The sequence below is a fragment of the Oncorhynchus nerka genome, linkage group LG9a (genome assembly GCF_034236695.1).
Source record: "Oncorhynchus nerka isolate Pitt River linkage group LG9a, Oner_Uvic_2.0, whole genome shotgun sequence".
Lineage (NCBI taxonomy): Eukaryota > Metazoa > Chordata > Actinopteri > Salmoniformes > Salmonidae > Oncorhynchus > Oncorhynchus nerka.
Genome location: NC_088404.1, coordinates 10,680,349 through 10,752,437, shown reverse-complemented (window position 1 = coordinate 10,752,437; position 72,089 = coordinate 10,680,349). Strand labels below are relative to the sequence as shown.

At 44.4% G+C, this 72,089-nt stretch overlaps 1 protein-coding gene and 1 long non-coding RNA gene across 2 annotated transcripts; both read right to left on the bottom strand.

The window, feature by feature from the left end:
- Positions 1–5,466: 5,466 nt before the first annotated feature.
- LOC115117754 (uncharacterized) lies at positions 5,467–7,033 on the bottom strand. Its single transcript, XR_003861733.2, has 3 exons — positions 6,884–7,033; positions 6,299–6,725; positions 5,467–5,717 (listed from the first exon to the last, which is right to left on the bottom strand). It is a non-coding gene; the product is annotated as an uncharacterized LOC115117754 (long non-coding RNA).
- A 13,159-nt stretch (positions 7,034–20,192) lies between these two features.
- On the bottom strand, positions 20,193–33,782 carry LOC115117752 (uncharacterized). Its single transcript, XM_065022783.1, has 6 exons — positions 33,443–33,782; positions 33,189–33,398; positions 32,976–33,144; positions 32,697–32,896; positions 20,648–21,615; positions 20,193–20,555 (listed from the first exon to the last, which is right to left on the bottom strand). The coding sequence occupies exons 1-6, from the start codon at positions 33,780–33,782 to the stop codon at positions 20,193–20,195; spliced, it is 2,250 nt and encodes a 749-aa protein (XP_064878855.1).
- Positions 33,783–72,089: the final 38,307 nt, after the last annotated feature.

Sequence of the window (72,089 nt, the reverse complement as noted above, 5' to 3'; positions counted from 1 at the left end):
GATGGGGCAAAAGGAGTGACTAATAAGTCTGGCTGCACATCTGACTGGCTGACTTACTGCAAATGTAGAAATGATGTGACTAAACTCAACAAAGAGAAGAAGAAACTTTATTATGAACTTTATTAAACTTTGCAGTACTTTTAATACAATTATGGGCAGAAAGTTAAACTCCATCTTTCGTCGAATCAGATGGCTTATTCATCACAAAACCATTTGATGTTGCCAATTATTTTAATGATTATTTCATTGGCAAGGTGGACAAATTTAAGCAGGATATTGCAGACTATATGTTCCTGTTTCCAACCTTTAACCTTTAACATATCTATCCTTCAATCATTATTTTAATAAATTCCACTCCCAATTAATTAATTTTTCCCTTAATCAATGCCAATTCCCTCTCAATGTTCATTCTTCTTTGTGCTCTGTGTGTGAAAGGGAACCTTCTTCATGAGTATGCGTGGGCATCGGCAAGTTGTGTCTCTACAATGTCACAGAGAGCTGAGGTTTAAGCTACTACTCTTGTCAGTAGCTTTCATTGATTGCAAAGGAAGCATTCCCTCAATGGCTGATGGCTGATGATAATGCAGGACGACCGACGGCTGTAATGTAGCAGGGACGTAGGAACCCAATTCAGATGGGTTTTTTCAGTCCATTTTCTGTCACTGTTCCATTACATTTTGGGGTGGTTGTTTTCGTAACAGCAGGTCATGTGGAAGAAATCAGCGTCCAGACTGTTGCATGATGGATCAGAATTCATTGGGAACCACATACAAATGTGGTACAAATCAGAACTCAACAGATCAGATTCAATGTGTTTTATGTTGTTTTTTACTCACTGGAAAAACCATCAGATACTGTATGTACTGTATTAAATAGAACAAATCATTGTCAAAAGATCAGAGTTGGTCTTCCTTTGTAAACTCAGCCTTAGGGTCGCTTTTGTGGACAAGGATACACCTTAATCCTGGACTAAAAAGCATTTCAATGGAGCATCGATAATAAACATGTTTTTTGGTCCAGGACTAGGCTTAATCTGTGTCAGAGAAAACACTCCTTAATCTCCACACTCAGAAATAAAAACGTTATAAATTGGTTACTTATTGATTGTGTGAAGAAGAAAAAAACAAACATACCATTTTTACCAATGTAATTTTATACAGCACATTTTGATCAATTTCTGGGCCTGCGTACTATCTCAACAGCTTCTTCAACCCCACCCTAAACCTTAAACCCTAAACCTAACCTGAATCCTTTTTAATTCATAACTTCAATGGGGTGACATCAACTTTCTGGAAGCAAAGCATCTACTTCTTCTGCTCCTCTTCCTTCTGCTCCTTCTGCTTCTGATTCTCCTGCTCCTCCTCCTGCTCCTGATGCCTGTACTGCTTCTGCACCTGCTCCTCCTCCTCCTGCTTCTAATGCCTGTACTCCTCCTGCTCCTCCTCCTCCTCCTCCTGCTTCTAATGCCTGTACTCCTCCTGCTCCTGCTTCTGCTTCTGCTTCTGCTTCTGCTCCTCCTCCTGCTCCTGATGCCTGTACTCCTGCTCCCGCTCCTGCTCCTGCTCCTGCTCCTACTCCTGCTCCTGCTCCTGATGCCTGTACTCCTCCTGCTCCTGCTCCTGCTCCTGCTCCTGCTCCTGCTCCTGCTTCTGCTTCTGCTTCTCCTGCTCCTCCTCCTGCTCCTGATGCCTGTACTCCTCCTGCTCCTGCTCCTGCTCCTGCTCCTGCTGCTTCTGCTTCTGCTTCTGCTCCTCCTCCTGCTCCTGATGCCTGTACTCCTCCTGCTCCTGCTCCTGCTCCTGCTCCTGCACCTGCTCCTGCTCCTGTGACGTCATCACTGACTTCTCCTAAATCCCAGGTGTAGTTGTTGCATATGGATACTATAACTGCCCCACAGGCGACCAAGAGCAGAGCCATACCAATGCCCTAAAACAAGAAGAAACAGGTGTAGTTGTTGCATATGGATACTGAATAGAACTTTCGCATTCCGGTCGCATTCCGCTTCGCTCCACAGGTAGTATCATATTTTCATTTCATTTCATTACAGTCCCAACGGTGTGATTTGTTTGATCGTAGCTAGCTACATAGCTAGCTACATAGCCGTCTTTGTTTCAAAGATAATTGTGTAGTCTAGAGCGATTTTCTAGGTTAGCTAGCCAGCTATTGTCGTTCTCCTAACGCAACGTAACGTAACCAACACTGCTAGCTAGCCAGCTTGCCCCCGAAAAGCAGCATTGTAGAAACTTCACACTCAACGGAACGACTTGATTAGGGTAGTGTCAACAACGCAGCTAGCCTACCTCAGCAGTACTGTATCATTTTAATCATTTTAGTCAATTAGATTCTTGCTACGTAAGCTTAACTTTCTGAACATTCGAGACGTGTAGTCCACTTGTCATTCCAATCTCCTCTGCATTTAGCGTAGCCTCTTCTCTAGCCTGTCAACTATGTGTCTGTCTATCCCTGTTCTCTCCTCTCTGCACAGACCATACAAACGCTCCACACCGCATGGCCGCGGCCACCCTAATCTGGTGGTCCCAGCGCGCACGACCCACGTGGAGTTCCAGGTCTCCGGTAGCCTCTGGAACTGCCGATCTGCGGCCAACAAGGCAGAGTTCATCTCAGCCTATGCCTCCCTCCAGTCCTCGACTTCTTGGCTCTGACGGAAACATGGATCACCACAGACAACACCGCTACTCCTACTGCTCTCTCTTCGTCCGCCCACGTGCTCTCGCACACCCGAGAGCTTCTGGTCAGCGGGGTGGTGGCACCGGGATCCTCATCTCTCCCAAGTGGTCATTCTCTCTTTCTCCCTTACCCATCTGTCTATCGCCTCCTTTGAATTCCATGCTGTCACAGTTACCAGCCCTTTCAAGCTTAACATCCTTATCATTTATCGCCCTCCAGGTTCCCTCGTAGAGTTCATCAATGAGCTTGATGCCTTGATAAGCTCCTTTCCTGAGGACGGCTCACCTCTCACAGTTCTGGGCGACTTTAACCTCCCCACGTCTACCTTTGACTCATTCCTCTCTGCCTCCTTCTTTCCACTCCTCTCCTCTTTTGACCTCACCCTCTCACCTTCCCCCCCTACTCACAAGGCAGGCAATACGCTCGACCTCATCTTTACTAGATGCTGTTTCTCCACTAACCTCTTTGCAACTCCCCTCCAAGTCTCCGACCACTACCTTGTATCCTTTTCCCTCTCGCTCTCATCCAACACTTCCCACACTGCCCCTACTCGGATGGTATCGCGCCGTCCCAACCTTCGCTCTCTCTCCCCCGCTACTCTCTCCTCTTCCATCCTATCATCTCTTCCCTCTGCTCAAACCTTCTCCAACCTATCTCCTGATTCTGCCTCCTCAACCCTCCTCTCCTCCCTTTCTGCATCCTTTGACTCTCTATGTCCCCTATCCTCCAGGCCGGCTCGGTCCTCCCCTCCCGCTCCGTGGCTCGACGACTCATTGCGAGCTCACAGAACAGGGCTCCGGGCAGCCGAGCGGAAATGGAGGAAAACTCGCCTCCCTGCGGACCTGGCATCCTTTCACTCCCTCCTCTCTACATTTTCCTCCTCTGTCTCTGCTGCTAAAGCCACTTTCTACCACTCTAAATTCCAAGCATCTGCCTCTAACCCTAGGAAGCTCTTTGCCACCTTCTCCTCCCTCTTGAATCCTCCTCCCCCTCCCCCTCCTCCCTCTCTGCAGATGACTTCGTCAACCATTTTGAAAAGAAGGTCGACGACATCCGATCCTCGTTTGCTAAGTCAAACGACACCGCTGGTTCTGCTCACACTGCCCTACCCTGTGCTCTGACCTCTTTCTCCCCTCTCTCTCCAGATGACATCTCGCGTCTTGTGACGGCCGGCCGCCCAACAACCTGCCCGCTTGACCCTATCCCCTCCTCTCTTCTCCAGACCATCTCCGGTGACCTTCTCCCTTACCTCACCTCGCTCATCAACTCATCCCTGACCGCTGGCTACGTCCCTCCCGTCTTCAAGAGAGCGAGAGTTGCACCCCTTCTGAAAAAACCTACACTCGATCCCTCCGATGTCAACAACTACAGACCAGTATCCCTTCTTTCTTTTCTCTCCAAAACTCTTGAACGTGCCGTCCTTGGCCAGCTCTCCCGCTATCTCTCTCAGAATGACCTTCTTGATCCAAATCAGTCAGGTTTCAAGACTAGTCATTCAACTGAGACTGCTCTTCTCTGTATCACGGAGGCGCTCCGCACTGCTAAAGCTAACTCTCTCTCCTCTGCTCTCATCCTTCTAGACCTATCGGCTGCCTTCGATACTGTGAACCATCAGATCCTCCTCTCCACCCTCTCCGAGTTGGGCATCTCCGGCGCGGCCCACGCTTGGATTGCGTCCTACCTGACAGGTCGCTCCTACCAGGTGGCGTGGCGAGAATCCGTCTCCTCACCACGTGCTCTCACCACTGGTGTCCCCCAGGGCTCTGTTCTAGGCCCTCTCCTATTCTCGCTATACACCAAGTCACTTGGCTCTGTCATAACCTCACATGGTCTCTCCTATCATTGCTATGCAGACGACACACAATTAATTTTCTCCTTTCCCCCTTCTGACGACCAGGTGGCGAATCGCATCTCTGCATGTCTGGCAGACATATCAGTGTGGATGACGGATCATCACCTCAAGCTGAACCTCGGCAAGACGGAGCTGCTCTTCCTCCCGGGGAAGGACTGCCCGTTCCATGATCTCGCCATCACGGTTGACAACTCCATTGTGTCCTCGTCCCAGAGCGCTAAGAACCTTGGCGTGATCCTGGACAACACCCTGTCGTTCTCAAATAACATCAAGGCGGTGGCCCGTTCCTGTAGGTTCATGCTCTACAACATCCGCAGAGTACGACCCTGCCTCACACAGGAAGCGGCGCAGGTCCTAATCCAGGCACTTGTCATCTCCCGTCTGGATTACTGCAACTCGCTGTTGGCTGGGCTCCCTGCCTGTGCCATTAAACCCCTACAACTCATCCAGAACGCCGCAGCCCGTCTGGTGTTCAACCTTCCCAAGTTCTCTCATGTCACCCCGCTCCTCCGCTCTCTCCACTGGCTTCCAGTTGAAGCTCGCATCCGCTACAAGACCATGGTGCTTGCCTACGGAGCTGTGAGGGGAACGGCACCTCAGTACCTCCAGGCTCTGATCAGGCCCTACACCCAAACAAGGGCACTGCGTTCATCCACCTCTGGCCTGCTCGCCTCCCTACCACTGAGGAAGTACAGTTCCCGCTCAGCCCAGTCAAAACTGTTCGCTGCTCTGGCCCCCAATGGTGGAACAAACTCCCTCACGACGCCAGGACAGCGGTCAATCACCACCTTCCGTCAATCACCACCTTCCGGAGACACCTCTTTAAGGAATCCTCTAGGATAAAGTAATCCTTCTCACCAACCCCACCCCTTTAAGGAATACCTAGGATAGGATAAAGTAATCCTTCTCACCCCCCCTTAAAAGACCTAGATGCACTATTGTAAAGTGGCTGTTCCACTGGATGTCATAAGGTGAAAGCACCAATTTGTAAGTCGCTCTGGATAAGAGCGTCTGCTAAATGACTTAAATGTAAATGTAAATGTACTATAACTGCCCCACAGGCGACCAAGAGCAGAGCCATACCAATGCCCTAAAACAAGAAGAAACAGGTGTAGTTGTTGCATATGGATACTATAACTGCCCCACAGGCGACCAAGAGCAGAGCCATACCAATGCCCTAAAACAAGAGGAATCATGAAAACAGAAAACAGAATCAGTTTATGCAATACAACAACAACAGCTTTTTCATAACTGTTCTTTGTAAGAGGCTTGTTTCAATGCTCTGCACAATCTCATGAAACAACAATTCCACCTCCCAGATGTTAAAGGGGCACTCTGGGATTGGAACATCCATTTTTGGACTTAAATTAATCATATAAAGACATTTATTATTGAAGAATACAACTTAGAAACGCCTCATGAGTTTAATTCAACTGTCCTACCCCATCAGAACCAAAACCATACACTTTTTTTTTACTACATTGTTTGGAAACAATGGCATTTTAAATCAAACATCTTCAAAACATGGATAAAACTATAACCATGTATCTTATGGACAAGCAGTCTTTGTATCTCTATCTCTGTCTATGAATTTTAAAGTGGTTACACTTCTATCCCTCAGCTGTTTACCAAACCAAGTCTTTGTGTTTTTTATTTATTTTTTAAATCCCAGATTAAAATAAACTCCTAAGGCATTTCTAAATTATTTTCTTCAAAAATCATATATCATTAATGTAAAAGACAGGTCTGGTTTCTCACCTGAGAACAGATTTCCCAAAAAAGGAAATTCTGATGTTGATCTTTCCCTGCTTCCTCACACATTTTCACAGAAAAATCTTCATTACGAATGAGCCCTGTTTCATTTAATTTTGTCATGGCACAAGCAACGTATCTGCCATCAAAGAACAGTACGATCCACCACACCAACGAAGGGATGAGGCTTGACAAGTAAGCCTTCCATTTTACTATGTTACCCCTAGATCCTTGAACTTGTAGCATCAGCAAGAATGATAAAAGGGCAGGAATGATAAAGAATGCAATCGTAAAGAACATTTTATATATATAATTGCAGGGACACCGAACCTCCAGCTCCAGAATCTTCTCCAAGACCACAAGGCAGAAGCTACAAGCCACATTAGGCACAATTCCCTTTGATTGTTTGACCCATTCTTGAATCGCCTCCATACTAAATGCAACCAAAAACATAGAAATGTTTGGTTAAAAAATCTGATAGAAGGTGCACATTTGTGAGAATGTGTTCACAGAATAATTTTGTGTTTAAAGGTTTGCTCTGTGCGCAGAGTCTTATCAGACTACATCAAAAGAAAAATGCCCCGGACTCACCTGTCTGCTTTCACAATGAAGCAAAATTACTGAACAACTACAGTTTCCCTTTAGCTATATGCCAAAGGAAGACAACCCATGAAACGTTTCTTATGTGATTCAGCGCAGAACTAAAGGAAATAGCTTGTGGTTAGTGTCTGTGAGACCCAAGAATCAAATCAAATAAACGTATTTGTCACATGCGCAATGTGAGCCATGACCTGCCTTTCAAAGCACTTCGTGGCTACAGACAAGAGTAGAAGCTGCATAATTGGAGAGATGCAGAGACGATCTGTTGCGCGTTGTATCAAACAATATAAGACTGGTCTAAAGTGCTGACTACCAACAGCCTAAATTTGCATTTAGTGCTACAATAGTTGTTTCTTGTATGCTTTTTATGATGTATTTGAATGAAATAGGGAATTGATTAAAAGTTGAAGTAGAATGAACATTTGAACTGTACTGAATTTGGCTACAATTTTCCTGAAAATGTTTATAGGTTGATTTATGAACTGCAGGGGTCAGCAACAGATATACTTCACATGTAATTAAAGCCTTATACATCCTAGTGAAATGTGTTGGTCGAGGGAAGGTTTATACTGTTAACATGTTTATGGGTTACTTTATGATCCTCAGAGGACAACAGATATACTGCACATGTAATTAAAGCCTTATAAATCCTAGTGAAATGTGTTGGTCGAAGGAGGATTTATACCGTTCATTTGCTGAAATTGTTTATAATGAAACGTTGATAGATGTAGTTGGAATTTTTTACAACAGGAATGGAAAGAATCTGTGAAATTGAAATGCCTTGGGAAAAAGGGTTTCCCTTGCTCTCAGGAATGAGGAAGCTAAGGGGTCGCTGTGATCTCTCCATGGGAGAGATGTTACCTTCTGACCATGTTAGTGGAACAGTGGGAAGATGAGGAAGCTAATGAGGAAGCTAAGGGGTCGCTGTGATCTCTCCATGGGAGAGATGTTACCTTCTGACCATGTTGGTGGAACAGTGGGAAGATAAGGAAGCTAAGGGGACGCTGTGATCTCTCCATGGGAGAGGTGTTACCTTCTGACGATGTTGGTGGAACAGTGGGAAGATAAGGAAGCTAAGGGGACGCTGTGATCTCTCCATGGGAGAGGTGTTACCTTCTGACCATGTTGGTGGAACAGTGGGAAGATAAGGAAGCTAAGGGGACGCTGTGATCTCTCCATGGGAGAGGTGTTACCTTCTGACCATGTTGGTGGAACAGTGGGAAGATGAGGAAGCTAAGGGGTCGCTGTGATCTCTCCATGGGAGAGGTGTTACCTTCGGACCATGTTGGTGGAACAGCTGGAAGATGGACAGAAGAAGAGAAAGGCTGCGTGGGAACCATCATCATCTGTAACATTTTTACCGTAAGTCTTCACAGAGGTGTGGAGGCGAGATGTGGCTTAAACAGCTTCCTGTTGATGCCAGCTACACAGCTTCCTGTTGATGCCAGCTACACAGCAGGCTCTCCACAAAAGCATCTGCAAAAGAGAAACGTCTACAGTTTGACACAGTCATATCATACTGTATTTATAGTATCTATTGTTCCACATCCAGCACCTTGAAAAAGATGCACAGCTGTATACAAGACCTCTACATCTTTATGCACAGCTATATAAGGAAGTCTGAAGTTCTGAATTTTGAATCTTACAATATCATGAGTAGTACTGTATATCCCAACATGTTCTTTTTGTTGAACAGTAGTCTCTATTATCTGTCTCCAACTCTCCCTATCCCTGTTGGAGACCCTAACTCTCCCTATCCCTGTTGGAGACCCTAACTCTCCCTATCCCTGCTGAAGACACTAAGTCTCCCTATCCATGTTGGAGACCTGAACTCTCCCTAGCTCTGTTGGAGGCTCTATCCTCTTTCTGCTGATTCTGTATTCCCTCAACAGCTCTACCTGGGCCATGTCAGTTATTCAGTGAAGCGTAGAGGTTTTTCTTGGTTAATCAACAGGACGGGTCAATTGCCATGAGGGTGACAGGGACCCTGAGCTGCGGTGTGTTTGTGTGTGACAAGGGGAAAGTCGGGCCGCATCACAGGGGAAGCCAATTTGGCAGGTCCCATAGTTACAAGAGTAATACGTTGTGGTGACAAGCTGCTGCTTGGGTCCCTACAACCTCTACAGCCCCTCCCTCAGACCTCTACAACCCCTCCCTCCAACCTCTACAACCCCTCCCTACAACCTCTACAGCCCCTCCCTCAGACCTCTACAACCCCTCCCTCCAACCTCTACAACCCCTCCCTCCAACCTCTACAGCCCCTCCCTCAGACCTCTACAACCCCTCCCTCCAACCTCTACAGCCCCTCCCTCCAACCTCTACAACCCCTCCTCCCTCTCAGCCCCTCCCTCAGACCCCCCCCTCAGACCTCTACAACCCCTCCCTCCAACCTCTACAGCCCCTCCCTCAGACCTCTACAACCCCTCCCCAACCAACCCTCCCTCAGACCCCTCCCTCAGACCTCTACAACCCCTCCCTCCAACCTCTACAGCCCCTCCCTCAGACCTCTACAACCCCTCCCTCCAACCTCTACAACCCCTCCCTCCAACCTCTACAACCCCTCCCTCCAACCTCTACAGCCCCTCCCTCCAACCTCTACAACCCCTCCCTCCAACCTCTAGAATCTCTCCCTCCAGCCTCTACAGCCCCTCCCCCAGCCTCTGCAGCCCAACCCTCCAGCCTCTGCAGCCCCTCCAGACCTCTAGAATCTCTCCCTCCAGCCTCTGCAGCCCCTCCAGCTCAGACCTCCCTCTAGACTCTCTCCCTCCAGCCTCTGCAGCCCGACCCTCCAGCCTCTGCAGCCCCCCTCCAGTCACTGCAGCCCCTCCCTCCAGCCTCTGCAGCCCGACCCTCCAGCTTCTGCAGCCCCTCCCTCCAGCCTCTGCAGCCCCTCCCTACAGTCTCTGCAGCCCGACCCTCCAGCTTCTGCAGCCCCTCCCTCCAGTCTCTGCAGCCTGACCCTCCAGTTTCTGCAGCCCCTCCCTCCAGCTTCTGCAGCCCCTCCCTCCACCCTCTGCAGCCTGACCCTCCAGTCTCTGCAGCCCCTCCCTCCAGGCTCTGCAGCCCAACCCTCCAGTCTCTGCAGCCTGACCCTCCAGCCTCTGCAGCCCCTCCCTCCAGCCTCTGCAGCCCCTCCCTCCAGCCTCTACAGCCCCTCCCTCCAGTCTCTGCAGCACAACCATCCAGCCTCTGCAGCCCCTCCCTCCAGTCTCTACAGCCCAACCCTCTAGCCTCTACAGCCCCTCCCTCCAGGCTCTGCAGCCCAACCCTCCAGCCTCTGCAGCCCCTCCCTCCAGTCTCTACAGCCCCTCCCTCCAGTCTCTGCAGCACAACCATCCAGCCTCTGCAGCCCAACCCTCTAGCCTCTACAGCCCCTCCCTCCAGCCTCTGCAGCCCCTCCCTCCAGCCTCTGCAGCCCAACCCTCTAGCCTCTACAGCCCAACCCTCCAGCCTCTGCAGCCCCTCCCTCCAGTCTCTGCAGCACAACCCTCCAGCCTCTGCAGCCCAACCCTCCAGCCTCTGCAGCCCCTCCCTCCAGTCTCTGCAGCACAACCCTCCAGCCTCTGCAGCCCAACCCTCTAGCCTCTACAGCCCCTCCCTCCAGTCTCTACAGCCCCTCCCTCCAGCCTCTGCAGCCCCTCCCTCCAGTCTCTACAGCCCCTCCCTCCAGTCTCTACAGCCCCTCCCTCCAGCCTCTGGCCCAATGCCGTAACCTCTAGGCTACCTTCAGTCCCGAAGGACAGGACTTTTTGTGACTCTTCTATTGGTTCCTTTTCCCCAGGCAAACTTAATCAAGCCAGGTTAAAGTACTGTGAAATTATTTTTGTACAGTATTTGAGCCAATTTCTGCTCAGAGGAGGTAGCCAGACAGACAGTTTGACAGACAGGTGTCTGACAGCTCTTTCATGTCTTTCAGGACCCTGGACCGACTTTAAGCCTCCTTCAGTTACAAAGGAAACGACGCAGCCATCTTGCTAAACAGCATCCTTTTGCTCCACTCCCAGAGTGGATTTAAACACTGCTTTCTTACTGCAGTTAAGAGACTAAGGTTGTGTCTCAAATTGCACCCTATTGCCCTATATAGTGTGTTACGTTTGGTCAAAAGTAGTGTACTATATTGGCAATAGAGTGCTATTTGGGATATAACCCTTCTTCTTCTTCCTATATCCCCAGAGAGCGTTCCACCAGAGCACCTAGAACTCCACTTTTAGGATCCTCCACCAGCTGCCTTGAAAAGATATCCTCCTGAGCCGGGAGCCGGGGAGTCTTCTGAAGCACTTCAGACACAAGAAGAACTGCTTGTTCTACCAGTCTACACAACACTCCTGCATAGCTAACACCTGCCTCTAGAAACTCTGGGGAGTTTTGGAGAGCCACTGACGCCTGCATGGTACTTAGAGGATTTGATACACCTGTCAATGTGGAAAAACTCCCCCCCCCACACACACACACACACACACACACACACACACACACACACACACACACACACACACACACACACACACACACACACACATACACACACACACACACACACACACCCTGACAGATTCACAGTCGTGCGCGCACACTCACACACACACACACACACACACACACACACACACGTACAAACAGTCTCACACTCTCTTTATACCACATGAAGGCGGGACAGAGAGAGTATCGGGCTATTGATCTTTTTTCAGCTTTGTCACCTGACTATAATCAAATTGATAGAGAGACAACTTAAACATTGTCACATGTGTTATATGCATTGCATTTTGCATTTCAAGCACATTCAAAGATTTTACGTGATGTGTTTGATCACATTTTCTACGCTAAGACTTTTTGCTATATTTGAATGTATTTTTCTAAGTGTGCTTACCTTTGTTCTCTCGGTGTCTTTGACTTTGTACTAACAGCCACAATTGACGCTTCAGTTACTTAGAAAAGAAAAACTCAACCAGATTGTCTCAATTCCCTAGATGACAGGAGTACAAAAGAGTGAAGTGAATTGATTTTTCCATCCTACAAAATGAATGCAACACTGGGGAGTCTAATAAGGGTTTTGTGTGCTACGGTGCTGTTCAGTAATGAATAAACATACCAGGTGGCATTTTGAAAACACGCCATCATTAACATGATAATAATTTAACTTTATCAGAGATGAATAGCCTCATTACGGCTCTTATGTAAGACTGTCTTCACGTACACACAGGTTTCGTCATAAATGGCACCCTAGTTATTCCCTTCCTTCGACCAAAGTAGTGCACTGTAATAGGGAATAGGGTTCTATAGGGCTCTGGTCTAATGTAGTGTACTATATAGGGAATAGGGTTCTATAGGGCTCTGGTCTAATGTAGTGCACTATAATAGGAAATAGGGTTCCATATGTTCCTGGTCTGTAGTAGTGCACGACATACGGTTGAAGTCAGAAGTTTACATACACTTAGGTTGGAGTCATTAAAACTAGATTTCCAACCACTCCACAAATTTCTTTTTAACAAACTATAGTTTTGGCAAGTCGGTTAGGACATCTACTTTGTGCATGACAGATTGTTTGACTTTATTTAACTTATTTACTGTATCACAATTCCAGTGGGTCAGAGGTTTACATACACTAAGTTGACTGTGCCTTTAATTAGCTTGGAAAACTCCAGAAAATTATGTCATGGCTTTAGAAGCGTCTGATAGGCTAATTGAAATCATTTGAGTCAATTGGAGGTGTACCTGTGGATGTATTTCAATGCCTACCTTCAAACTCAGTGCCTCTTTGCTTGACATTATGGGAAAATCCAAAGAAATCAGCCAAGACCTCAGAAAAAAATTGTAGACCTCCACAAGTCTGGTTAATCCTGAGGACTCATTTCCAAACACCTGAAGGTACCACGTTCATCTGTACAAACAATAGTATGCAAGTATTGGCCCCAATGTGTTTGGCCCCAATGTGTTTGGGGGAAAAAGGGGGACGCTTGCAAGCCAAAGAACACCATCCCAACCGTGAAGCACGGGGGTGGCAGCATCATGTTGTGGCGGTGCTTTGCTGCAGGAGGGACTGGTTCACTTCACAAAATAGATGGCTTCATGAAGAATGAAATGTATGTGGGTATTTTGAAGCAACATCTCAAGACATCAGTCAGGAAGTTAAAGCTTGGTAACAAATGGGTCTTCCAAATGGACAATGACCCCGAGCATACTTCCAAATGGACAATGACCCCGAGCATACTTCCAAATGGACAATGACCCCGAGCATACTTCCAAAGTTGTGGCAAAATGGCTTAAGGACAACAAAGTCCAGGTATTGGAGTGGCCATCACAAAGCCCTGACCTCAATCCTATAGAAAATTTGTGGGCAGAACTGAAAAAAAAACGTGTGCGAGCAAGGAGGCCTACAAACCTGACTCAGTTACACCAGCTCTGTCAGGAGGAATGGGCCAAAATTCACCCAACTTATTGTGGGAAACTTGTGGAAGGCTACCCAAAACGTTTGACCCAAGTTAAACAATTTAAAGGCAATGCTACCAAGTACTAATTGAGTGTATGTAAACTTCTGACCCACTGGGAACGTGAGGAAAGAAATAAAAGCTGAAATAAATCATTCTCTCTACTATTATTCTGACATATCACATTCTTAAAATAAAGTGGTGATCCTAACTGACCTAAGACAGAGAATTTTTACTTTAAATGTCTGGAATTGTGAAAAACTGAGTTTAAATTTATTTGGCAAAGGTGTATGTAAACCTCTGACTTCAACTGTAAGGAATAGGGTGCCATAGGGCTCTGGTCTATAGTAGTGCACAATATAGGGAATATGGTGCCATAGGGCCCTGGTCGAAAGTAGTGCACTATATAGGGAATATGGTGCCATTTGGGACATAGATTATACCGTAGGGTTCCAGATTAGTTGTGCATCGATGAGGCTCTTCCTCAGTAATAATTAAACCTCACTATTCCACCAGGTCTCCAACGACTGGAACGCTTAATTGGACCGGTGCGCACACTCACTGCTGTGTGTGTGTGTGTGTGTGTGTGTGTGTGTGTGTGTGTGTGTGTGTGTGTGTGTGTGTGTGTGTGTGTGTGTGTGTGTGTGTGTGTGTGTGTGTGTGTGTGTGTGTGTGCGTGTGTGTGTGTGTGTGGACCAGTGAAAAACATATAAATCACTGCATTTCTGTCTGTTGCAAAACAGGAAAACCCAAAGGGAGGTGTGAGGCAGACAGAAGCTGTTCTAAAATCACTGATCCGTCGGTAAGGGAGGTGTGAGGCAGACAGAAGCTGTTCTAAAATCACTGATCCGTCGGTAAGGGAGGTGTGAGGCAGACAGAAGCTGTTCTAAAATCACTGATCCGTCGGTAAGGGAGGTGTGAGGCAGACAGAAGCTGTTCTAAAATCACTGATCCGTCGGTAAGGGAGGTGTGAGGCAGACAGAAGCTGTTCTAAAATCACTGATCCGTCGGTAAGGGAGGTGTGAGGCAGACAGAAGCTGTTCTAAAATCACTGATCCGTCGGTAAGGGAGGTGTGAGGCAGACAGAAGCTGTTCTAAAATCACTGATCCGTCGGTAAGGGAGGTGTGAGGCAGACAGAAGCTGTTCTAAAATCACTGATCCGTCGGTAAGGGAGGTGTGAGGCAGACAGAAGCTGTTCTAAAATCACTGATCCGTCGGTAAGGGAGGTGTGAGGCAGACAGAAGCTGTTCTAAAATCACTGATCCGTCGGTAAGGGAGGTGTGAGGCAGACAGAAGCTGTTCTAAAATCACTGATCCGTCGGTAAGGAGGTGTGAGGCAGACAGAAGCTGTTCTAAAATCACTGATCCGTCGGTAAGGGAGGTGTGAGGCAGACAGAAGCTGTTCTAAAATCACTGATCCGTCGGTAAGGGAGATGTGAGGCAGACAGAAGCTGTTCTAAAATCACTGATCCGTCGGTAAGGGAGGTGTGAGGCAGACAGAAGCTGTTCTAAAATCACTGATCCGTCGGTAAGGGAGGTGTGAGGCAGACAGAAGCTGTTCTAAAATCACTGATCCGTCGGTAAGGGAGGTGTGAGGCAGACAGAAGCTGTTCTAAAATCACTGATCCGTCGGTAAGGGAGGTGTGAGGCAGACAGAAGCTGTTCTAAAATCACTGATCCGTCAATAAGGGAGATGTGAGGCAGACAGAAACTGTTCTAAAATCACTGATCCGTCGGTAAGGGAGGTGTGAGGCAGACAGAAGCTGTTCTAAAATCACTGATCCGTCGGTAAGGGAGGTGTGAGGCAGACAGAAGCTGTTCTAAAATCACTGATCCGTCGGTAAGGGAGATGTGAGGCAGTGTAGATGAGAAAAATAACTATTGGGAAGGGCGGATGCAGGGACTGAACTTGAGTCTCTGGGGTCACAACAACACATGTGGTTAGAGTCTGGGCCATGAAGTGTTGCCACTTCACATCATCTCGGTATACTGTAGACCAGCCTGCTGCTTTCAAGAACCTGTTAACAAACAACAAATAGAAGCATTTCAGGGACCGTTGACCCACCAAAGAAATGAATCATGTGTGTCACATATTCCTAGAAATGTACATGTCAAATTAATTTGAAAAGACCTTGATTAACTGTTCCTACTTTTAAGGCTGAGTGCCTCTGAAACGAAGATTGAAGACGACAGATAAACCCTGTCTAACATTAACAATTCCTTGAGGCCAAGCAAAGCTTTAAAGGGGCAGTTTGCAGTTGCTACATCCATTTACGGATTTATAAACGGTACCCATTTGATTCTTAAATAACATAACTTATAAATAACTCATGAGCTTATTTATAAGTTATATCAGATCACAGCAGATACAGTACACTTGTTTGTAAACAAAGTACAAAGTACCTCAAAACACAGTTAAAACTATAATTTAGATATCACGGACGGTCAGTCCTCGCATCAACAGCTTTCCTCTGATTATGAGAGCGGTTACAGGCGCCATCCCTCAGATTTTTACTGAAACGGTGACGGAGAGGGGGCTTTGTTATTGTTTTAACTCAGGATTTCTCCGCTAAGTCGACAGAAACTCAATGCTAACGTAGTGTTTTGTGAATTGAAGAATCAGAGAAGGAAGAACCCGAAAAGACTGGGATGGAAGTGCAAATTTGTCTCTAGAGAACTCTTCTGGCATTACTACTAAGGCATGATATACAGTATGAAGTCTGTATATAAAGTCTTGGTCCTGAGCAGCTTGGGTTTGGTTCATTCAGTAGCAGTGACAGTAAGGATCATTCTGGTCCCTGTGGTCTCTCTCTCACTGGACCACCATTCTGGTTCCTGTGGTCTCTCTCACTGGACTGCCATTCTGGTCCCTGTGGTCTCTCTCTCACTGGACCACCATTCTGGTCCCTGTAGTCTCTCTCTCTCACTGGACCGCCATTATGGTCCCTGTGGTCTCTCTCTCACTGGACTGCCATTCTGGTTCCTGTGGTCTCTCTCACTGGACCGCCATTCTGGTCCCTGTGGTCTCTCTCTCACTGGACCACCATTCTGGTCCCTGTGGTCTCTCTCTCACTGGACTGCCATTCTGGTCGCTGTGGTCTCTCTCTCACTGGACCATCATTCTGGTCCCTGTGGTCTCTCTCTCACTGGACCACCATTCTGGTCCCTGTGGTCTCTCTCACTGGTCCACCATTCTGGTCCCTGTGTTCTCTCGCTCACTGGACCGCCATTCTGGTCCCTGTGGTCTCTCTCTCACTGGACCACCATTCTGGTCTCTGTAGTCTCTCTCTATCACTGGACCGCCATTCTGGTCCCTGTGGTCTCTCTCTCACTGGACCACCATTCTGGTCCCTGTGGTCTCTCTCTCACTGGACTGCCATTCTGGTCCCTGTGGTCTCTCTCTCACTGGACCACCATTCTGGTTCCTGTGGTCTCTCTCTCACTGGACCACCATTCTAGTCCCTGTGGTCTCTCTCACTGGTCCACCATTCTGGTCCCTGTGTTCTCTCGCTCACTGGACCACCATTCTGGTCCCTGTGGTCTCTCTCTCACTGTACTACCATTCTGGTCCCTGTGGTCAATCTCTCACTGGACTGCCATTCTGGTCCCTGTGGTCTCTCTCTCTCACTGGACTGCCATTCTGGTCCCTGTGGTCTCTCTCTCACTAGACCTCCATTCTGGTCCTTGTGGTCTCTCTCTCACTGGACCACCATTCTGGTCCCTGTGGTCTCTCTCTCTCACTGGACCACCATTCTGGTCCCTGTGGTCTCTCTCTCACTGGACCACCATTCTGGTCCCTGTGGTCTCTCTCTCTCACTGGACCACCATTCTGGTCCCTGTGGTCTCTCTCTCACTGGACCACCATTCTGGTCCCTGTGGTCTCTCTCTCACTGGACCGCCATTCTGGTCCTTGTGGTCTCTCTCTCACTGGACCACCATTCTGGACCCGGTGGTCTCTCTCTCACTGAACCACCATTCTGGTCCCTGTGGTCTCTCTCTCACTGGACTGCCATTCTGGTCCCTGTGGTCTCTCTCTCACTGGACCACCATTCTGGTCCCTGTGGTCTCTCTCTCACTGGACCACCATTCTGGTCCCTGTGGTCTTTCTCTCACTGGACCACCATTCTGGTCCCTGTGGTCTCTCTCTCACTGGTCCACCATTATGGTCCCTGTGGTCTCTCGCTCACTGGACCACCATTCTGGTCCCTGTGATCTCTCTCTCACTGGACCGCCATTCTGGTCCCTGTGGTCTCTCTCTCACTGGACCACCATTCTGGTCCCTGTGGTCTTTCTCTCACTGGACCACCATTCTGTTCCCTGTGGTCTCTCTCTCACTGGTCCACCATTGTGGTCCCTGTGTTCTCTCGCTCACTGGACCGCCATTCTGGTCCCTGTGGTCTCTCTCACTGGACCACCATTCTGGTCCCTGTGGTCTTTCTCTCACTGGACCACCATTCTGGTCCCTGTGGTCTCTCTCTCACTGGACCACCATTCTGGTCCCTGTGGTCTTTCTCTCACTGGACCACCATTCTGGTCCCTGTGGTCTCTCTCTCACTGGTCCACCATTATGGTCCCTGTGTTCTCTCGCTCACTGGACCACCATTCTGGTCCCTGTAGTCTCTCTCTCACTGGTCCACCATTATGGTCCCTGTGTTCTCTCGCTCACTGGACCGCCATTCTGGTCCCTGTGGTCTCTCTCTCACTGGACTGCCATTCTGGTCCCTGTGGTCTCTCTCTCACTGGACCACCATTCTGGTCCCTGTGGTCTCTCTCTCACTGGTCCACCATTATGGTCCCTGTGTTCTCTCGCTCACTGGACCACCATTCTGGTCCCTGTGGTCTCTCTCTCACTGGTCCACCATTATGGTCCCTGTGTTCTCTCGCTCACTGGACCACCATTCTGGTCCCTGTGGTCTCTCTCTCACTGGACTGCCATTCTGGTCCCTGTGGTCTCTCTCTCACTGGACCACCATTCTGGTCCCTGTGGTCTCTCTCTCACTGGACCCCCATGATAACAGGATCCCAAGAGTGTGTGGACCACAGGGCAGGCATCGTTAGCTGTGGCCCAGCCAGGATACAGGATACTGGGGGGTTATTGATGAGTGTTGGGGAGCCATACATCTGATCCAAATGGACGGTGTGGGGGTCTGTAATAATGAGTGATGGGGAGCCATGGATCAGATCCAAGATGGAAGGTGTGGAACGGTAATGGGCTGCCATAGTGACACTACACTGAGCCCAGAATTATGACAACGCTCTCTCACTCACTCACTCACTCACTCACTCACTCACTCACTCACTCACTCACTCACTCACTCACTCACTCACTCACTCACTCACTCACTCACTCACTCACTCACTCACTCACTCACTCACTCACTCAGAGCAGACAGACTAAAGCTGAATGGAGAATCTCTCCTGGAGAAGGTGGGGGGCTTTATAATGTGTTTCCATAAATATAGATAGCGGGATTATTAGCCTGCCTGCAGCCTTAAGACATATACATTAAGGGCTGATAGAGTGAGCTGAGGTTACAGTGCATTCGCAGACTAAGGCCAGTAACTAAGGCCAGTAACTAAGGCCAGTAACTAAGGCCAGTAACACTTTAATTGAAGGGTAACCGACATAAGGACTCCATTACACATTTATAAGGCATACATAACACATACACACAAGCAGTACATAAGCATCCATGACATGTTACCAGAAGGGCTGTAGGAGCTTCAGAGAAGCAGGACATGTGAAGCCACAACCTGTATCTATGGAGAACAGCCAGTGTTAATTGTCCATAGTGGTAGAAGAACATCACACTTCGGCAGTGTTAAGTTACACAAAGCAGAGGCTGTATTTATATCTGGACCTGCAATCGCAGTTTAACTGAGGGAGCAGCACAGTGTATGGACGCGCACACACACACACACACACACACACACACACACGCGCACACACACACACACACACACACACACACACACACACACACACACACACACACACACACACACACACACACACACACACACACACACACACACACACACACACACACGCATGTACACACACACACTCTCCCTCTCACACACACATACATACACACACACACACTCTCTCTCTCTCTCTCTCTCTCTCTCTCTCACACACACATACACACACACTCTCTCTCTCTCTGTGCCACACACACACACACACACACACACACACACACACACACACACACACACACACACACACACACACACACACACACACACACACACACACACACACACACACACACACACACTCTCTCTTTCTCTCTCTCTCTCTCTCTCCCTCTCACACACACACATGCACACACACTCTCTCTCTGTCACACACACACACACACACACACACACGTTTGAACTGAAGATCGATGGAGTGCCATCAACATCATGTTTATGTGCTTTGTCCCGAAGCCACAAGGAGACTGAATAATTTGCAATGTGCAAACGTTTTGCACCGCAGACTCTGACAGGGCATTCACAGTCCATGAGGCACTGCAGAAGACAGAACAATGACACTGTAGGAACACAAAACATAACACAGTGATGATTATGGCTAGGACCAACCAAACCAGCGGATTCTTCACTAGGGAAATTATTTATTCTGGTCTACTGTGCTTTGGACATCAAATATACAATGAAGTAGGAACATGTTTGCAAATCCTCTCCTTGACTACCACGGGGCAGTCCACTTGTTTGAAGTATTCTAGAACAGCTGTTTTAATGGTCACCTAATCATCAATCCCATCACACAGTTGTTTTAATGGTCACCTAATCATCAAGCCCTTCACACAGCTGTTTTAATGTTCAGCTAATCATCAGGTTCGTCACACAGCTGTTTTAATATTCAACTAATGATAAAGGAGACTGAGAGTACTGGAGACAGGGGTACTGGAGACTGGGGGAACTGGAGACTGGGGTACTGGAGACTGGGGTGCACTGGAGACTGGGGGTACTGGAGACTGGGGGTACTGGAGACAGGGGTACTGGAGACTGGGGTACTGGAGACTCAGGTACTGGAGACTGGGGGTACTGGAGACAGGGTACTGGAGACTGGGGAACTGGAGACTGGGGTACTGGAGACTGGGGTACTGGAGACTCAGGTACTGGAGACTGGGGGTACTGGAGACTGGGGTAATGGAGACTTGGGTACTGGAGACTGGGGGTACTGGAGACTGGGGTAGTGGAGACTGGGGGTACTGGCGACTGGGGTACTGGAGACAGGGGTACTGGAGACTGGGGGAACTGGAGACTGGGGTACTGGAGACTGGGGTACTGGAGACTCGGGTACTGGAGACTGGGGTACTGGAGACTGGGGGTACTGGAGACTCGGGTACTGGAGACTGGGGTACTGGAGACTGGGGTAGTGGAGACTGGGGGTACTAGCGACTGGGGTACTAGAGACTGGGTACTGGAGACTGGGGGCTCTGTAGACTCGGGCACTGGAGACTGGGGTGCACTGGAGACTGGGGGTACTGGAGACTGGGGTACTGGAGACTGGGGTACTGGAGACTGGGGGTACTGGAGACTGGGGGTACTGGAGACTGGGTGTACTGGAGGCCGGGCGTACTGGAGACTGGGGTAGTGGAGACTGGGAGGTACTGGAGGATGGGGGTACTGGAGAATGGGGTCCTGGAGGATGGGGTATTTTGAGACTGGGGGTACAGGAGGATGTGGCACTGAAGGATGGGGTCCTGGAAGCTGGGGTACTGGAGGATTGGATACTGTAGGATTGGGTACTGGAGGATGGGGGTACTGGGATGGGGGTACTGGAATGGGGGTACTGGAGGATGGGGTACTGGAGGATGGGGAACTGGAGGATGGGGTACTGGAGGATGGGGGTACTGGAGGATGGGGGTACTGGAGGATGGGGTACTGGAGGATGGGGGTACTGGAGGATGGGGTACTGGAGGATGGGGGTACTGGAGGATGGGGAACTGGAGGATGGGGTACTGGAGGATGGGGGTACTGGAGGATGGGGGTACTGGAGGATGGGGTACTGGAGGATGGGGGTACTGGAGGATGGGGTACTGGAGGATGGGGGTACTGGAGGATGGGGTACTGGAGGATCGGGTACTGGAGGATGGGGTATTGGAGGATGGGGGTACTGGAGGATGGAGTACTGGAGGATGGGGTACTGGAGGATGGGGTACTGGAGGATGGGGTACTGGAGGATGGGGTATTGGAGGATGGGGGTACTGGAGGATGGGGTATTGGAGGATGGGGTACTGGAGGATGGGGTACTGGAGGATGGGGGTACTGGAGGATGGGGTACTGGAGGATGGAGTACTGGAGGATAGGTTTAGGAAACACTGAAGGCCAGGGTGACATAACCAAAGGCCAGGGTGACATAACCAAAGGCCAGGGTGACATAACCAAAGGCCAGGGTGACATAACCAAAGGCCAGGGTAACATAACCAAAGGCCAGGGTAACATAACCAAAGGCCAGGGTGACATAACCAAAGGCCAGGGTGACATAACCAAAGGCCAGGGTGACATAACCGAAGGCCAGGGTGACATAACCGAAGGCCAGGGTGACATAACCGAAGGCCAGGGTGACATAACCAAAGGCCAGGGTGACATAACCAAAGGCCAGGGTGACATAACCAAAGGCCAGGGTGACATAACCAAAGGCCAGGGTAACATAACCAAAGGCCAGGGTAACATAACCAAAGGCCAGGGTGACATAACCAAAGAGAGGGAAAATTGCAGGAAAGAGGGAAGCGTTTTATTTAATTGCGTTATCATTAAAAAAAAAATCACTGAAAACTTTTGCATCCATTGACAATTAATTTGCTCTTGCATTTAAAAATGATTTCTTAGCTATATTTTGCTTTGCTACAGTGTGCTACAGGAGTACTCAAGTGTGGATTGCAGTTTCACATGTGAAAAAACCTTTAGACATGTGTGTATTGGATATGCAGTTTCACATGTGAAAAACATACACGTAAAAATCACATTTGTCGTTTCACATGTATTTTTTTTTTTACAGGGTCACATGCAAGAAAACTACACATTTACTCCAATGTTTGTAAACAAAGTAAATATAAACAAACACTGTATAGCCTAAAAACATGGTTAAAAACTATAACTTTGATATAATGGATGGTCAGTCCTTGCATCGATAGTGTAGTCTATGGATTTGAGAGTGGTTGCATTTCTTCAGGTCCATCCCTTAGCTTTTTATCGAACCTCTGCTGGGAAAAACACTTTGCTTTACACCTTTAATAGAGTCATTGTGGTATTACATGGTGCAGTGGAGGCTCTTCAGAGGAGGAAGGGGAGGACCCTCCTCAGGAAATTTTATAAAAATGGTGAAATTCAAAACCGTATCATTTTTAAATAAATATGTACTAAATATAGGGTAACACCATGGTGTAGCCGGAGGACAGCTATCTTCCATCCTCCTCTGGGTACATTGACTTCAATACAAAATCTAGGAGTCTCATGGTTCTCACCCCCTTCCATAGACTTACACAGTAATTATGCCAACTTCTGGAGGACGTTCTCCTACCTATCAGAGCTCTTGCAGCATGAACTGGCATGTTGTCTGCTCAATCAAAGGATCAGAGAATAAATCTAGTACTGAAAGCTTAGCCTACAGCTAGCTAGCACTGCAGTTCATAAAATGTGGTGAGTAGTTGACTTAAAGAGAGAGAAAGGCATTAGTTGAACAGTTTTGAACAAATTAATTAATTCAAAATTGAAGGAGAAGCGAGCGAGAGAGAACATACCCAAATTTGTCCAATAGAAACTCTCATTTGCGATTGTTTGGACTTATGATTCCACCTTAGATCAGCTAGATGCAGGCAAGAGTGTGCACGGTGATGTTGAATATGTCACTGTCTGTCACATTGATTACTAACATTTTTCTCTCGACCTGTGCACCTACGTTGTGAACTTGAATTCATAGGCTAGGTTGTAGCAACCTCATGATGGGTATAAGGAAAATGTTTGCATCATGTAGTAGCCTAAAACTATCTAATTTTACATTGAGATGTGTGAATGGAAAATCAATCCAATCAAATCAATTTGTATTTGTCACATATACATGGAACCTCTTAGAACCACCCATCCCGGATTCGGTATATTTGTCATCAGCAACGCTGAATAGCATAGCGCAACAGTCAAATAAAATTACTAACAAATATTCATATTCATGAAATCACAAGTGCAATATTGCGAAACACTGCTTAGCCTTTTGTTAATCACCCTGTCGTCTCAGATTTTGAAATTATGCTTTACAGCGAAAGCAATCCAAGCGTTTGTGTAAGTTTATCGATAGCCTAGCATAGCATTATGTACACTTAGCATCAGGAAGCTTGGTCACGAAAATCAGAAAAGCAATCAAATTAACCATTTACCTTTGATGATCTTCGGACGTTTTCACTCACGAGACTACCAGTTACACAGCAAATTTTCCTTTTGTTCCATAAAGATTATGTTTATACCCAAAATACAGATGTTTGTTTGTCACGTTATGTTCAGAAATCCACAGGAAAGAGCGGTCACGACAACGCGGACGGAAATTCCAAATAGTCTTCATAATGTCCACAGAAACATGCCAAACGTTTTTTATAATCATTCTTCAGGTAGTTTTAAAAATATATATTCGATAATATATCAACCGAGTGTGTAGCTTTTTCCATAAAAGCGTGAGGAACAATGGCGGATTTACTCAATTGAGCACAACTCACTCCACTTACGCAATGTGGTCGTTCACGCTCATTCTTCAAAATAAAAGCCTGAAACTATGTCTAAAGGCTGTTGACACCTTAGGGAAGCCATAGAAAAAGGAATCTGGTTAATATCCCTTTAAATGGGCAATAGGGATGCATAGGAACACAGGGTTTAAAAATAAGAGTCACTTCTTGATTGGATTTTTCTCAGACTTTCGCCTGCAATATCAGTTCTGTTATACTCACAGACAATATTTTTACAGTTTTGGAAACTTTAGAGTGTTTTCTATCCTAATCCGTGAATTATATGCATATTCTAGCATCTGGTCCTGAGAAATAGGCCATTTACTTTGGGAACGTTATTTTTCCAAACATAAAAATAGTGCCCCCTAGCTTCAAGAGGTTTTAAGCAGATGTTATTGCGGGAGTAGCGAAATGCTTGTGTTTCTAGCTCCAACAGTGCAGTAGTATCTAACTAAATGCTTGTGTTTCTAGCTCCAACAGTGCAGTAGTATCTAACTAAATGCTTGTGTTTCTAGCTCCAACAGTGCAGTAGTATCTAACTAAATGCTTGTGTTTCTAGCTCCAACAGTGCAGTAGTATCTAACTAAATGCTTGTGTTTCTAGCTCCAACAGTTCAGTAGTATCTAACTAAATGTTTGTGTTCCTAGCTCCAACAGTTCAGTAGTATCTAACTAAATGCTTGTGTTTCTAGCTCCAACAGTGCAGTAGTATCTAACTAAATGCTTGTGTTTCTAGCTCCAACAGTTCAGTAGTATCTAACTAAATGCTTGTGTTCCCAGCTCCAACAGTTCAGTAGTATCTAACTAAATGCTTGTGTTTCTAGCTCCAACAGTTCAGTAGTATCTAACTAAATGCTTGTGTTTCTAGCTCCAACAGTTCAGTAGTATCTAACTAAATGCTTGTGTTTCTAGCTCCAACAGTTCAGTAGTATCTAACTAAATGCTTGTGTTTCTAGCTCCAACAGTTCAGTAGTATCTAACTAAATGCTTGTGTTCCCAGCTCCAACAGTTCAGTAGTATCTAACTAAATGCTTGTGTTTCTAGCTCCAACAGTTCAGTAGTATCTAACTAAATGCTTGTGTTTCTAGCTCCAACAGTTCAGTAGTATCTAACTAAATGCTTGTGTTTCTAGCTCCAACAGTGCTGTAGTATCTAACTAAATGCTTGTGTTTCTAGCTCCAACAGTTCAGTAGTATCTAACTAAATGCTTGTGTTTCTAGCTCCAACAGTGCTGTAGTATCTAACTAAATGCTTGTGTTTCTAGCTCCAACAGTTCAGTAGTATCTAACTAAATGCTTGTGTTTCTAGCTCCAACAGTTCAGTAGTATCTAACTAAATGCTTGTGTTTCTAGCTCCAACAGTGCAGTAGTATCTAACTAAATGCTTGTGTTTCTAGCTCCAACAGTGCAGTAGTATCTAACTAAATGCTTGTGTTTCTAGCTCCAACAGTGCAGTAGTATCTAACTAAATGCTTGTGTTTCTAGCTCCAACAGTTCAGTAGTATCTAACTAAATGCTTGTGTTTCTAGCTCCAACAGTGCAGTAGTATCTAACTAAATGCTTGTGTTTCTAGCTCCAACAGTGCAGTAGTATCTAACTAAATGCTTGTGTTCCTAGCTCCAACAGTGCAGTAGTATCTAACTAAATGCTTGTGTTTCTAGCTCCAACAGTTCAGTAGTATCTAACTAAATGCTTGTGTTTCTAGCTCCAACAGTGCAGTAGTATCTAACTAAATGCTTGTGTTTCTAGCTCCAACAGTTCAGTAGTATCTAACTAAATGCTTGTGTTTCTAGCTCCAACAGTTCAGTAGTATCTAACTAAATGCTTGTGTTTCTAGCTCCAACAGTTCTCTCTTTTCGTCTCTCTAACTAAATGCTTGTGTTTCTAGCTCCAACAGTTCTAGTTCTCTCTTCTCTCCTCTTCTGTGCTTGTGTTTCTAGCTCCAACAGTTCTCTCTTTTCGTCTCTCCTCTCTTCTCTCCTCTTCTGTTCTCTCGTCTTGTGTTTCTAGCTCCAACAGTTCTCTCTTTTCGTCTCTCCTCTCTCCTCTCCTCTTCTGTTCTGTTCTCTCGTCTTGTGTTTCTAGCTCCAACAGTTCTCTCTTTTCGTCTCTCCTCTCTTCTCTCCTCTTCTGTTCTGTTCTCTCGTCTTGTGTTTCTAGCTCCAACAGTTCTCTCTTTTCGTCTCTCCTCTCTTCTCTCCTCTTCTGTTCTCTCGTCTTGTGTTTCTAGCTCCAACAGTTCTCTCTTTTCGTCTCTCCTCTCTTCTCTCCTCTTCTGTTCTCTCGTCTTGTGTTTTCTCTCTTCTCTGTTCTCTCTCCTCTCCTCTTCTGTACTCTCTTCTCTGTTCTCTCTCCTCTCCTCTTCTGTACTCTCTTCTCTCTTCTCTGTTCTCTCTCCTCTCCTCTTCTGTACTCTCTTATCTCTTCTCTGTTCTCTCTCCTCTCCTCTTCTGTACTCTCCTCTCTGTTCTCTCTCCTCTCCTCTTCTGTACTCTCTTCTCTCTTCTCTGTTCTCTCTCCTCTCCTCTTCTGTTCTCTCGTCTTGTGTTTTCCCTCTTCTCTGTTCTCTCTCCTCTCCTCTTCTGTACTCTCTTCTCTGTTCTCTCTCCTCTCCTCTTCTGTACTCTCTTCTCTCTTCTCTGTTCTCTCTCCTCTCCTCTTCTGTACTCTCTTATCTCTTCTCTGTTCTCTCTCCTCTCCTCTTCTGTACTCTATTCTCTGTTCTCTCTCCTCTCCTCTTCTGTACTCTCTTCTCTGTTCTCTCTCCTCTCCTCTTCTGTACTCTCTTCTCATCTCGTCTCGTCTCTTCCCTTCTCTTCTCTTCTGTCCACTCCATTTGTTTTACTGCTAACCTACAAAGTATTACATGGGCTTGCTTCTATCTATCTCTCTGATTTGGTCCTACGGTCACAAGACGCAGGCCTCCTAATTGTCGCTAGAATTTCAAAGCAAACAGCTGGAGGCAGAGCTTTCTCCTATAGAGCTCCATTTTTATGGAACGGTCTGCCTACCCATGTGAGAGCCGCAAACCTGCTCTCAACCTTTAAGTCTTTACTGAAGACTCATCTCTTCAGTGGGTCATATGATTGAGTGTAGTCTGGCCCATGAGGGTGAAGGTGAACGGAAAGGCTCTGGAGCAACGAACCGCCCTTGCTGTCTCTGCCTGGCCTGTTCCCCTCTTTCCACTGGGATTCTCTGCCTTTAACCCTATTACAGGGGCTGAGTCACTGGCTTACTGGTGCTCTTTCATACCGTCCCTGGGAGGGGTGCGTCACTTGAGTGGGTTGAGTCACTGATGTGATCTTCCTGTCTGGGTTGGCGCCCCCTTGGGTTGTGCCGTGGTGGAGATCTTTGTGGGCTATACTCTGCCTTGTCTCAGGATGGTAAGTTGGTGGTTGAAGATATCCCTCTAGTGGTGTGGGGGCTGTGCTTTGGCAAAGTGGGTGGGGTTATATCCTTCCTGTTTGGCCCTGTCTGGGGGTGTCCTCGGATGGGGCCACAGTGTCTCCTGACCCCTCATGTCTCAGCCTCCAGTATTTATGCTGCAGTAGTTTATGTGTCGGGGGGCTAGGGTCAGTTTGTTATATCTGGAGTACTTCTCCTGTCCTATCCGGTGTCCTGTGTGAATTTAAGTATGCTCTCTCTAATTTTCTCTTTCTCTCTTTCTTTCTCTCTCTCGTAGGACCTGAGCCCTAGGACCATGCCTCAGGACTACCTGACATGATGACTCCTTGCTGTCCCCAGTCCACCTGGCCGTGCTGCTGCTCCAGTTTCAACTGTTCTTCCTGTGATTATTATTATTTGACCATGCTGGTCATTTATGAACATTTGAACATCTTGGCCATGTTCTGTTATAATCTCCACCCGGCACAGCCAGAAGAGGACTGGCCACCCCACATAGCCTGGTTCCTCTCTAAATTTCTTCCTAGGTTTTGGCCTTAAAAGGGAGTTTTTCCTAGCCACCGTGCTTCTACACCTGCATTGCTTGCTGTTTGGGGTTTTAGGCTGGGTTTCTGTACAGCACTTTGAGATATCAGCTGATGTACGAAGGGCTATATAAATACATTTGATTTGATTTGATTTGCTTCCTCGCCGTGGCCTCCCATCCAGCATTTCAATAAATTTTCCTTCTTAACTACATCCCTTCCCCCTGTCTCTCCCCCTTCCCCACTGTTTCCTCTCTTCTTCACCCCTTTCTTCTTCACCATCCTGCCACCACACCATTACTACTCTTGTAATATCTGTCCTGGACTCCTGTAATATCTGTCCTGGACTCCTGTAACATCTGTCCTGGGCTCCTGTAACATATTTTCCTGGACTCTTGTAACATCTGTCCTGGACTCTTGTAATATCTGTCCTGGACTCTTGTAATATCTGTCCTGGACTCTTGTAATATCTGTCCTGGACTCTTGTAATATCTGTCCTGGACTCTTGTAATATCTGTCCTGGTCTCCTGTAACATCTGTCCTGGGCTCCTGTAACATATTTTCCTGGACTCTTGTAACATCTGTCCTGGACTCTTGTAATATCTGTCCTGGACTCTTGTAATATCTGTCCTGGACTCTTGTAATATCTGTCCTGGACTCTTGTAACATCTGTCCTGGACTCTGGTATATTCTGTCCTGGACTCTTGTAATATCTGTCCTGGACTCTTGTAATATCTGTCCTGGACTCTTGTAACATCTGTCCTGGACTCTTGTAAAATCTGTCCTGGACTCTTGTAACATCTGTCCTGGACTCTGGTAACATTTGTCCTGGACTCCTGTAACATCTGTCCTGGACTCTTGTAATATCTGTCCTGGACTCTGGTATATTCTGTCCTGGACTCTTGTAATATCTGTCCTGGACTCTGGTATATTCTGTCCTGGACTCCTGTAACATCTGTCCTAGACTCTTGTAATATCTGTCCTGGACTCTTGTAATATCTGTCCTGGACTCTTGTAATATCTGTCCTGGACTCTTGTAACATCTGTCCTGGACTCCTGTAACATCTGTCCTGGACTCTGGTATATTCTGTCCTGGACTCCTGTAACATCTGTCCTGGACTCCTGTAACATTTGTCCTGGACTCCTGTAACATCTGTCCTGGACTCTTGTAATATCTGTCCTGGACTCTTGTAATATCTGTCCTGGACTCTTGTAATATCTGTCCTGGACTCTTGTAATATCAGTTCTGGACTCTTGTAATATCTGTCCTGGACTCCTGCAACATCTGTCCTCTCTTGTAATATCAGTCCTGGACTCTTGTAATATCAGTCCTGGACTCTTGTAATATCTGTCCTGGACTCTTGTATATTCTGTCTGCCATTAGACCAAGACACATTTCAGTGAAACACAGCTGTATTATGTGTCTTTTCTGTCCTCTCGTCCCACATCAGTTCTCCTGTAATTTACCAGACTGATGAGTGTGTCACTGGGTTAACAGACCTCCAGCTGAAGTAAAGCAGTTAAATACTATTGATTATGCTGCTACACTGACAGCTGCCTCTGTGTGTGTGTGTGTGTGTGTGTGTGTGTGTGTGTGTGTGTGTGTGTGTGTGTGTGTGTGTATCTGTGCATGTGTGCGTGTATGTGTGTATGTGTGCATGTGTGTGCGTGTGTGTGTGTGCGTGTGTGCATCTGTGCATGTATGTGTGCGTGTGTGCATGTGTGCGTGTGTGTGTGTGTGTGTGCATCTGTGCATGTGTGCGTGTATGTGTGTATGTGTGTGCGTGTGTGTGTGTGCGTGTGTGCATCTGTGCATGTATGTGTGTATGTGTGTATGTGTGCATGTGTGTGCGTGTGTGTGTGTGCGTGTGTGTCTGTCTGTGTGTGTGAAACCCTGATGAAGACAGCTTGCTGTTGAAACAAATGTTGGTGAAGTAATGATTGCATCTGAGCTACTACTGTGCTGCTTTTTATTTTATGTGTGTGTGTGTTTGTACGTGTGTTTGTGTGTGTGCCAGCTTGCCTGCATGTGTATGTCTATGTTATCACCTTGGTGAGTGCTGTGGGGTTGGTCACGTAGCCGAGGGGAGAGCCAGCTATAGTGTTGATCCGTCAGCCTGGAGTAGGTCACGTAGCTGAGGGGAGAGCCAGCTATAGTGTTGATCCGTCAGCCTGGAGTAGGTCATGTAGCTGAGGGGAGAGCCAGCTATAGTGTTGATCCGTCAGCCTGGAGTAGGTCACGTAGCTGAGGGGAGAGCCAGCTATAGTGTTGATCCGTCAGCCTGGAGTAGGTCATGTAGCTGAGGGGAGAGCCAGCTATAGTGTTGATCCGTCAGGCAGAGAAAGGGTTAAGGGGGTGATAATGTTAATAGTACGCACAGTGTCTTTACAGATCAGGGTTTAACACAGATAATTGCATGATTATTTGGAAGTCTGTCTGCCTGTCTGTTTATTCCCTAATTAGGATTAGGAAATAGGGAAATCAAATGAATATTGGGCTCATATTTGCATAATATGCCTCTAGAACTCCCTGTTTACTGATGTTTAGGTGCTATTCCCACAAAAACAGGAACACACACACACGCACACACACACGCACGCACACACGCACACACGCACGCACACACGCACGCACACACGCACACACAAATACATATATACTAAGCTGATGGTATGATTGAAAACATGTGAGCAGTAGTGATGCAGTAACACGTGTGTGTGTGAATTTGTGCATGTGTGTGTTAGAGAGAGAGAGAGAGAGAGAGAGAGAGAGAGAGAGAGAGAGAGCAGTGATTAATTCAACATCACACTTGTGTATTTCAGAGAGGGGAGAGAGAGGGAGGTGGAGGAGGAGGAGAGAGGGGGATAGACGAGAGCGGGAGATGAAGAAGAGAGGGAGACATAAGGGAGCAAACGTAGGGGTGGGGGGAGAGGTGGTGGTGAGCCTCACTAAGCTTAGCAGCATTATCATTCTGTGTGTCTCCCGGGTGAGTCTGCCATGGCCCTGTGCAGATATTCTGCTGCCTCTTAGCTTACTGGATAGGCACTTTATAGGCATCTGTTTGCATATTTTGAACACAACGTCTGTCTGCCTGTCTGTCTGTCTGCCTGTCTGCCTGCCTGTCTGTCTACCTGTCTGCCCGTCTGTGTGGTTTTCTCAAAGCTCATAGTATCATTGTAGGGTTAGGATTTGATTTATGGTTGAAGACCGAACACTAAAGAGACAGAAAACATGGAATGAACAACAATTTGACACATCTTATTTACGATTGTTATGTTATGTTGTGTGGTGATTCTGTGTTTTGGAAGATTCTATACTTTGGGAGATTCTGTACTTTGGGAGATTCTGTGCTTTGGGAGATTCTGTGCTTTGGGAGATTCTGTACTTGTCGAGATTCTGTACTTTTGGAGATTCTGTGCTTTGGGAGATTCTGTGCTTTGGGAGATTCTGTGCTTTGGGAGATTCTGTACTTGTCGAGATTCTGTACTTTTGGAGATTCTGTGCTTTGGGAGATTCTGTGCTTTGGGAGATTATGTACTTTGGGAGATTCTGTACTTTGGGAGATTCTGTGCTTTGTTAATTTGAACCTAGGGCTGGAGCCTGTTTGTCAGAACACAGAACACAAACCCTATTCCTTTATTTTACAAAATGGCGTCAGTCTTTAGCTGGCTAGTTGGCAGGTCTGCACTCCCAGAAGCTATAGAATCAACAGTGTCATGACCGATAACCCTGATATAGGATACATGGGGGGGAATATTTGTTAAGTGTTGTAAGGAAACAGAAATGTTTTTTCAACAAAGTTCTTTACCTCTTCCGCTAATGCTATAAGGATATGTGACCAAGGCTAGTGATCTGCCTCTACTTGACAATGTACTAACAGTCGCGCCTCAGAAAAGTTACCAATATGGCGACGCGAGTGGTGACGTTTCAAACTGTGACGTGAGGTTATGGCACAATCCACAGGTAACCTAGCAGTTAGAGCGTTGGGCCAGTAACTGAATGGTCGTGAGTTCAAATCCCCGAGGTGACAAGGTGATACAATCTGCCGATGTGCCCATGAGCAAGGCACTTAACCCTAATTGCTCCAGGGACGCTGGATTATGGTGACCCTGGAGAAGGTACAGTGATGCCAAGACATTGGTGGTTTTACCCCAAATAAATGACTGGGAGTTTATACATAGAGTGTGCAACTCCCGTTTGTTTGTATAGCTTACAGTTTATTAGTCAGCACCTCTACACTAAATCATTTTCTCTGGGTGTGCGCCAGATCATGCTTTTTATCACACCATGGCCGTGACCCAGTCTCATACACAAAAACACAACTCCAACTAGTACGCGTTAATACACCCATATACATGAGTGAAATAAGACACATTTTGCACCTACTCTCAACTCTGTTACACCAGTAGGTGCCCTTGTTGGTTATTTTTTGCACAAAAAAAAAAAAACGTTGCTTTGAATCATATTGGTGTTACAAATCATTGTCAAAATGAGCTCTTTTATCCAATCCGTCTAGATCGTCTCCAAATGAGTGAAAGCCTCATTTCATTTGATGAGTTAAATGGAGCATTACCCGCCTTGTGATTGTGCAGTGGAATTAGCTTTCAACTGAGTAAACAGAGTTAATAGAATGGAGGGGGGATGGGGAGATGAGGAGAGGGGGGGGATAGGGGAGAGGGGGATAGGGAGAGTAGGGAGATTGGGGAGCTGGGGGAATATGGGGGAACTGGGGCACATGGGGGAGCTGGGGGAATATGGGGGAACTGGGGGAATATGGGGGAACTGTGGGACGTTGGGGAGCTGAGGGACATGGGTGGAGCTGAGGAACATGGGGGAGATGGGGAACATGGGGGAGCTGAGGAACATGGGGGAGATGGGGAACATGGGGGAGCTGAGGAACATGGGGGAGTGGGAGGAGATGGGGGAGCTGGGGAACATGGGGAGATGGGGAACATGGGGGAGCTGAGGGACATGGGGGAGATAAGGAACATGGGGAGCTGGGGAACATGGGGGAGCTGGGGAACATGGGGGAGCTGGGGAACATGGGGGGAGCTGAGGGAACATGGGGGAGCTGAGCTGAGCTGAGGAACATGGGGGGAACTGAGGAACATGGGGGGGAGCTGAGGGACATGGGGGAGCTGAGGAACATGGGGAAGCTGGGGGACATGGGGGAAGCTGGGGGACATGGGGGAGATGGGGGACATGGGGAGATGGGGGACATGCGGGGAGATGGGGGACATGGGGGGAGATGGGGGACATGGGGGAGCTGGGGAACATGGGGGAGATGGGGGACATGCGGGAGATGGGGAACATGGGGGAGCTGAGGAACATGGGGGAGATGGGGAACATGGGGGAGCTGGGGAACATGGGGAGCTGGGGAACATGGGGGGAGCTGAGGAACATGGGGGAGATGGGAGGAGATGGGGGAGCTGGGGAACATGGGGAGCTGGGGAACATGGGGGAGCTGGGGAACTGGGGAACATGGGGGAGCTGGGGAACATGGGGGAGATGGGGAACATGGGGGAGCTGGGGAACATGGGGGAGCTGAGGAACATGGGGGGAGATGGGGAACATGGGGGAGCTGGGGGACATGGGGGAGCTGGGGAACATGGGGGAGCTGGGGAACATGGGGAGATGAGGAACATGGGGGAGATGGGGAGCATGGGGGAGCTGAGGAACATGGGGAGATGGGAGGAGATGGGTGGAAGATAGGGGAGAGTAGGGATAATGGGGAGCTGGGGGATATGGGGGAGCTGAGGTACATGGGGGAGGAAGCTGGGGGACGTGGACATGGTGGGAGCTGGGGGAGCCATCTGTCTATACCAAAAGCTGCACAGTCACTAGTTTGTGTGCGTGCTTGCATGCACGTAAGTGTGCACGGCGTGTGGAGGTGTGTGCACGGCGTGTGGAGGTGTGTGGAGGTGTGTGGAGGTGTGTTAGCATGTGGAGGTGTGTTATCATGTGGAGGTGTGTTAGCATGTGGAGGTGTGTTAGCATGTGGAGGTGTGTTATCATGTGGAGGTGTGTTAGCATGTGGAGGTGTGTTAGCATGTGGAGGTGTGTTAGCATGTGGAGGTGTGTTAGCATGTGGAGATGTGTTAGCATGTGGAGGTGTGTTATCATGTGGAGGTGTGTGGAGGTGTGTGGAGGTGTGTGGAGGTGTGTTAGCATGTGGAGGTGTGTTAGCATGTGGAGGTGTGTTAGTATGTGGAGGTGTGTTATCATGTGGAGGTGTGTGGAGGCGTGTGGAGGCGTGTGGAGGTGTGTGGAGGCGTGTGGAGACGTGTGGAGGTGTGTGGAGGTGTGTGGAGGCGTGTGGAGGTGTGTGGAGGTGTGTGGAGGTGTGTTAGCATGTGGAGGTGTGTTAGCATGTGAGGTGTGTGCATGGAGGTGTGTTAGCATGTGGAGGTGTGTTAGCATGTGGAGATGTGTTAGCATGTGGAGGTGTGTTATCATGTGGAGGTGTGTGAGGTGTGTGGAGGTGTGTTAGCATGTGGAGAGCATGTTGTGTTAGTATGTGGAGGTGTGTTATCATGTGGAGGTGTGTGGAGGTGTGTTAGGCGTGTGGAGGTGTGTGGAGGTGTGTGGAGGTGTGTGGAGGCGTGTGGAGGTGTGTGGAGGTGTGTGGAGGTGTGTTAGCATGTGGAGGTGTGTTAGCATGTGGAGGTGTGTTATCATGTGGAGGTGTGTGGAGGTGTGTGGAGGTGTGTTAGCATGTGGAGATGTGTTAGCATGTGGAGGTGTGTTATCATGTGGAGGTGTGTGGAGGTGTGTTAGCATGTGGAGGTGTGTTAGCATGTGGAGGTGTGTTATCATGTGGAGGTGTGGAGTTAGGCGTGTGGATGTGGAGGTGTGTTATCATGTGGAGGTGTGTTATCATGTGGAGGTGTGTTATCATGTGGAGGTGTGTTATCATGTGGAGGTGTGTTATCATGTGGAGGTGTGTTATCATGTGGAGGCGTGTGGAGGTGTGGGAGGTGTGTGGAGGTGTGGAGGTGTGTTATCATGTGGAGGTGTGTTATCATGTGGAGGTGTGTTATCATGTGGAGGTGTGTTATCATGTGGAGGTGTGTTATCATGTGGAGGCGTGTTATCATGTGGAGGTGTGTTATCATGTGGAGGTGTGTTATCATGTGGAGGTGTGTTATCATGTGGAGGTGTGTTATCATGTGGAGGTGTGTTATCATGTGGAGGCGTGTGGAGGCGTGTGGAGGTGTGTGGAGGTGTGTGGAGGTGTGTGGAGGTGTGTTATCATGTGGAGGTGTGTTATCATGTGGAGGTGTGTTATCATGTGGAGGTGTGTTATCATGTGGAGGTGTGTTATCATGTGGAGGTGTGTTATCATGTGGAGGTGTGTTATCATGTGGAGGCGTGTGGAGGTGTGTGGAGGTGTGTGGAGGTGTGTGGAGGTGTGGAGGTGTGTGGAGGTGTGTGGAGGCGTGTGGAGGTGTGTGGAGGTGTGTTATCATGTGGAGGTGTGTTATCATGTGGAGGCGTGTGGAGGTGTGTGGAGGTGTGTGGAGGCGTGTGGAGGTGTGTGGAGGTGTGTTATCATGTGGAGGCGTGTTATCATGTGGAGGTGTGTTATCATGTGGAGGTGTGTTATCATGTGGAGGTGTGTTATCATGTGGAGGTGTGTTATCATGTGGAGGCGTGTGGAGGTGTGTGGAGGTGTGTGGAGGTGTGTGGAGGCGTGTGGAGATGTGTGGAGGTGTGTGGAGGCGTGTGAAGGCGTGTGGAGGTGTGTGGAGGTGTGTGGAGGCGTGTGGAGGCGTGTGGAGGTGTGTGGAGGTGTGTGGAGGCGTGTGAAGGCGTGTGGAGGTGTGTGGAGGTGTGTGGAGGCGTGTGGAGGCGTGTGGAGGTGTGTGGAGGCGTGTGGAGGCGTGTGGAGGTGTGTGGAGGTGTGTGGAGGTGTGTTATCATGTGGAGGTGTGTTAGCATGTGGAGGTGTGTTATCATGTGGAGGTGTGTTATCATGTGGAGGTGTGTTATCATGTGGAGGTGTGTTATCATGTGGAGGTGTGTTATCATGTGGAGGCGTGTGGAGGCGTGTGGAGGTGTGTGGAGGTGTGTGGAGGCGTGTGGAGGTGTGTGGAGGCGTGTGGAGGTGTGTGGAGGTGTGTGGAGGCGTGTGGAGGTGTGTGGAGGTGTGTGGAGGTGTGTTAGCATGTGGAGGTGTGTTAGCATGTGGAGGTGTGTGGAGGTGTGTGGAGGTGTGTTAGCATGTGGAGGTGTGTTAGCATGTGGAGGCGTGTGGAGGTGTGTTAGCATGTGGAGGTGTGTTAGCATGTGGAGGTGTGTTAGCATGTGGAGGTGTGTGGAGGTGTGTGGAGGTGTGTTAGCATGTGGAGGTGTGTTAGCATGTGGAGGTGTGTGGAGGTGTGTGGAGGTGTGTGGAGGCGTGTGGAGGTGTGTGGAGGTGTGTGGAGGTGTGTGGAGGCGTGTGGAGGCGTGTGGAGGTGTGTGGAGGTGTGTGCACGGCGTGTGGAGGTGTGTGGAGGTGTGTTAGCATGTGGAGGTGTGTGGAGGTGTGTGGAGGTGTGTTAGCATGTGGAGGTGTGTGGAGGTGTGTGGAGGTGTGTTAGCATGTGGAGGTGTGTGGAGGTGTGTGGAGGTGTGGAGGTGTGTGGAGGTGTGTGGAGGCGTGTGGAGGTGTGTGGAGGTGTGTGCACGGCGTGTGGAGGTGTGTGGAGGTGTGTTAGCATGTGTGCAGCACACCTCCTGTGAGTGAAGTTATTTCTGCCCCAGCCTCAGGCAACATATGGAGCTGGACCAGCATGGTAATAATTTTCCCCTCTGAGTCGCAGCAGCCTGTCACTGTATGAGGTTAGTGGAGATCTGATTGAGACCCAGCTAATTTAAGGGCTCCCCCCTCTCTTTCTTCCTTGTCCCCTCCCCCAGGCCAATCAGTCCATGTGCCACTGATGACAGCTAATTGTTTATCAAAGAAAACAACTACAGGCCTGTGAGAATGCATGAGCATATTTGTGTCCACTTGCACAATAGAGAATACTTATAGCGATATGTGCATATCGATATACTAGAATAGTTAGAGAAAATGCTGTCTTGAATGACGCAACTGCACTGCTCAACTACAGCCCTACCAGTCAACTAAATCAGTCATTTTGCCTTGATTTCAGAGGGGAATACCAACAGGAAGTTAAAGCACTGCTCATTCCTCAATGTCCAGGCCAGGATGAATTAATGACAGACATCTTTTCAAAGATGTTTAGTATAAGATCACACACACACATGCACACGCACACGCACTCGCACCCACACACATACACACAACACGCATATGCACTCACACACATACAAGTTTGTTTTACTATCCTTCTGGGGATCAAACAGTTGATTCCATTTAAAATCCTATTTTCCCTAGCCCCTAATCCTAACCCTAACCCTTAACCTAACCCTTAACCTGTCTTGGAACGGGGTTCCGCTAGCTCGCCAACAGCCAATGAAATTGCAGGGTGCCAAATTCAATTAACAGAAATGTCATAATTAAAATTTCTCAAACATACAAGAATTAGACACCGTTATAAAGATAAAATTCTCATTAATCCAACCACAGTGTCCAATTTCAAAAAGGCTTTTCGGCAAAAGCAGAACATATCCTTATGTTAGGTCAGCAACTAGTCACAGAAACCATACAGCGATTTTCCAACCAAAGAGAGGAGTCACAAAAAGCAGAAATAGAGATAAAATGAATCACTAACCTTTGATATTCTTCACCAGATGACACTCCCGGGGCAACATGTGACACAATACATGTATGTTTTGTTCGATCAAGATCATATTTATATCCAAAAACCTCAGTTTACATTTGGCTTTGCCTCCAAAACATCCCGTGAATTTGCACAGAGCCACATCAATTTACAGAAATACTCATAATAAACATTGATAAAAGATACAAGTGTTATTCACAGATTTAAAGATGTACTTTTCCTTAATGCAACCGCTGTGTCAGATTTCAAAAAAACTTTATGGAAAAAGCAAACCATGCAATAATCTGAGTACGGCATTCAGAGACCAACACAACCCAAAAAGATATCCACCATGTTGTAGTCAATCAGAATGCACTCCCAGGAATCCCAGTTCTAAAATAAATGTTTGATTTGTTCGATAAAGTTCATCATTTATGTCCAAAAATCCTTTTTGTTAGCGCGTTTAGCCCAGTATTCCAAATGTATGACCCGCGATCACTAGGAGCAGACGAAAAGTCAAAAAGTTCCGTTACAGTCCGTAGAAACATGTCAAACGAAGTATAGGATTAATATTTAGGATGTTTTTAACACCAATCTTCAATAATGATCCAACCGGAGAATATCTTTGTCTTCAGAAATGCAATGGAACGCAAGCTACCTTTCACGTGAACGTGCGTCACCAGCTCGTGGGTCTCTGGCAGACCTATGACTCAATTCCCTCTCATTCGCCCCCACCTCACAGTAGAAGCATCAAACAAGGATCTAAAGACTGTTGACGTAGGAAGTGCAATATCATACCATAGACACTGTGTATTCGATAGGCCAAGAGTTGAAAAACTACAAAGCTCAGATTTCCCACTTCCTGGTTGGATTTTTCTCAGGTTTTCGCCTGCCATATGAGTTCTGTTATACTCACAGACATAATTCAAAAAGTTCTAGAAACTTCAGAGTGTTTTCTATCCAAATCTACTAACATGCATATATTAGCAACTGGGACTGAGTAGCAGGCAGTTTACTCTGGGCACACTTTTCATCCAAACATGAAAATGCTCCCCCCTAGCCCAAACAGGTTAACCTTAACATGAACCTTAACCCTAAAATTAACCATAAACCTAACCCTTAACCCTTAACCCTTATCCCCTAACCCTAATTCTAACCCTAACCACAAAGCCTAAAATAGCCTTTTCCTTGTGGGGACTGGCAAAATGTCTCCAATTGTCTGAATTGTAATTGTTTTACTATCCTTGTGAGGACTTCTAGTCCCTACTAAGATACTTAAACCAAACACACACACACAAGTAAACACACACAGGTTAATTTAGCAGACTGTCTTATCCATAGCGATTTGAAGTTTGTGTATGTATCTTTTAAGATAAATAGGTATGACATCCATGTATCAGAGAGGTTATCAGCTAGTAGGAAAATACATTACTAGAAAATGCTCTAGCCAGACTATACCAATTTAATTAGAATATGCTCTAGCCAGACTATACCAATTTAATTAGAATATGCTCTAGCCAGACTATACCAATTTAACTAGAATATGCTCTAGCCAGACTATACCAATTTTAATTAGAATATGCTCTAGCCAGACTATACCAATTTAACTAGAATATGCTCTAAGCAGACTATACCAATTTAACTAGAATATGCTCTAGCCAGACTACCAATTTAATTAGAATATGCTCTAGCCAGACTATACCAATTTAACTAGAATATGCTCTAGCCAGACTACCAATTTAACTAGACTATGCTCTAGCCAGACTAGCAATTTAACTAGAATATGCTCTTGCCAGACTATACGAATTTAACTAGACTATGCTCTAGCCAGACTATACCAATTTAACTAGAATATGCTCTAGCCAGACTATACCAATTTAACTAGAATATGCTCTAGCCGGACTATACCAATTTAATTAGAATATGCTCTAGCCAGACTATACCAATTTAATTAGAATATGCTCTAGCCAGACTATACCAATTTAACTAGAATATGCTCTAAGCAGACTATACCAATTTAACTAGAATATGCTCTAGCCAGACTACCAATTTAACTAGAATATGCTCTAGCCAGACTATACCAATTTAACTAGAATATGCTCTAGCCAGACTACCAATTTAACTAGACTATGCTCTAGCCAGACTAGCAATTTAACTAGAATATGCTCTTGCCAGACTATACCAATTTAATTAGAATATGCTCTAGCCAGACTATACCAATTTAACTAGAATATGCTCTAGCCACACTATACCAATTTAATTAGAATATGCTCTAGCCAGACCATACCAATTTAACTAGAATATGCTCTAAGCAGACTATACCAATTTAACTAGAATATGCTCTAGCCAGACTACCAATTCAACTAGAATATGCTCTAGCCAGACTATACCAATTTAACTAGAATATGCTCTAGCCAGACTACCAATTTAACTAGACTATGCTCTAGCCAGACTAGCAATTTAACTAGAATATGCTCTTGCCAGACTATACCAATTTAATTAGAATATGCTCTAGCCAGACTATACCAATTTAATTAGAATATGCTCTTGCCAGACTATACCAATTTAATTAGAATATGCTCTAGCCAGACTATACCAATTTAACTAGAATATGCTCTAGCCACACTATACCAATTTAATTAGAATATGCTCTAGCCAGACCATACCAATTTAACTAGAATATGCTCTAAGCAGACTATACCAATTTAACTAGAATATGCTCTAGCCAGACTACCAATTCAACTAGAATATGCTCTAGCCAGACTAGCAATTTAACTAGAATATGCTCTTGCCAGACTATACCAATTTAATTAGAATATGCTCTAGCCAGAATATACCAATTTAATTAGAATATGCTCTTGCCAGACTATACGTATTTAATTAGAATATGCCCTAGCCAGACTATACCAATTGAACTAGAATATGCTCTAGCCAGACTATACCAATTGAATTAGAATATGCTCTAGCCAGACTATACCAATTTAACTAGAATATGCTCTAGCAAGACTATACCAATTTGACTAGAATATGCTCTACCCAGACTATACCAATTTAACTAGAATATGCTCTAGCCAGACTATACCAATTTAAATAGAATATGCTCTAGCAAGACTATACCAATTTAACTAGAATATGCTCTACCCAGACTAAACCAATTTAATTAGAATATGCTCTAGCCAGACTATACCAATTTAACTAGAATATGCTCTACCCAGACTATACCAATTTAACTAGAATATGCTCTAGCCAGACTATACCAATTTAACTAGAATATGCTCTAGCAAGACTATACCAATTTAATTAGACTATGTTCTAGCCAGACTATACCAATTTAACTAGAATATGCTCTAAGCAGACTATACCAATTTAACTAGAATATGCTCTAGCCAGACTACCAATTTAATTAGAATATGCTCTAGCCAGACTATACCAATTTAACTAGAATATGCTCTAGCCAGACTACCAATTTAACTAGACTATGCTCTAGCCAGACTAGCAATTTAACTAGAATATGCTCTTGCCAGACTATACCAATTTAATTAGAATATGCTCTAGCCAGACTATACCAATTTAACTAGAATATGCTCTAGCCACACTATACCAATTTAATTAGAATATGCTCTAGCCAGACCATACCAATTTAACTAGAATATGCTCTAAGCAGACTATACCAATTTAACTAGAATATGCTCTAGCCAGACTACCAATTCAACTAGAATATGCTCTAGCCAGACTATACCAATTTAACTAGAATATGCTCTAGCCAGACTACCAATTTAACTAGACTATGCTCTAGCCAGACTAGCAATTTAACTAGAATATGCTCTTGCCAGACTATACCAATTTAATTAGAATATGCTCTAGCTAGACTATACCAATTTAATTAGAATATGCTCTTGCCAGACTATACCAATTTAATTAGAATATGCTCTAGCCAGACTAGCAATTTAACTAGAATATGCTACTATACCAATTTAATTAGAATATGCTCTAGCCAGACTATACCAATTTAATTAGAATATGCTCTTGCCAGACTATACCAATTTAATTAGAATATGCCCTAGCCAGACTATACCAATTGAATTAGAATATGCTCTAGCCAGACTATACCAATTTAACTAGAATATGCTCTAGCAAGACTATACCAATTTGAATAGAATATGCTCTACCCAGACTATACCAATTTAACTAGAATATGCTCTAGCCAGACTATACCAATTTAAATAGAATATGCTCTAGCAAGACTATACCAATTTAACTAGAATATGCTCTACCCAGACTAAACCAATTTAATTAGAATATGCTCTAGCCAGACTATACCAATTTAACTAGAATATGCTCTACCCAGACTATACCAATTTAACTAGAATATGCTCTAGCCAGACTATACCAATTTAATTAGAATATGCTCTTGCCAGACTATACCAATTTAAATATGCTAGAGACTATACCAATTGAATTAGAATATGCTCTAGCCAGACTATACCAATTTAACTAGAATATGCTCTAAAGACTATGAATAGAATATGCTCTACCCAGACTATACCAATTTAACTAGAATATGCTCTAGCCAGACTATACCAATTTAACTAGAATATGCTCTAGCCAGACTACCAATTTAACTAGACTATGCTCTAGCCAGACTAGCAATTTAACTAGAATATGCTCTTGCCAGACTATACCAATTTAATTAGAATATGCTCTAGCCAGACTATACCAATTTAACTAGAATATGCTCTAGCCACACTATACCAATTTAATTAGAATATGCTCTAGCCAGACCATACCAATTTAACTAGAATATGCTCTAAGCAGACTATACCAATTTAACTAGAATATGCTCTAGCCAGACTACCAATTCAACTAGAATATGCTCTAGCCAGACTATACCAATTTAACTAGAATATGCTCTAGCCAGACTACCAATTTAACTAGACTATGCTCTATAGACTAGCAATTTAACTAGAATATGCTCTTGCCAGACTATACCAATTTAATTAGAATATGCTCTAGCCAGACTATACCAATTTAATTAGAATATGCTCTTGCCAGACTATACCAATTTAATTAGAATATGCTCTAGCAAGACTATACCAATTTAACTAGAATATGCTCTAGCCACACTATACCAATTTAATTAGAATATGCTCTAGCCAGACCATACCAATTTAACTAGAATATGCTCTAAGCAGACTATACCAATTTAACTAGAATATGCTCTAGCCAGACTACCAATTCAACTAGAATATGCTCTAGCCAGACTAGCAATTTAACTAGAATATGCTCTTGCCAGACTATACCAATTTAATTAGAATATGCTCTAGCCAGAATATACCAATTTAATTAGAATATGCTCTTGCCAGACTATACGTATTTAATTAGAATATGCCCTAGCCAGACTATACCAATTGAACTAGAATATGCTCTAGCCAGACTATACCAATTGAATTAGAATATGCTCTAGCCAGACTATACCAATTTAACTAGAATATGCTCTAGCAAGACTATACCAATTTGACTAGAATATGCTCTACCCAGACTATACCAATTTAACTAGAATATGCTCTAGCCAGACTATACCAATTTAAATAGAATATGCTCTAGCAAGACTATACCAATTTAACTAGAATATGCTCTACCCAGACTAAACCAATTTAATTAGAATATGCTCTAGCCAGACTATACCAATTTAACTAGAATATGCTCTACCCAGACTATACCAATTTAACTAGAATATGCTCTAGCCAGACTATACCAATTTAACTAGAATATGCTCTAGCAAGACTATACCAATTTAATTAGACTATGTTCTAGCCAGACTATACCAATTTAACTAGAATATGCTCTAAGCAGACTATACCAATTTAACTAGAATATGCTCTAGCCAGACTACCAATTTAATTAGAATATGCTCTAGACTATACCAATTTAACTAGAATATGCTCTAGCCAGACTACCAATAACTAGACTATGCTCTAGCCAGACTAGCAATTTAACTAGAATATGCTCTTGCCAGACTATACCAATTTAATTAGAATATGCTCTAGCCAGACTATACCAATTTAACTAGAATATGCTCTAGCCACACTATACCAATTTAATTAGAATATGCTCTAGCCAGACCATACCAATTTAACTAGAATATGCTCTAAGCAGACTATACCAATTTAACTAGAATATGCTCTAGCCAGACTACCAATTCAACTAGAATATGCTCTAGCCAGACTATACCAATTTAACTAGAATATGCTCTAGCCAGACTACCAATTTAACTAGACTATGCTCTAGCCAGACTAGCAATTTAACTAGAATATGCTCTTGCCAGACTATACCAATTTAATTAGAATATGCTCTAGCTAGACTATACCAATTTAATTAGAATATGCTCTTGCCAGACTATACCAATTTAATTAGAATATGCTCTAGCCAGACTAGCAATTTAACTAGAATATGCTCTTGCCAGACTATACCAATTTAATTAGAATATGCTCTAGCCAGACTATACCAATTTAATTAGAATATGCTCTTGCCAGACTATACCAATTTAATTAGAATATGCCCTAGCCAGACTATACCAATTGAATTAGAATATGCTCTAGCCAGACTATACCAATTTAACTAGAATATGCTCTAGCAAGACTATACCAATTTGAATAGAATATGCTCTACCCAGACTATACCAATTTAACTAGAATATGCTCTAGCCAGACTATACCAATTTAAATAGAATATGCTCTAGCAAGACTATACCAATTTAACTAGAATATGCTCTACCCAGACTAAACCAATTTAATTAGAATATGCTCTAGCCAGACTATACCAATTTAACTAGAATATGCTCTACCCAGACTATACCAATTTAACTAGAATATGCTCTAGCCAGACTATACCAATTTAATTAGAATATGCTCTTGCCAGACTATACCAATTGAACTAGAATATGCTCTAGCCAGACTATACCAATTGAATTAGAATATGCTCTAGCCAGACTATACCAATTTAACTAGAATATGCTCTAGCAAGACTATACCAATTTGAATAGAATATGCTCTACCCAGACTATACCAATTTAACTAGAATATGCTCTAGCCAGACTATACCAATTTAAATAGAATATGCTCTAGCCAGACTATACCAATTTAACTAGAATATGCTCTAGCCACACTATACCAATTTAATTAGAATATGCTCTAGCCAGACCATACCAATTTAACTAGAATATGCTCTAAGCAGACTATACCAATTTAACTAGAATATGCTCTAGCCAGACTACCAATTCAACTAGAATATGCTCTAGCCAGACTATACCAATTTAACTAGAATATGCTCTAGCCAGACTACCAATTTAACTAGACTATGCTCTAGCCAGACTAGCAATTTAACTAGAATATGCTCTTGCCAGACTATACCAATTTAATTAGAATATGCTCTAGCCAGACTATACCAATTTAATTAGAATATGCTCTTGCCAGACTATACCAATTTAATTAGAATATGCTCTAGCCAGACTAGCAATTTAACTAGAATATGCTCTTGCCAGACTATACCAATTTAATTAGAATATGCTCTAGCCAGACTATACCAATTTAATTAGAATATGCTCTTGCCAGACTATACCAATTTAATTAGAATATGCCCTAGCCAGACTATACCAATTGAACTACTAGAATATGCTCTAGCCAGACTATACCAATTGAATTAGAATATGCTCTAGCCAGACTATACCAATTTAACTAGAATATGCTCTAGCAAGACTATACCAATTTGACTAGAATATGCTCTACCCAGACTATACCAATTTAACTAGAATATGCTCTAGCCAGACTATACCAATTTAAATAGAATATGCTCTAGCAAGACTATACCAATTTAACTAGAATATGCTCTACCCAGACTAAACCAATTTAATTAGAATATGCTCTAGCCAGACTATACCAATTTAACTAGAATATGCTCTACCCAGACTATACCAATTTAACTAGAATATGCTCTAGCAAGACTATACCAATTTAATTAGACTATGTTCTAGCCAGACTATACCAATTTAACTAGAATATGCTCTAGCCAAAAAATATGAACTTAACTATACCAACAAAAACAACTTACTGAAAGAGAAAAATATAGTCAGAGATGATTTGTCTTCCCAGGCTGTAGATGAGTCTAGTATTGTATTGTATTGCATGATGTATTGTTGTCTCTACCTTCTTGCCCTTTGTGCTGTTGTCTGTGCCCAATAATGTGTGTACCATGTATTGCGCTGCTACCATGTTGTGCTCCTGCCATGTTGTGTTGCTACCATGTTGTGTTGCTACCATGTTGTGTTGCTACCATGTTGTGCTTCTGCCATGTTGTGTTGCTACCATGCTGTGCTGCTACCATGTTGTGTTGCTACCATGCTGTGCTGCTACCATGTTGTGTTGCTACCATGTTGTGCTTCTGCCATGTTGTGTTGCTACCATGCTGTGTTGCTACCATGTTGTGCTTCTGCCATGTTGTGTTGCTACCATGTTGTGCTTCTGCCATGTTGTGTTGCTACCTTGTTGTGCTTCTGCCATGTTGTGTTGCTACCATGTTGCGCTGCTACCATGCTGTGCTTTCATGTGTTGCTGCAATGCTATGTTGTTGCCTTTAGGTCTCTCTTAGTGTAATTTTGTGGTGTCTCTTTGTGATGTGTGTTTTGTCCTATATCATTTTTTACATTTTTTTAATCCCAGCCCCCGTCCCCGCAGGAGGCCTTTTGCCATTTGGTAGGACATCAATTTGTTCTTAACTGACTTGCCTAGTTAAATAAAGGTTAAATAAAAAATGAGTCACACATTATAAAGTCATTAGCATGTAATGCACCGTGAGATCATTCTGCCTTGCAGGTGCTGAGACGAGTCATTCCCTGGACAAGGAGACAAGGTCTGCAACCCAAAATGACACCCTATTCCCTATGTAGTGCACTACGCTTGACCAGTGGTTTGCACTATTTAGTGAACTATTTGTTGAATAGGGGGCCCATTTTGGGATAACACATTCATTAAGGACCCTGTCATAATCGGAACACAACTTAAGTGAGTTAAAAATAGCAACAAAGGAGCTTTACTATGACTTTTGCAGTGCACGTGTCACATGTGTGAAAAATGCCCTTTAATTACTGTTCATGCTTCAGACCATGTACTCTTAATTTAGCGTTTTGCTAATTAATTGATTCATTGAGAATTGTGATTGGCTCCCTGTTTTTCCATGCCTCTTTTACAACCCTTGTTTCCTTTGATTGAAGTGCAGTCGCCCGGGGGGACAGTGACAGTGAAGCGATGGTTCAGTGAAGTGACTTTTGAGTGGCAGAGCTCTTTTGGATGTCTTGGCTTTGTTAAAGGGATACTTCAGGGCATCATCTATCAAATCGTACTTCTCTTAAAGGGATACTTCAGGGCATCATCTATCGAATCGTACTTCTCTTAAAGGGATACTTCAGGGCATCATCTATCGAATCGTACTTCTCTTAAAGGGATACTTCAGGGCATCATCTATCGAATCGTACTTCTCTTAAAGGGATACTTCAGGGCATCATCTATCGAATCGTACTTCTCTTAAAGGGATGCTTCAGGGCATCATCTATCGAATCGTACTTCTCTTAAAGGGATACTTCAGGGCATCATCTATCGAATCGTACTTCTCGTAACCTAATCTTAAAGGGATACTTCAGGGCTTGTCCAATGAAGCCCTTTAATTACTTCCAGAGTCAGATGAACTCATGGTACCATTTTATGTCTCTGAGTCCAGTATGAAGAAAGTTAGAGGTAGTTTCATTGGCCAATGATAACTAATGTTAGCACAATGACTGGGAGTCTATGGTATCTACTAGCATGCTAGCAGTTACCATAGACTTCTAGTCAATACGCTAAAGCTAGTTAGCAATTGCGCTAATGCTAGTTAGCAACTTCCTTCAGATGGGAAAATGTTATCCATGAGTTCATATGACTCTTGTGATTCAATTAAAGGGCTTCATTGATCAAACCCTGAAGTATCCCTTTAAGAGAAGTATGATTCGATAGATGATGCCCTGAATTAAAGTTAGTTCATTGTGACGCTTTCCATCTAACTGCAATGAATTGTGTTTTTGTTGGATTGATTGTGTAATTGTTTTTGTGCTATCCTCCCTCTGTTTTGTTAGCAAAGCTAAAGCTAACTTGTTTTATGGAACCCAAAATTGGAGAGAAATAAATAAACTTGTGAACCATTACCTGCCTCTGACTACCTTTCATGTATTTCCACTCAAGCCTTTTCTCAAAGAACCTGTGTGGCCTATGTTATGAGTTATTTAGAGCTCCCTATGCTCTTGGTGCAGTGAGTGAGTTTAGTCACAGCCCCTCTAGGCTAGGCTCCCTATGCTCTTGGTGCAGTGAGTGAGTTTAGTCACAGCCCCTCTAGGCTAGGGTATGACACATGATGGGAAGAACAAAGTCTCCGGGCCCTGGGAAGGAACATTTCAAAGGCCCTTGGCATTGGAGAGAGTTTAGAACTTAGAACTTAGAATTTAGAACATATTGCCATGGGGCAGTGACCTTTGCACGTTTAAAGCCTAAAGTAATGTCAATGTTTTTTTGGGGGGAAATGAATGCCAGAAAATACACAGAGTTTAAAAATGTATATCAAATCAAATCAAATTGTATTGATCACATACACATGGTTAGCAGATGTTAATGCAAGTTTAGCGAAATGCCTGTGCTTCTAGTTCCGACAATGCAGTAATATCTAACAAGTAATCTAACAAATTCACAACTACCGTACACACACAAATAGACACAAATGTAAAGGGATGAATAAGAATATGTACATGTAAATATATGGATGAGTGATGGCCGTGTGGCATAGGCAAGATGCAGTAGATGGTATTGAGTAGAGTATATTCATATGAGATAAGTAATGTTGGGTATGTAAACATTATATGAAGTGGCATTATTTAAAGTGACTAGTGATACATTTATTACATCTACTTTTTAATTATTAAAGTGGCTAGAGATTTGAGTCAGTAGTTGGCAGCAGCCTCTATGTTAGTGATGGCTGTTTGAGAGAATGCCAAGAGTGCGCAATGCTGTCATCAAGGCAAATGGTGGCTACTTTGAAGAATCTAAAATGTAAAATACATTTTGATGTGTTGAACACTTTTTTGGTTACTACATGATTCCATATGTGTTATTTATTGGCTTTGATGTGCTCACTATTATTCTACAATGTAGAAAATAGTAAAAAATTAAGAAAAACCTTTGAATGAGTAAGTGTGTCCAAACTTTTATTACTGAGTTACAGTTCATATAAGGAAATCAGTCAATTGTAATAAATGAATTAGGCCCTAATCTATTCACTTCACATGACTGGACCCCCCCCCTCAGCCAATCAGAATGAGTTTTTCCCCTCAAAAGGGCTTTATTACAGACAGAAATACTCCTCAGTTCCATCAGCTGTCCGGATGGCTGGTCTCAGACAATTCCACAGGTGAAGACGCCAGATACGGTGGTCCTGGGCTGCGTGGTTACAATTGTGAAGTCCGTGAAGTCCGTTGGACCTACTGCCAAATTCTCCAAAACAACGTTGGAGGTAGCTTATGGTAGAGAAATGAACATTCAATGAACTAACAACAGTGCTGGTGGACATTCCTGCAGTCAGCACGCTCCCTCAAAACACGAGACATCTGTGTCATTGTGTTGTGTGAAAAAAATAGGTGCACCTGTGTAATGATCATGCTGTTTAATCAGCTTCTTGATATGCCACACCTGTCAGGTGGATGGATTAACTTGGCAATGGAGAAATGCTCACTAACATGTAATCAAATTTGTGCACCACATTTTTGTGTGATAAGCTTTTTGTGCGTATGGAACATTTCTGGGATCTTTTATTGCAGCTCATGAAACCAACACTTCACATTTTTAATTTATTTTTAAACCTTTATTTAACTAGGCAAGTCAGTTAAGAACAAATTCTTATTTTCAATGACGGCCTAGGAACAGTGGGCTAACTGCTTGTTCAGGGGCAGAACGACAGGTTTGTACCGCGTCAGCTCGGGGGTTTGAACTTGCAACCTTCCGGTTACTAGTCCAACGCTCTAACCACTAGGCTACCCTGCCGCCTTTACACTCACAACTACGCTACCCTGCCGCCCCTCCACTCTAACCACTAGGCTACCCTGCCGCCTCTACACTCTAACCACTAGGCTACCCTGCCGCCCCAGGTTTACATTTTTTTGTTCAGTGTACATATTGAGATCTGTCTGCGGACCCCTGCAGTACCTCCTCGGACCCCCTGTACACAACATCCAAGATACAGCACAATATTATCCGCCCAGAGAAGATCCACATGGACAGAGCTGCCTCTCTGCACTGACTACAGACGACAACCATTTATTGTCTGCCCAGAGAAGATCCACATGGACAGAGCTGCCTCTCTGCACTGACTACAGACGACAACCATTTATTGTCCGCCCAGAGAAGATACACATGGACAGAGCTGCCTCTCTGCACTGACTACAGACGACAACCATTTATTGTCCGCCCAGAGAAGATACACATGGACAGAGCTGCCTCTCTGCACTGACTACAGACGACAACCATTTATTGTCCGCCCAGAGAAGATACACATGGACAGAGCTGCCTCTCTGCACTGACTACAGACGACAAACATTTATTGTCCGCCCAGAGAAGATACACATGGACAGAGCTGTCTCTCTGCACTGACTACAGACGACAACCATTTATTATCTGCCCAGAGAAGATCCACATGGACAGAGCTGCCTCTCTGCACTGACTACAGACGACAACCATTTATTGTCCGCCCAGAGAAGATCCACATGGACAGAGCTGCCTCTCTGCACTGACTACAGACGACAACCATTTATTATCTGCCCAGAGAAGATACACATGGACAGAGCTGCCTCTCTGCACTGACTACAGACGACAACCATTTATTGTCTGCCCAGAGAAGATACACATGGACAGAGCTGCCTCTCTGCACTGACTACAGACGACAACCATTTATTGTCCGCCCAGAGAAGATCCACATGGACAGAGCTGCCTCTCTGCACTGACTACAGACGACAACCATTTATTGTCTGCCCAGAGAAGATCCACATGGACAGAGCTGCCTCTCTGCACAGACTACAGACGACAACCATTTATTATCTGCCCAGAGAAGATCCACATGGACAAAGTGTGACTGTTTCTTTTTTACACACACACACACACACACACACACACACACACACACACACACACACACACACACACATACACATGAACCAATCTACATGACTTACAGCGCCATGTGAATATTACTCAGTAAAGAAGAGCAGGGCTGAACCCCAAGGGAACCTTTACCTGAATCAAAGAGATAACTGATACTATTGCTACTGTAGTTCAGTGTTCCCACGGTAACAACAGCATCTTCCTGCATCCCTGACAACGCTGTTAAAATGTTCCACCCGTTGAAGTGGAATATGTCAACCTCGAACGTTTAGACTCTGACGTCAACACAACACATGCAAGACATTTGGCAAATAGGGGGCGACGACTAGAAATAGGTCATGTCCAAATCTTCTCAATCGACAATTTGAGCTGGAGAACCGTGGGACTGCACAACACACTCCCTCAAACATGTTTATCTCCCCCATCTCTCTCTCTCTCCCTCTCTCTCTCCCACCCCCCCTCTCTCTGTCTCTCTCTCTGTCTCTCTCATCCTACCGTTACAGCTCCTGTATGTGTGTCACTGAATCTGAATCTATCCTAAAAATACGTTCACACTTCAAAGAGATGCCCGGCCTCTCCCAGGCAGCTACATACGGCAGCATTGGTAGCATGTCATGCACTGGAGGTGCTCTCTATATTACCATATCTGTGTTCAGCCACCTCGGCAACTCTCACATGCCAGCTACTGTACTTGGTAAGTCTGTCACCAGCAGTGGTCTAGTGCTATTTGTTTTAGGTGAGAGAGCGTAAGCATTTCATTTTTATTTTTTATTTTTTAAATGATGATCATAATTTCTCAATCAAAGTTTATAGAATATGCATAAAATGAATTCTCCAATTGCAACGTCTGACAATACACATACATATTGTCTCATTAAAATGTTATATTTTGAGTACCCTTCAAACAGCAATTTAGGCATAATTCATTTCCATATATGCCATCGTCACTGTGAATCGTAAATTATATAATTCTTCACGTTTTACCGGCTGGCCCTTAAATGTATACGGAAAAGCTAACATTAATAATATGCACGTAAATCTCTCACGTAAATCTCTCGCGTAAATCTCTCACGTAAATCTCTCACGTAAATCTCTCACGTAAACCTCTCACGTAAATCTCTCACGTAAATCTCTCACGGCTTCATCACTACTTGTTTCAGTAAGAAGTGTTGACATGCTGAATGCACTGAGGTGTCTGTTTAAACTACTAGCATACAGCTAGACAAGACATGACACCAGAGGTCTCTTCATAGTCCCCAAGTCCAGAACAGACTATGGGAGGCGCACTGTATGACATAGAGCCATGACTACATGGAACTATATTCCACTGTACTATATAGAGCCATGACTACATGGAACTCTATTCCACAGTACTACATAGAGCCATGACTACATGGAACTCTATTCCACAGTACGACATAGAGCCATGACTACATGGAACTATATTCCACAGTACTACATAGAGACATGACTACATGGAACTCTATTCCACAGTACTACATAGAGCCATGACTACATGGAACTCTATTCCACAGTACTACATAGAGCCGTGACTACATGGAAATCTATTCCACAGTACTACATAGAGCCATGACTACATGGAACTATATTCCACAGTACTACATAGAGCCATGACTACTCTGGATAAGAGCGTCTGCTAAATGACTTAAATGTAAATGTAAATGTACATGGAACTATATTCCACAGTACTACATAGAGACATGACTACATGGAACTCTATTCCACAGTACTACATAGAGCCGTGACTACATAGAACTCTATTCCACAGTACTACATAGAGACATGACTACATGGAACTCTATTCCACAGTACGACATAGAGCCATGACTACATGGAACTATATTCCACAGTACTACATAGAGACATGACTACATGGAACTCTATTCCACAGTACTACATAGAGCCATGACTACATGGAACTCTATTCCACAGTACTACATAGAGCCATGACTACATGGAACTATATTCCACAGTACTACATAGAGCCGTGACTACATGGAACTATATTCCACATCAGAGACCATGAAGAGACACAGGCACAGACACACACACACACACACACACACACACACACACACACACACACACACACACACACACACACACACACACACACACTTACAAATTAAAATGATATATGTTCTAATTTAATTTGTTATATTCCCCGAATACAACAGTGAAATGCTTATTTACAAGCCCCTAACCAACAGTGCAGTTTTAAGAAAACAAGTGTTAAGAAAGTATTTACTAAGTAAAGCAAGTAAAAATATACGGTACAGAGTCAATTACCGGCTAGTCGAGGTACTTGAGATAATATGTACATGTACCGTAGGTAGAGGTAAAGTGACTGTGCATAGATAATAAACAGAGAGTAGCAGCAGTGTTAAAAATGGGGGGTGGGGACAATGCAAATAGTCCGTGTAGCCATTTCATTAGCTGTTGAAGAGTCTTATGGCTTGGGGGTAAAAGCTGTTAAGAAGAAGTGATGTACTGGGCCGTATGCACTACCCTTTGTAGTGCCTTGTGCTCGGAGCCCAAGCAGTTGCCACACCAGGCGGTGACGCTCTCAATGGTGCAGTTGTGAAACTTTTTGAGGATCTGAGGACCCATGCCAAATCTTTTCAGTCTCCTGAGGGAGAATAGGCTTTGTCGTGCCCTCTTCACGACTGTGTTGGTGTGTTTGGACCCTTCTAGTTCGTTGGTGATGTGGACACCAAGGAACTTGAAGCTCTCAACCTGCTCCACTACATCCCTGTCAATGAGAATGGGGGCGTGCTTGGTCCTCCTTTTCCTGTAGTCCACAATCAGCTTCTTTGTCTTGATCACGTTGAGGGAGAGGTTGTTTAATTATTCATTTCCCCCCTTTTATTTAGCTAGGCAAGTCAGTTAAGAACAAATTCTTATTTACAATGATGGCCTACAGGTTGTTGTCCTGGCACCACACGGTGGTCTCTGACCTCCTCCCTATAGGCTGTCTCATCGTTGAGGGAGAGGTTGTTGTCCTGGCACTACACTGCCACACTGCCTCCTCCCTATAGGCTGTCTCATTGTTGTCAGTGATCAGGCCTGTTGTGTCGTCGGCAAACTTAATGATGGTGTTGGAGTCGTGCTTGGCCATGCACATAACTTGTGAACATGAAGTGCAGGAGGGGACAGAGCACGCACCCCTAGTAGAGACATGGTAGATCATAAACATGATAAGACACACACTCTACACACACGTGCACATCGATTTTGTGTTGTAGATATGTGGTAGTAGAGTAGTGGCTTGAGGGAACACAATTAATGTGTTGTGAAAAAATGTTATGAAATGTAATGTCATGTAATATTGTTTTACTGCATTAATGTTGTTTGGACCCCAGCAAGAGTAGCTTCTGCCTTTGTAGAGGCTAATGGGGATCCTTAACAAATACAAACACAAAACCATTTGATCTCAATCAGTTTCATGGGAATGTGCATTTAGGTCTTCGTGAATTACAGTTTCTTGTGCGAATTAAAGCAGATGGTGTGAAACTATTAGCCTTTCTTGTGTTTTGTTTCAATCAAAGCATATGCTTCTACACCTGCATTGCTTGCTGTTTGGGGTTTTAGGCTGGGTTTCTGTACAGCACTTTGAGATATCAGCTGATGTACGAAGGGCTATATAAATACATTTGATTTGATTTGATCCTGCCTATAGTTAGTGTCACGCTTGCTCCTGTTCCCCCTCTCTGGCGCTCTCTGGCGCCAGGCTACCCAGCGCTCATTGGACTCCTTCATGTGGTTGATTGCCCCTGTATATCTATCTGTCTGTTCCTCGGGGGTGTTCCCGGTGTCCGCATTAATTGTTGTTATGTGTTCCTGTCCTGACGCTGTTCCTGTCTTGTTTTATGTCTGTTCCTGATTAAATGTTTGACTCCCGTACCTGCTTCTCATCCCCGGGTGTCGGTCCTTACATATAGCCTTGTTCCCACTGCAGGTCTTAACGCTCAAATCAGCTCTGTTTTTCAAATGTGTTTTTGAATACTGACTATCCAAACAACAAGTTACCGGTGACCAAATTGGACGTGTGTGTGTTCAGACAGCAGCCATTTGCTGACATGGCTGCACTAACTGTCAGGCATAGTAACCTCTGGTGTGTGCGTGGTGGTGTAGGCTGATTGGTGGTGGTGCTCGTGTTTCCTATCACTCAGAAGTCATGTAGCAAGCCCAGGGGACATCAAAGCCTGTCGTGGACGTTTCCCAGTCAAATTCATAGTGTAAAAACCTTTCTAAAGCCTCAATGGATAAAGATTATCCAATTTTCAAAACAAGCCCTTTTTAGTTTGCCACAGCAGTCAACTAGCTAGCTAGATAGCGCATTTCTAGCGCATCATTTGTTTGAAAACAATTAACAAGCTAGTCAGCTAGCGTATGTTTTTTTTCAAACTGTCAACAGAGTAACTACCAAAAAACAAAATATGCTAAATATACAAAGGGCAAATAAATCAGATTTGGCCTTGAATCAGATTTGTATCTGACTTCATACCACCTACGAAGGTAAAAATAATAATAATATTAATAATAATAATATTAATAATAGTACATGATAAGTAGGACCATCGTGCTTACATGCTGACCACACTGGTCGCGTCGCGTGCGTTGCAAAATAAATGTACACATACATGTTATTCAATCAGTGCACCAACACTGCCAAAGAGCGCCTGCGTTGCCAGGCGCTAAAATAGAAGTTGATTCTATTTGTGACGCAGAGTGCGCTGCAAGTCCTGCTTCTCCCATCTCCTCATTGGTTTTTAGAAGCATATACCCACATACCGTCTTCTCATTGGTTTTCAGGAACATATACCCACGTGGGTGATTGAAAGATGAACTGAGGTCAGTTGTGGTAATGCACCTTATGAAAGTTAGTTGCCAATCACCATATAAAGTCCAAAGAAGAAAAAGAAGCCTGGAAGGAGGAGAGATGACTAGAAACAATTTGGTTGACAGTTATATGTGTGGATTAATTGTCGGAGTAGAGGACCTTGTGCATTTCAGGTAAAATAACAGCTCAATGTTTATATCCCAGGACAAATTATCAAGCAACAGCAAGCTAGCTAAATAGGTGTCATGAGAATTTTCAATCACAATGATAATAACTAACAATCAATAGCTTTGACCAATCGCCGAGGTTTGTAAGACCCTGGGTTTAATAATAATTAGGCAAAGACTCAGTTTATGCAAAAGGTTACTACAGTTTATTCACGAGAACGTTCTGAAGTCCATTAAACAAAGACATCCATTTTGTACCTTGCTCCTTACTTACGCACATACTTCCACACAAACAGTAGATATCCTACGCACTTACATACACACAAACAGTAGGTGAGTTTTATCCTTCTCCATAGTTCTCACCACTGTGTATCACTACCCAGCCGACAGTTCCATTCCCCCGAGATTAGGGAAACCTTGAGAAGTACTCCCTGTCCTATCATAAGTTCCTCAGAGTTCTAGCCAGGTAGGGTCAAACACAGTTGAATTGTTCTTGGTATTTTCTTAGGCGCATTCACATACACACACATTTCTCTCACTTACAGGTCTCTTCTGAACCTAGTTGGACTTACATTTAATACTTTAATTATTCCTTATACATGCTACATAACCTATAATTATTAATAGTTAGGTTTCAGGGTGGAATTATTTTAGCATTATCTTTAAACATATAAATTCCCTTATCAATAGGACAAATTAGCTAGCAACTGCAAGCTAGCTAGCTAAATTGCCATAAATGTTGAATGCTTTTCGACCTGTCCCCAAATTAATATAATTGGTTCAGATTTGTTTTGATATTTCAACCTGCGTGTGCTCATTGCGTCCAGTTTGGGCATGGTGTTAGGCATCAGATTTGAGCACCATTCGAATCATTGTGTTGAAAGGAAAGCACCTTAAACCAAGTGGTCACATATCATTCTGCGTTTCACTGCGCAAGAAGGGTTTTTTATGAACATCAAGGCAGACAACACAGTGAATTTGGATCCTAGATCTCATAGGTGTGATGATAAGGTTCCTGTGGTGGATTAGTTCATCTAGAAGAGGTACGTCTCTGTAAGCTAAGCACTTGGACATTATGGAGAGTTCAAGTGTATCAAAATACACGAGCCCCAAGTCCATAACAAACTGGTTTGAGGTCAGCTGTTTTGAGGTCAGCTGTTTTAGCAACTCCTGGTAGAGTTTTCTGTCTCTGGCTGTTCTTGTTTTGTCAGATTTGGGGCGCTCAAAGTGGTCAAGTCTCCCACAGACAGGCCTCTGCACATTCGTCTACAGTTATTCAGAATTCGCAGAGAGAAGACAGGGAAGAAACCATCATTTACCCACCTATAGGCTGCTATAGCCTCCACATTTATTTAGTTTGTCGATCTTATTGTTTCCATGGATTTGTTTGTGGTAATTAAAGGTGTACTATGTAGAAATCGATCCGCCAGTTCCTGGTTGCTAAAAATTCGAACAGTTTGTCTAATTTCAGTTTATGTGACAAAACATGCAAGTATAGTGTAGAGAATCATTGTACCATCTAAACAGCTGTGAAATACGTACAGTATATTTTCCATGACCAAAAATATTGTATTTTCAGCTGTTTGAAGAATGTGTACAAAACCAAACATAAAAGACGCAAAAACTACATTTAAGAACGGAAGCATAGAAGTAGCACACATAGAGCAGATCTACCACTTCTTAGACTTATTACTATTTTACCTTTATTTAACTAGGCAAGTCAGTTAAGAACAAATTAAGAACAAATTAAGAACAAATAAGATCAAATTCTTATTTACAATGACGGCCTACTAAAAGGCTAAATGCTTCCTTTGGGCTGGGGTTACATTTGTTAAGATAAATAAAATATAAATATAGGACAAAACACACATCACGACAAGAGAGACAACACAACACTACATGAAGAGACCTACGATAACAACATAGCAAGGCAGCAACACATGACAACACAGCATGGTAGCAACACAACATGACAACAATACGGTAGAAACACAGCATGGTAGTAGATCAAAACACAAACATTATTGGGCACAGACAACAGCACAATGGGAATGTAGGTAGAGACAACAATATTTATATGGAGAATGACAGATCTATAAATCAGATTTCTATGTGAATTTGGCCCAGTTGCCCAAAAAGCTAGCTTTAAACATAATTTATTTAGAATTTATCTGAATTAATATTCCAGATATTTTTTGCCAGCTCTGTGTATTCTCAAATTTAAAAAAGTCCACAGCAGCACCATATCCTTGGTCACTAGGGACTATATGCAGAAAAAATATACACATTGTGGAGAACGGAGTAAAGATAACACACACACTCCATATCTGTTCCGTTATCAATGGCTTCCCTATGAGATGTGAAAGGACAAATCAGGTCTGGGGTAAACTAAAGCATGAATTGCTGTAATGAGAATGTAGCCGTTACTGTAGCGACTGCCTCTTTGCTAAAGGGTTAATCAATCTCTCTGTTTCTATACTGTATCTCTTCAAGTTGGATCAGTTCTTTTCATAATATCCTTATTTCCTTCCTTCCTTCCTATTTCATAAGTTCTACACTTCCTTTCCTCCTTCCGTCCTCTCTCCTTTCTCGTTGACAGGTGAATGCAGGTGTGATTGTGAGCAATTCCATGTGATGATTTGCCCAAGTGTTTTTTTTAAATGATTGAAATTATATCGTACTCAAGTGAATGATCTCTCAGGTGCATAAAACCCAGACAGACAGCTGCTTCCTGTCCCCCCAAAAGGATTCATGTGACTCCAGGAGTCAAAGCACTACTTCACCTCTGTGCAGGTGGCTCAGTATTTATGGGATAATAATTTAACATGACCCAGAAAGACCCACCCGAACCCATTCAATAAGCTGGCCCCCGACCTGCAATTGAGGATTAGAATGGGCTCCTAGCCAAGGTTGATGAATGAGCTATTCTCTCTCTCTCTACCTCTCTCTCTACCTCTCTCTCTACCTCTCTCTCCCTCTCTCTACCTCTCTCTACCTCTCTCTACCTCTCTCTACCTCTCTCTACCTCTCTCTACACCTCTCTACACCTCTCTACACCTCTCTACACCTCTCTCATCACTCAATCCAAGGTAATGTCGGGTCATTGTTCTAGGAATTCGCACTTTGTTGCAGCAGGTGTCTAGTGATCCCATTCCCTTTCTGGCAGACAGTGTTGTGCTTAATGGCATTGGCCTACTCTCTCTAAATTGAGAGTGCATGGCTACGTCCCATATTACACCCTACTTCCTGTATAGTGCACTATTTTGAGCAGAACCCTATGAGAGACAAGGTTCCATTTGGGACAGGAGAACGACCTTCAGAGACGTAAGGAGTTCCTGTAACATTAGATTAGCAGAAGGAAAAACTTTCCCTTTGAAAGTCAATCTGGTACTGAAGATTAACGGGAAAAGTAGTCATTTTGACCCTCACTGTGTTTTAGGATTGTATTCAAAAGAAGATGTTTTTGGCATTGTTTCTGGCTATACTAGCTGGATGTGAAAAAGACAGATTTTGGAATAAGATACAAATTTAAAAAACACTTAGCTGTTAGTGGTCTGAAACTCCTGGTTTACAGGCTACATCAGGCACTGAGGTAGGGTTGCAAAATTCCAGTAACATTTCAGATTTCCTGCTTAAAAAAAAAAAAATATATATATATATATATATATATATATATATCCTGATATCTTCTATAGGACAGACACTTCAAAACCTTATTTGTTATGATTTATTTTACACTTATGAATGTGTTATTCAATGCGTTTCTATGGGCTATTGTAGTAAAGGCCAAATTCAACGGCTTAGTGTAACGATGTTCGTCTGAGGAAGAAGGAGGAGACCAAAGCGCAGCGTGGTACGTGTTCATATTTCCTTTAATTAACTGAACACTATATACAAAAGAACAAACACTGAAACGGAAAACAACTACCCACAACCCATAGTGGGAAAACAGGCTGCCTAAGTATTGCTCTCAATCAGAGACAACGATTGACAGCTGCCTCTGATTGGGAACCATACCAGGCCAAACACACAGAAATATAACACACAGAACCAAAACATAGAATGCCCACCCCAACTCACGCCCTGACCAAACTAAAATAGAGACATAAAAAAGGAACTAAGGTCAGGACTTGACACTTTGACCATGTTTCAAACTCAATCCACAGAGGGACGAACGTCTGCAGGTTTTTCGCTCCACCCTTGTACTTGATTGGTGAATTAAGGTCACTAATCAGTAAGGAACTCCCCTCACCTGGTTGTGTAGGGTTTAAATAAACAGAAAAAAACCAGACACTCTGCCCTCCATGGAATGAGTTTGACACCCCCAGCCTAAACATTTAGAGGTTAATCCCTTCTGTTTCCAGGAATGTTCCAACCAGGATTTCTGTAAAACCTGTCATTTCTGCAAAACAAATTACCTGAATTTTGCAACATCACATGTCTCTGCAAGTCACATAACGCTGGCTAGCAAAGTGATGTGTAATTCTATCGGAATCCAGACAGAATTAGGAAATCAAATAGTTTGAATTTTTATTCACCTGCAACCTTCATTGAGAATGACTGCCAGGGTTGGGAACATTTGGAGGAGACTACCTAAACCATTACATTTGGAGGAGACTACCTAAACCATTACATTTGGAGGAGACTACCTAAACCATTACATTTGGAGGAGACTACCTAAACCATTACATTTGGAGGAGACTACCTAAACCATTACATTTGGAGGAGACTACCTAAACCATTACATTTGGAGGAGACTACCTAAACCATTACATTTGGAGGAGACTACCTAAACCATTACATTTGGAGGAGACTACCTAAACCATTACATTTGGAGGAGACTACCTAAACCATTACATTTGGAGGAGACTACCTAAACCATTACATTTGGAGGAGACTACCTAAACCATTACATTTGGAGGAGACTACCTAAACCATTACATTTGGAGGAGACTACCTAAACCATTACATTTGGAGGAGACTACCTAAACCATTACATTTTGAATTAGTCTCACAATTCACCGCAAATGTATTTCTATTGGCATTCAGGAAATTGGTAGCCATAAAAGCAATCTGTAGCGTTATCTATTCTTGAACCACAAAAAAAGAACAAGATATAAAAGGCATTTTTTTTTGGCAATGATGAATGGATAAAAGCCGCAAGAGTTGTTTCTGGGCAAGAAGATACCATGTAAGCAGATTGTGGGGAAAAGCAGTATGGTGGGGCGGAACATACGAGCAAATGGTGAGAATGGTAAAAATGTGCGGAGTTTATTGTGCACAAAGACAAAATCCCACGTCACATGTGGAAGACGGTGTGTGTGGAAGAGGTGTTCACAGGAAGAGATAGACACGCTCATGTAGCATCCGAATGCCATCGAACACTCTCCTAAAGAGACCCATTCAATTGATATACTTGCTCGAACTGGACTAATGGGTGAACATGGAGAGGGCCCGGTTGATCAGGCCCTCAACCAGCCCTCAACTGTCGTCATTAAGAGGAGATTACACCCACCTGGGAAACGAACTGAGGACTCTGTGACTAGAGAAATGTTTGGCTGCAGGGTGAGTAAAAGGCATTTTATCATTTTTTTCCCCTTCTCATTCCCCTTTCCCCAAAGATTTAGAATTGTACCTAACAGGAAATAAAACCTGATTTAAGTTTCAACGGCAAGTACGGATGCAAGTCTCCTGTTTATATACCGCATCTCTCTCTGTTCTACTCTCTCTTCAGCATCTCTTAAACTCTCTCTCTCTCTCTCTCTCCTCTCTCTCTCTCTCTCTCTCCCTCTCTACCTCTCGCTCTCTCTCTCTCTCGCTACCTCTCTACCTCTCTCTCTCTCTCTACCTCTCTCTCTCTCTCTCTACCTCTCTCTCTCTCTCTACCTCTCTCTCTCTCTCTCTACCTCTCTCTCTCTCTCTCTCTACCTCTCTCTCTCTACCTCTCTCTCTCCCTCTCTCTCTCTCTACTTCTCTCTCATCACTCAATCCAAGGTAATGTTGGGTCATTGTTCTAGGAATTCGCACTTTGTTGCAGCAGGTGTCTAGTGATTCCATTGCCTTTATGGCAGACAGTGTAGTGCTTAATGGCATTGGCCTACTCTCTCTGAATTGAGAGTGGATGGTTACGTCCCAAATGGCACACTACTTCATATACACGAAGTGTCCAAAACATTAGGAACGCCTTCCTGATATTGAGTTGCACCCCCTTTTGACCTCAGAACAGCCTCAATTTGTCAGGGATATGGACTCTACAAGGTGCCGAAAGAGTTCCACAGGGATGCTGGGCCATGTTGACTCCAATACTTCCCACAGTTGTGTCAAGTTGGCTGGATGTCCTTTGGGTGAAACTGTTGGTAGTGAGAAACCCAGCACTGTTGCAGTTCTTGACACACACAAACCAGTGCACCTGGCACCTACTACCATACTCTATTTCAAGGCACTTAAATATTTTGTCTTGCCCATTCCATCCATGTCTCAAGACTTAAAAACCTTTCTTTAACCTGCCTCCTCCCCTTCATTGACACTGATTGAAGTGGATTTAACAAGTGGCATCAATAAGGGATCGTAGCTTTCACCTGGATTCACCTGGTAAGACCTGTCATGGAAAGAGCAGGTGTTCCCAATGTTTTGTACTTTTAGTGCATTCGTTTTGAGCCCTAGTTGTACCCTAATACAATGGCCTGAAACTCATGGTTTACAGACATATCAAGCAAGCAAGTAAGGTTGCAAAATTCTGGTAACTTTCCAGAGTTATTGATTATTCCTCTCCCATTTCCAGGAATCTTCCACCCGGGATTTCTGGAAAACCTGGGAATTTGGGGAACGTTAATAGAATTATGCAATCCTACATATACCATCAAGTCACATCTTTCTGTCTTGGAAAGTGTAATTCCTATCGGAATCCAGACAGAATATAGATATTATATATAATATAAGAATATAATATACAGATATTCAACATTCAGAATGACTGTCAGGGGTAGGAACATTGGGAGGTGACTACCTAACCCATTTAAACTTCAGTAGCGGTTGCAAAAACAAATCCAACTGATTATATGAAAATGTTTGTTTTTCATGCAAAACAAATTCAGAAATCAACATGCAGTAGAGCATTCTGGGAAATACCATAATGATCATGGTACAAATATGTATTTTAGGGTACCACCGCAGTGACAAAGCTGTTAGCTCCTTTTAGTGGCCAAAAAATAATCATAATTGTACCTTATGGGTGGGTATTGAGGGTACACAAAATATGTTTGTACCATGGAAAACAGAAATGTTACTTCACCGTAGAGTGAATATTGGGTATGATTTTTTTACCCTTTATACTAGATTATCCGTATATGTAGCCTAAAAGGTACCGAATTGCACCATGTGAAATCATATGTACCTCTGAAGGTACATTATGTGTATTTTGATATATTTTGTACCCCAGGGACCAACGCTGTACCATAACCGTACCATTATTCCTGTGACTATATGGGAGGTTGGTTCATGCATTATTCAGCTGTGTTATCCTGGCATTTCTCAGAGGACAGAAGTGCAACACAGACACACAATCTATCAGCCAAAACTCTGACACACACCGACCGGGGTTAGAAACCCTTAGTGTGTGTGTGTGTGTGTGTGTGTGTGTGTGTGTGTGTGTGTGTCAAAGCAACCTTGCTAACTCAGAATAAGGACATCTGAAATCCGTTCTGTCAAACTAAATAAATCATGGAGGTGTTTAGATTCGATTACACAGAAGGTTTTCTATTTAGTTAGTCACACGTGGAATGCACAGATGTCTCTAATGGAATAAATGTCAGGTGGATTATATATATTTTTTTGCATTTCTCTTCATATAGAGCATCTTTGATCAGGGTAAACTTTATCTAAATGCTGTAGAGAGGCTCGGAAGGCTCCGTATAGTAATGTCAGTTATTTTTTTATTTAAAACCTCTTAAGGATCGGTCCCTTTTTTTCAATTTTCACCTAAAATGACATACCCAAATCTAACTGCCTGTAGTTCAGGCCCTGAAGCAATGATATGCATATTATTGGTACCATCTGAAAGGAAACACTTTGAAGTTTATGGAAATGTGAAAGGAATGTAGAAGAATAAGACAAGAGATCTGGTAAAAGATTATACAAAGAAAACACCAACTGTTCTTTTGAATTGTTTTTGTACCATCTTCGAAACGCAATAGAGAGGCCATAATGTATTATTCCAGCCCAGATTTCGGCCACTAGACGGCATCAGTGTATGTGCAACGTTTTAGACTGATCCAATGAACCATTGCATTTCTGTTCAAATTGTAAAAAAATCAAGACTGCCCAAATGTGCCTAATTTGTTTATGAATAACTCTTCATGTTCAAAAGTGTGCACTCTCCTCAAACAATAACATGGTATTCTTTCACTGTAATAGCTACTGTAAACTGGACAGTGCAGTTAGATTAACAATAATTTAAGCTTTCTGCCAATATCAGATATGTCTATGTCCTGGGAAATGTTCTTGTTACTTATAACCTTATGCTAATCGCATTAGCCTACGTTAGCTCAACCATCCAGCGGAAGGGACACCAATCACAAAGAAGTTCTAGGCAGTGAAAGGACTTGATCAAAATGCTTTGACAGGGGAACCTCGTGAAATTCTGAACAGGCCAAATGTTGACTTATTCAATGAAACAAGTGATTCCTCTCACTGTACTTGAGGTTCCAATAACTGAGCTAACCATTTGCTGTAGGTACATAAAAAATAAAAATAAACATTTTACATAGCTTAATAAACTAATAGTTTAGAGAACATTATTCAACATAAGCCTTAGATGTTGCTACAGCAAGTATGAGTCCAATTACATTTAATCAAAATGCGACAATTCGATAATGTAAAAACTCTACCATATGAGAAAATATGGTGTTGTTCATCAAGGTATCCATCCTAAAATTATTTTCAAACAAACGGCGAGGAATGTGAAGTCTGTGTCCCAAATTGCACAATATTTTCTACATATATGGGCCCTCGTCACAAGTAGTGCACAATATAGGGAAGAGGGTGTCATTTGGTATGTAGTCAGTACCTTAAAACTCCCATCAGTCTCCTCTTTATCACAGAAGTCAATTTCATGGATAATAGACTCATTACTGGCGTCATGGTTGGAGGGGCGTTCTGATAAAACTCACCCCAGAGATGAAGAGAGCTAATCCGCTGGGGGACAAGTCTTAATAAGATGTGTGCACACAAGCATGTACGCAGGATGCAGGCACGCGCACACAGTATTTTATAACTAACCTTGATACAATTCAGTCCCATTCAAAATCTTTTTTTAACTGACCCCTAACTCTTACCTTAACCACAACCTAAATCTAACCCTATCTCCTCAGCTTAACCCTAACCCTACACCTAACCCTTAACTTAACCCCAAACTTAACCACAACCTAAACCTAGCTCCTAACCCTAAACCTAATTCTAACATGAAATCTAATCTTAACCATAAACCCACTAGAAATAGCATTTGACCTTGTGAGGACTAATAGAATGTCCCCAGTTGTTAACATTTTTGTTTGTTTACTATTCTTGTGTGGAGACTTCTGGTCTCCACAAGTATAGTTAAACACACACACACACACACACACACCATCGCAGAAATCCACTACCCTAAACAGCAGATAAATGTTGGAAGCTGCCCAGCTGAGGCTGATGTACTTTCCCCTTTTAACACATGTAAATGTCTCTCTTGTCCTTTCGTCCGACAACTATTATATTTGTTTTTTTTACCCATCCAGTACAAAGAAAAACAGAGTGAACATAGCTGTGTGTGTGTGTGTGCATGTATGTGTGTGTACATCAGTGGAGGCTCCTCAGAGGAGGAACGGGAGGACCATCCTCCTCATTGAAATTTCATAAAAATACAAATAGTGTAACGTTAAAGTTTTTATTTTTAGATAAAACTATTCTAAATATATTCATATGTCACCAAATAGTTGGTTAAAATACATTGTTTTTCAATGAAGGTCAACAGTAACTTCAACAGCACTGTCTGGGCTAGCGCCATGGTGTAGCCAGAGGACAGCTAGCTTCCATCCTCCTCTCGCTACGTTGACTTCAGTACAAAACCTAGGAGGTTCGTAGGCCTCACCCCCTTCCATAGACATACATGGTAGTTATTACCACTTCCAAAGGACGTCCTCCAACCAATCAAAACTTTTGCAGTATGAACTGACATGTTGTCCATCCAATCATACAGCAGATGTAGGATCAGAAAATTAACCAAGTGTGTTGTATTGGGATTGTGCGACAGAACACTATGGGGGTTCTATGTGTTGAGAATCTTGGTGACATTGTTGGATAGAGGTTAATTCGTTTTTTCAAATAACAGGAGATGGAGGAGGTATATTATAAATAGCTTTCTTGGGTTTAGAACTTTATTTTGGTGTCCAGTTAGTGCAATTTATTTAAATTTGACAACTTCAGTAGCTAGCTAGCTACCAGCGCGAGTGTGCAGTTTTTTCCGCCAGAATGGCCAACGCTGCCGAAAATGTTATGAACATTTAGTTGAAGAACACTTTTCATTCCCTGGGGTACACGGAAAAGGTGCGAATTAAAAGTGAGGGTCGACCTCTGCCTGAGATCAGTTTCATGAAGAAGGATGAACAGGTGAGGGCTTCCAATATCAACTGGTATCAAATGTATAGCTGGTTAACAGGGAGCCAATCGTCAAGCCGCCTGTATGTTAAGATTCTTTACATGTTGAATATCTTTTCTGGGATGTCGAAAACAATTCTGATTGATTTGATAGCTTCCATCGCATCATCTTATAAAAGTTAGATTAAAGACAGAGGTTGACGCAGAACATTTTTTTTTGCGTTCGCTCAAGTAGGCTTTCCACTTTCCCTCCAGTATATATTTAGCAAAGATCACAACACATAATCAGACACAAGCAGAAACTCATGACATAATAAATGTTGCAGCAGCCTCGGCTCCACCTAAACATTAGAGATCTGACATGCTGTATGGGATGAAAACAAAACAACTTTTCAGTCTGATCAACTGTAGGCTACTAACAACAGCAGCTGCATACAGCCTATGAGCCCTGTCCATCTGGTCAGGGTAAACTAATCGGTATGTATTTATAGTCCATCTGGTCAGGGTAAACTAATCGGTATGTATTTATAGTCCATCTGGTCAGGGTAAACTAATCGGTAACGGTATGTATTTATAGTCCATTTATGTGTCAGGAGAAAATGTGAATGTGATCACATTTGGTTTATATTCAAAGTTAGGCTGGCTAGGCTGCCTATACGTTTTTAATCCAAAAATATTACCTGGAATTAATCAATTAACATAATAGTGATGGCAGATGTGAGTCTTTATTTTATTTTATAAGGCCTACAGTTGTATAGGTCTGCATGATGCACACATGCATAAAGCAAGCTCAGCCCTGTGAGTTCCATTGTCTATCAGTTGTTGTTTATGTGTAGAGGAACCCCCCCCCGCCCTCATCTAGTCTAAATGTAATTTATGTGAACAAATATAAAGTAGCTGTAGTTTGAAAGGGTACATCCCTCCCAGGGCCAGGAGTTTTTTTGTGTGTAACTTGTGACTTGATTAGGAAAAACTGGTCCCAGCATAGCCATATAAACCTTTTTACAACTGATTTATCACTGTGGTACCTTATAGGGTTCAGAGTTTTCCTAGATAGGTTAACATAATGTAAAACTCGAAGCCCCAAGGAGTAAAAATTGCCCCACTGCTATGGAACTGATGGTGCCACTAGTCTGACCGCTCTGGAACCGATGGTGCCACCAGTCTGACCGCTCTGGGACCGTTGGTGCCACCAGTCTGACCGCTCTGGAACCGATGGTGCCACCAGTCTGACCGCTCTGGAACCGATGGTGCCACCAGTCTGACCGCTCTGGAACCGTTGGTGCCACCAGTCTGACCGCTCTGGAACCGTTGGTCCCACCAGTCTGACCGCTCTGGGACCGTTGGTGCCACCAGTCTGACCGCTCTGGGACCGTTGGTGCCACCAGTCTGACCGCTCTGCGACCGTTGGTGCCACCAGTCTGACCGCTCTGCGACCGTTGGTGCCACCAGTCTGACCGCTCTGCGACCGTTGGTGCCACCAGTCTGACCGCTCTGCGACCGTTGGTGCCACCAGTCTGACCGCTCTGCGACCGTTGGTGCCACCAGTCTGACCGCTCTGCGACCGTTGGTGCCACCAGTCTGACCGCTCTGCGACCGTTGGTGCCACCAGTCTGACCGCTCTGCGACCGTTGGTGCCACCAGTCTGACCGCTCTGCGACCGTTGGTGCCACCAGTCTGACCGCTCTGGGACCGTTGGTGCCACCAGTCTGACCGCTCTGGGACCGTTGGTGCCACCAGTCTGACCGCTCTGGGACCGTTGGTGCCACCAGTCTGACCGCTGTGCGACCGTTGGTGCCACCAGTCTGACCGCTGTGCGACCGTTGGTGCCACCAGTCTGACCGCTCTGGGACCGTTGGTGCCACCAGTCTGACCGCTGTGCGACCGTTGGTGCCACCAGTCTGACCGTTGTGCGACCGTTGGTGCCACCAGTCTGACCGCTGTGCGACCGTTGGTGCCACCAGTCTGACCGCTCTGGGACCGTTGGTGCCACCAGTCTGACCGCTCTGCGACCGATGGTGCCACCAGTCTGACCGCTCTGCGACCGATGGTGCCACCAGTCTGACCGCTCTGCGACCGTTGGTGCTACCAGTCTGACTGCTCTGGGACCTGTGGCACTCACTTCCGTTATCATGAAGTGCTTTGAGAGACTAGTCAAGGATCATATCACCTCCACCCTACCTGACACCCTAGACCCTCTTCAATTTGGACGACACAGTCACACTGCACACTGCTCTAACCCATCTGGACAAGAGGAATATCTATGTAAGAATGCTGTTCATCGATTACAGCTCAGCATTCAACACTATAGTACCCTCCAAACTCGTCATTAAGCTCGAGACCCTGGGTCTCGACCCCGCCCTGTGCAACTGGGTCCTGGACTTTGTCGGGCCGCCCCCAGGTCGTGAGGGTAGGGGACAACATCTCCACCCCACTGATCCTCAACATTGGGGCCCCACAAGGGTGCGTTCTCAGCCCTCTCCTGTACTCCATGTTCACCCATGACTGCGTGGCTATGCATGTCTACAACTCAATCAAGTTTGCAGATGACACTAGTGGTAGACCTGATTTGGCTCGTCACCAAAAACACTCAAACTTTTACAGATGCACAATCGAGAGCATCCTGTCACCGCCTGGTACGGCAATTGCTCTGCCCACAGGCGTAAGGCTCTCCAGAGGGTAGGGATGTCTGCACAACGCATCACCGGGGGCAAACTATGTGCCCTTCAGGACACCTGAGCATTCTGAGGTAAAGGGAGCGAGATAAAGGGAGGTAAAGGGAGCGAGGTAAAGGGAGCGAGGTAAAGGGAGATAAAGGGAGCGAGATAAAGGGAGGTAAAGGGAGCGAGATAAAGGGAGGTAAAGAGAGCGAGATAAAGGGAGGTAAAGAGAGCGAGATAAAGGGAGGTAACGAGAGCGAGATAAAGGGAGGTAAAGAGAGCGAGATAAAGGGAGCGAGGTAAAGGGAGATAAAGGGAGCGAGATAAAGGGAGGTAAAGGGAGCGAGATAAAGGGAGGTAAAGAGAGCGAGATAAAGGGAGGTAAAGAGAGCGAGATAAAGGGAGGTAAAGGGAGCGAGATAAAGGGAGGTAAAGAGAGGTAAAGGGAGCGAGGTAAAGGGAGGTAAAGAGAGCGAGATAAAGGGAGGTAAAGAGAGCGAGATAAAGGGAGGTAAAGAGAGCGAGATAAAGGGAGGTAAAGAGAGCGAGATAAAGGGAGGTAAAGGGAGTGAGGTAAAGGGAGCGAGATAAAGGGAGGTAAAGAGAGATAGAGGTAAAGAGAGGTAAAGGGAGCGAGGTAAAGGGAGGTAAAGAGAGCGAGATAAAGGGAGGTAAAGAGAGCGAGATAAAGGGAGGTAAAGAGAGCGAGATAAAGGGAGGTAAAGGGAGCGAGGTAAAGGGAGGTAAAGAGAGCGAGATAAAGGGAGGTAAAGAGAGCGAGATAAAGGGAGGTAAAGGAGCGAGATAAAGGGAGCGAGATAAAGGGAGGTAAAGAGAGCGAGATAAAGGGAGGTAAAGAGAGCGAGATAAAGGGAGCGAGATAAAGGGAGGTAAAGAGAGCGAGATAAAGGGAGGTAAAGAGAGCGAGATAAAGGGAGGTAAAGGGAGCGAGGTAAAGGGAGGTAAAGAGAGCGAGATAAAGGGAGGTAAAGGGAGCGAGGTAAAGGGAGATAAAGGGAGTGAGATAAAGGGAGGTAAAGAGAGCGAGATAAAGGGAGGTAAAGGGAGTGAGATAAAGGGAGGTAAAGAGAGCGAGATAAAGGGAGGTAAAGAGAGCGAGATAAAGGGAGGTAAAGAGAGCGAGATAAAGGGAGGTAAAGGGAGCGAGATAAAGGGAGGTAAAGGGAGCGAGGTAAAGGGAGCGAGATAAAGGGAGGTAAAGAGAGCGAGATAAAGTTAATACTCCTTAGCAGTAGAAGGATGCTGTTTTAAAGTCTTTAGGAGTTGTGACTAAGGCTCTGATTGGATACGGTCTACATTAATGTAATTGTCTCTTTGACTGAGCCACTGTCTTCAGGTAACACAGTCTCTGTTTGAAGCCTCACAAGTTACAGTAACAGATGGCTAAGTGGTCTTTAGGACCTCACTAATGACCAGAAACATTGTCAGCTCCTGTCCAGTGAGTGAGATGGAGAGGCAGCGATCTATTTATTTAATTTTATATAATTAAGAACAAATTCTTATTTACAATGACGGCCTACTATTTTGTGCACCGCCCTATGGGACTCCCAATCACGGCCGGTTGTGATACAGTCTGGAATCTAACCAGGGATCCCTCTAGCACTGAGATGCAGTGCCTTAGACCGCTGCGCCATTCGAGAGAGGAAGAGATGGATGGAGAGATGGAGGAAGAGGAAGAGATGGAGAGGAAGAGATGGAGGCGCTAATAGCTCCTTGGTCTGAGCTCCTTCGAGAAACAAACAAGCAACAATAAGCTCTAAAAATAGTGTCGGCACTCAGTCGTTCACAGCCAATTATTTATGATCACTAATAGAAGGACTAGTATGGAGACATGCCACCATTTCAAAACAACACCATCCATCTCTCATCTACCTCCCCAACGCCCCGAGGGGGAAACCAGAAGGAACAAGATGTGAACATGAATTCTGTCATCTTGAAAAATGGGGGTAAGGTGAGAAGGCTGATTGGATATAAACTGCGTGCTCACATCTCCCACTCCGCGTGTATAGAACAAACATCAATGGCTAGATATAAATAGCAGCAACGATTCATGCAAACAACAGGACTTTTATAAAAACAATTTCAGTTCAGATAAATGTCTACATCCATCACAGTCCATTATCATTCATCGTCCTGTATAAAAGTGACATTAAAATAGTTGTGATATTTTTGGTAAAATAATCCACAACTACACCTGGCCAGCTGCAGAAATCATGGCTTTAAAACCGGATTACTTTCAAACCTTATCATTATCGTTCATTATATAACTCCTATCATAAAAAGTGCTTCCTGATGGAAGTTGGACCACTGGACCGTGGTGCATTGTGAGTATTAGGTCGAGTGACAGGTTTGGCATGGCATTACTCAAGCATAATAGTGTTTACGGGAGCGCCAACAACAACAACAACAACAACATGGTCAGTAAAACAAACAAAACAGAGGCTAGGCAGTGTCATCCTCCCAACACTCCTTTAACCATGTAAGCAACATGTATCTAATAACGGCTATATCTGACTATATCTACACAGACCTCGTAGACCCAACATTGTCGAGGCGGTTGACGCGGGTTCAAAGTGGTAAGTGAATTGGTGACAGAATAGTGCATGTAGTATACCACAGGGATTTAGGCTCTGTCAGATGAGAAAACAGCGACAGAAAGACACTCAGAGACATAATACTTAGAGAGAGAGAGAGACAGAGAGAGATTGAGAGGGAGAGAGAGAGAGAGAGATGGAGAAACAGAGATTGAGAGAGAGAGATTGGAGAGAGAGAGAGAGAGAAGAGAGAAAGAGAGAGAGAGAGATGGAGAAACGGACAGAGAGAGAGATTTACTGTTAATTTATGTC

What these genes read in the sequence shown, in the direction of transcription:
- LOC115117752 (XM_065022783.1), bottom strand. Translation starts at nt 33,782, where the DNA reads ATGGCTCCCCCAGCTCCCACCATGTCCACGTCCCCCAGCTTCCTCCCC. An exon ending in TGTCCCCCATCTCCCCGCAT is followed by an intron (nt 33,145 to 33,188) that starts GTCCCCCATCTC and finishes CATGTCCCCCAG; the next exon opens with CTTCCCCCATGTCCCCCAGC. An exon ending in TCCAGTACCCCCAGTCTCCA is followed by an intron (nt 20,556 to 20,647) that starts GTACCCCAGTCT and finishes CCCTGTCTCCAG; the next exon opens with TACCCCAGTCGCCAGTACCC.